Source organism: Mercurialis annua, linkage group LG6 (genome assembly GCF_937616625.2).
Source record: "Mercurialis annua linkage group LG6, ddMerAnnu1.2, whole genome shotgun sequence".
In the NCBI taxonomy this organism is placed as follows: domain Eukaryota; kingdom Viridiplantae; phylum Streptophyta; class Magnoliopsida; order Malpighiales; family Euphorbiaceae; genus Mercurialis; species Mercurialis annua.
Genome location: NC_065575.1, coordinates 43,194,528 through 43,266,616, shown reverse-complemented (window position 1 = coordinate 43,266,616; position 72,089 = coordinate 43,194,528). Strand labels below are relative to the sequence as shown.

Sequence of the window (72,089 nt, the reverse complement as noted above, 5' to 3'; positions counted from 1 at the left end):
TTGATCTCACCGACGACACAGCCATCAAGACTCGAGCAGTTGAATAGCGGATCGGATGGTTTCAGATTTTCTTATCGATATCATATTATGGTGTTACTTGCCCGATACTCGACAATTGCTGCCCGCAGTTCCAGCTCCACATGTTCAACTCACTCTCTCCAGAATTAAAGCGTTTGGAGATGCACTAGACCATTGGAAAACTGAAACTTCCGGGTTTACTTATTCGGATGATGCAGCAATATCAAAACTGGATAGCATGGCAGATGCAGGAAAACGTATGATTGCGCGATCCAACACAGGACCAGTTCATGGATGGCTCAGAGAATTTGGCGATGGCTTGGTTATTCGTTTGGGCATCATAATAATGCGATTGGATTTGGTTCACAGGTCTCCCATAATGTTCGCTCACCACCTTCAGGACTGTGAGAAAGAATTGGCCTTCAGAGCGGGACTTGATTTAAGGATGGTGAAGTCTAGAATTATGTTTAGAAACAAAAAAAAAATGTCTCTGTGGTTGAATTGTATCGGATGGAATGTTAGGAGAAATTCTTAGGTGAACCGAGTACACCACGTAGGATTATGAACCATTCATTTATTATACCACATAATAAATGGATGGTTCATAATCCTACGTGGTGGACTCGGTTCACCTAAGAATTTCTCGAATGTTAGAGATGCATTCATCGTCTATCCATAATCTTCTTTTTTAAATGGCCTAATGCCTTAAAACCCCCCGACCTTTTAGCCCCTTTTCAATCCTACCCTGACGTTGAAAATTTGTCAATTTTACCCTATTTTGCATTTTTGTATTTCAATTGTACCCTGAAATAATAAATTAACGTCTTTTTCATTTGGAATTTTTTTAAAAACATTCTCTATGTCTAGCATATATTAATTGTATGTTTTTAAAATTTATTTAAATTTAGTTAAATTAATTAAAAATTTAAATAAGTGTTAATTTAATTATGGTTTTTAGTTAGTTTTTAAAAATAAAGGACTTATTTGTACTTTTTTGAATAAAAAAAAATTAATTTCATCTTTAAACTTAGTTAATTGAATGATTTCATCATTTAAGTAAAAAAATTAACAAAAATTAAAAAATTGGGGTACAATTGAAAACGGAAAATTCAAAAGTGGGTAAAATTGACAACTTTTCAACGTCGGGGTGGAATTGAAAAAAAGTCTGAAGATGAGGAGTTTTTGAGTGATTATGCCTTTTTAAATTATCCCCTTGTATTACTTTAGCAATATGAATATATAAGTATTTAATATTATTTAGTAAAGAGACAATAATATATATGAATGCTATATAATCATCTTTTTTAATCTACTTTTTTTGATCCATCTGGCGTGGCAACAAATTAATAGATGCATTACAAATTATTTTTTGAAATATATACTTTCGGAAGAAAATTGGACGAATTAGTATTTTCACATAAGAAGGGATAATAAAGGTGGTATAAAATAGTAAGTTAAATAGTATTCCATTTAAATTAGACTCCTTATAAATGCACTCGATCAGACCATATCAGCCAACCAAAAGTTGAGTTGAGAGTCTCTAGTCCGAAAAATTATTGCATAAACTATTGTGTCATGTCAACTTTATCTCTCTGTTTATTATCATTTTGAAAATTTTCTTGATATACGTCTGAAGTTCCCACATTCCTTAAGGTTCTAGTCAATGTTATATTATCTAAGAGATCAGGGATAGTGATTGCTGGGTAGTTAAAAATAGGCATAATATCTTAAAAAAAAATCCGACTTTATAACTCTTTTTCGATCCTACTTGGTATTAAAATTTTGTCAATTTTATCTTTTATCGTTTCAAATGTACCCCAATTTTTTCAATTTATATCAATTTTTTTACTTAAATGATGAAATCATTCAATTAACCATGTTTAAAGATAAAAATTAATTCAAAAAAGTACAAATAATTTCTTTATTTTTAAAAACTAGCTAAAAATCATAATTAAATTAAACTAATTTAAATTTTTAATTAATTTAACTAAATCTAAATAAATATGTAAATGTATAATTAATATATGCTATACATACATGGAGAACGTTTTTGATTTTTTTTTTCAAGTGAAAAAGACGTCAATTTAATATTTTAGGGTACAATAATGATAAAATGCGAAATAGGATAAAATTGACAACTTTTCTACATTAGGTAGAATCGAAAATGGATTATAAGGTTGCAATTTTTGAGGTATTAAGCTTTTTACAAATGCCTATTCTGAAATATTGTTAATTTGTTCATTAAAAATATAAATAATTTTTTATTTCCTATTACGAAAAAAATATGAATGCCCATTTGCTCATGCCTTTGCTGTAATTGTTGCATCGAATCACAAACTTGATATGTATTACTAGCAAATTGTGGGCAGGAGTGGCTAACTGGTTACGGCTAATTGGCTAGCTATGATTCAATGTAGAGTTATTTTATATATTGAGAAAATTAAATATTTATAAAAATATAAAATGTTTCACTTTTTATTTAATATATTAAATTTTTCTAAAAATATTAACAAGAATGCACTATATTTATAAAAATTGGCTATTTTCATCTGTCGTTTCTAATTTTTGGGCTTTTTATCACTCACGTTCCTAAATTTTATTTCCGACCTGTAAACTCCTCGATTTTTGATTTAACGATCACAAAACTCCATTTATCCCAAGAATGCAATCTTTTAAACTATTTTTATGGGTGAATCAATTTAAATATTTAAAATTATAATTTATAACTATCATATACACATGAACTGGTATAATCTTATATATTCCCATTATTATTAAGTTAATATTTTATTAAAAAGGAATTATTTTAGAATATTTTTAGTATTTTTTAAAAGTATTAATATTTTCCTAAATAAAATATCTTTTTGCATATAATTTTATGTTAGCCAACTCATGAAAAGATAATAAACCTTTGTGATTTTTGACCCTTTTTGCATTAAATTAACTTTTTATATTAAATTGACCATTTTTAAAAAAAATTATTGAACTTTAATCAAATAAATAAAGGTCAATTTTATGCTTTAGGGTACAATTGAAATGAAAAAATGCAAACTGGGGTAAAATTGACAATTTTTCAACGTCAGGGTAGGATTGAAAAGGGGATGAAATGTCGGGTTTTTTTAGTCATTAAGCCTTTATAATTAGCAAATATAACGTTTAGGATTTCTATGTGTATAGATTAAAAAATATATTTTATTTTAATCATTAATTTTTTATAGGATATATAAATATATACTTATAATTATAATTTATAAAAATATATATTATTTATACACCGGTTAACCACGGTTTTAGAACTTCAAATCATGAATCTAAACCATTAAGTATTCAAATTTAAAATTTAAACATGAACTTAAACTCATGAACCGATTAATCATATTTTTCAGTTTGGTTTAATACTAGAGGTGGCCACGGTTTATAATCTGTTGGTTCCGGTTCGGAACTGCCGGATCATGGTTCAAGAAAAAATAGAACGGCCCGTAACCGGCCCGGAACCGTCTAAGTGACGGTTTCATGCCGGTTCGAAACCAAATGGTACTAGCTCCGGATTCTAGGCGGTTTAAAAAAATTGAAATTAAAATTTATTTTTTAAAAAGTATAATTTAAAAAATATTAACACTTGAAGATAATATTGCAAGAAAATAATAAAATAAAATAAATTATAAATATTATGTTAACCAAAAAATTAACTAAAACAAATATAAAATATAGCTTAATATATATATATATATATATATATATATATATATATATATATATATATATATATATATATCTACACTATCTATCTATACTATATATAAAAGCATGGATGGGAGATAAATTTACTGAATAATCTTTTTCAGTTTACTACTAAATAAAAGTTTTATAGTCATTACCTAATTAGTTATTTAATTAATCACTATTGTAATTAAAGTCCTAATTAGAATAGATAGCTAAGTTATCTCCAATTTAGTTTTTATTTTGGTATGTAAAAAATAACTAAATTGTCTCCAAATTAGTAGGAATACCTATCTTTTAGTTTGATTGGACGACAAAATTAAAATAATGTATTTATTCAATATAATATTATTGAATTTCTATTTTATTATTTTAAAGATATTATTAATAAAATTAAGTTAATTATTTAATTATGGTTATTATAAAATCAAAAGAAGAATAAATTCAGTATGAAAAGAAAAAATTAATAACCGAATATATTATTTACTTTTACAATTTTTTTAACTAATTTAATAGTTATTATAAATAAAAAATTGATATAATTATAATAAATTAACTAATATGTTCATTGACGAGTTACGTTATGAGCCACGTGCATAGCACGTAATGCGAAACTAGTATATATATATATATATATATATATATATATATATAGTAAAATTAACTAATTTTTTATCGACGGGTCGACCTTTAAATCGCTGCTTCCAATCCAGAACCGTCGGTTCACAATTCAAAAAATATGGAACCGGTCTTTTCACGGTTCCGTGCTGGTTTTGATCCGGTTTCAAATTTGACTGGTTTCGGGTCGGTTTTGACCGTGCCGGTTTTACAGACTGACCCGGCCCATGGCCACCTCTAGGTTTTACGGCTTTGGTTTGGTTAATCGGTTGCACCGGTTTTATTCTAAATCCATGGAAATCTTTTGATGATAATTTACTTAGTTCAAATTATTTATTTTTATTTTTTAATGGAGGTAGAATATGAGAAAAAACTAAATAAATTCGTCGGTGATGCATATGTATTAGATCTGTTCATGGACCGGGTTTGGGCGGGCTTGGATTGGTTTTGACTTTTTTAAAAGCAAGTCCAAGCCCGGTTTGGGTTTTAAATATACTACCCAAACCCGGTGCTAATATACTATTTTTACGGGATCGTGCGGACTTGGGCGGGCATACATTGATTTTTTTTTTGATATTGAAAGCCCGAGCCCTCCATAAAAAAACAGGCTTTTTGGCGGGCTCGGGCCGGGCTTGGGATCAAATATTAATGTCCAACTCCGGCCTAAGATGACTGGCAGGGTACCGAAGCGTATATATCAAACACCGCCGATAATTTTAATCACAATTTATTTGAAAATTGACATGTATGTATGTACCACGCTCTCCGAGTTATGTTGAAAAAAGAACCCACGCATATATAGAAAAGGAAAACAGGTTTGTTCTGTCTCCAAAATAAAATATATTTAGTAAGATCAAATAAAGGCTTAATGTTATAAAAAATTATGACATTTTAACCTTCTTTTCAATCTTATCTTAATATTTAAAAGCGGCCAATTTTACTCTATTTTGTATTTTTTTTTCATTTCAATTGTACTCTATTTTTTCAATTTTTAACAAATTTTTAACTTCAATTATGAAATCATTTAATTAATTGATTTTAAGGACAAAATCATACTCTTTTTCCTTCAAAAAAGTACAAATAAATCCTTCAACTTTAAAAACTAACAAAAAAATTAAAATCTGGTTAAAATTAATTTATATTTTATTTAATTAAATCTAAATAATTTTAATATATATATATATATATATAATTAAAAAATATTAAACACATTTTGGCTGCCGGCCGAAAACCACCTCTATCGGCCGGCGGGAAACAGACCCAGATGGGTCTGTTTCATGTTCATCGTTGAGAAAGATAATGAACAGACCACCTGGTCTGTTCATCTTCCTCGTTGAGTAAGATGAAACAAATCCAGGTGGATCTGTTCATGGTTTTTATTTTATTTTAGATAATTTTTTTTAAAAATTAAAATAATCAAAACCCGTTCAAGAGAAGAAATGCTAAATTATGGTTGAAGTTGGTATAGTGTCAAAAATATTTATAAAAAAGATATTACATTATATTAAAAATTTATTCTTATTATTATTTGAATTTCTGGAAAAGAATAGTTTTTTTATATAATTTATTTTAATGTTTTAAGATATTTTTTCCTAGAATGTTTTAAGATATAATTAAAATGAAAAAAATACGAAAATAAGATAAAATTAATTATTTTTCAGTGTTAGGATGGAATTAAAAAGGGATAATAGTTGGAGGATTTTTGAATGACTTTAGCCATTATTTTAGACTTTTTACTCAGTAGGATGTAATTTATCACCCATGGCAGTAACTTTGTTTTGTTTTACTCCAAGATAAGAGTAATAGTAATGAGAAGAGAGAGAGCATCTGAGGATGGTGACGTGCGCCGGCTACGTTCCTTTGAAATTAATCTTATTCTCTAATTTCTTTCACTAAAACATCCAATTTGACAGCTTTGTTCTGTTCTCAGATGTCAATTCTTTTTACCCTTTATATCTTTTCTTCGTTTCAATTGACCAAATGAACAGTTATAAATTATAAGACCAACTAAAAGAGTCATGAATGATAGCTTAAGTGAGGTCGCGGGTTCGAACCGTACTCATGTATGCAGCCGTTTAAAATTTGGGGCCAAAGCTTTGCCTCCCGTAAGGGACCTACCCGGCTCGAGTGGGGATTAGTCTGAATGTGGAAGGCTTAAAGGTGCCGTTTCATAGTTGGAACCCGTTCAGGACACCTCATGATCAGATCAAAAAAAAGAGTCATGAATGGATTTTACTTCTGCTTAATAACAATAATAATAAATTTACAAAGCTCAAATGTCTTAAAAAGGCCAAATCTTTTATAAAAGTTTCACAAAAGTCCTGACCTTTAAATTTTATCGATTTTAGTCAAAAACTGATTATTTGATTTCATAAAAGTCTGACCTTTCAATTTTACCGATTTTGGCCAAAAATTGATTATTTGGTTTCACAAAAGTTATGACCTTTTAATATATGTGCATGCCACGTAGGCGCCACATAGGCAAATTGAAATCAAATTGAGAGTTGGCCACAATTGAAACCAAACAATCTGTTTGTGGCCAAAATCGAAAAAATTGAAAGCTCAGGACTTTTGTGAAACTTTTATAAAAGGTTTGACCTTTTTACGACATTTGGCCATTTACAAAATAGTCATAAATGGATTTACTTACGCTTCACAATAATAATAAAGCTTAATTATTTAAAAAAATCTCATCTTATAATATTTTTTCGTTTATACCATGACTTTGGAAAAAGTTCATTTATACCCTATTTTTGATTTTTCGTTTTCAAATATATCCCGAAGTATTAAATTGATATCTTTTTATATACAAAAAAGGCTAAAATAATCCTTTAAATTTAACTATTATTCTAATAAGACCTTAATCATATTAATTGTACAAAAATATCTTCTTTTTTAAAAAATTAAATTGATAATAAATATTTAATTTGTATAATATACAATTATTTTAACCGTAAAAAAAATTAAAATTTACTTAAAAAAAATTAATTTTTTTCAAAATAAAAAATTCGGGCTCCTTCTCGAAGGAGGAGCACGAGCTGCTCCTTCCTCCATGGAAGGAGGAGCAGCGTGCTCCTTCCTCCCATGGGGGAAGGAGCTGCTCCTCCTTTCTTCCATGGAGGAAGGAGAGCTCCTCTGGAAGGAGGAGCATCAAACGATAAAAAAAAATAAAAAAAATTAGCGGGTTCGATAAATCGGAGGAGTACGATGGTACACCGAAAATATTTTTTTAAATAATTTAATTTGTTATTAAAATATTTAAAAATAATAAATTAGAAGATTTATTTGAACATTTTTAAAGTTGGAGAACTTATTTGTATTTTTTAAAATAAGAAAAAAATGGTGGAACCCTTCTAATTAGTTGTTATTAACATTTTTATCCTTAAAAAATTTATATAGTCAATTGTACCCTTTTTAGGGTAGAGATGAAAATGAAAAATCAAAAAAATGGTACAAATGAATTTTTTCCTAGGTTATGGTATAAACGAAAATATTATAAGGTGGGTTTTTTTAAAATAATTAGGCCTAATAATAATAATATTTTGAGACGGAAGTCATGGCGGGGGCATACCCCACCCGGACTCTCTCGATGATTGTAAACTAAGTAAATTATCTTTATAAATTTAAAAAAATAGTTTGTATTAGTTTAATTTTATGATTCTATAATTTTTTTGAATTAGTTTACGAATGTAGAATTTAAAATATGAAAACCGGGAATCACTTCTTTCTTCATAAATAAAATAATTACTGTAATCTATTTACATTGATAGATCGAATTATTTATTGATATTTCTCTCAAAAGTTATATTCCTTAAATTATAAATTTACTTATTTGAAAGTACATAATCTACACAACAATTTTAAAATAATATTTGACTTTTATATGTTCAAGATACATTCTGAATGTATAAGTTATAAATTAATGAATTTATTATGCGCTTATAATTGATGAAAGCATCACATATACAGTTAATTAAAAATAAAAATTATTAGAAATTGTTTCTTCTATAAATTGACCAAAAACCCATTAAAGTTGAAATACTTTCAATACTTATTGCATTTACTTCAAAAATTATGATAATATGTTTTTTCTTAAAGGATAAATGTATATTTGGATATCTACATTATTATATTCTTTAAATTGAGTTTCTCTATTTTTATTTGTCAAGATTAAGTCTCTATTTTCAATTTTATAAATTTAAGTCTCTCCATTATGTAAATGAAGTGTGACTGAACAAAAACTTTTTTATTCATTTTTTATATTAACCTAATATGATCAATTGGGTTCATTTTCTTTTAAATATTGTTGAAAATAAGTTTTTTAATCGGCTTTTTATTTGACTTGACGCATTTAACATCTTTTGTGATAGAAGCATCAAATTATTACAGGATTAAATTAAAAGTATAAAAACTCAATGTATATAAATTATAATAAAGAGATCCAATTGAAGAAAGTGTATGGTAGTATATAGATTCAAATATGTGTTTTTTCTAAAACTATGACTATCAATTGTGTTTCTGTGAAAAAACAACATGACTGAAATTATAGAATCGAGTCAAAACTAATTAACAATGAGACCCTTGCATTTATACATTTTTACAGTTAAGTCATGAAGCTTTTAAAAATGAAGATATGTTTAGGTATAAAGAGAGGAAAACAAAGGGTTTGTAGCTAAGGAAAGGGTAATGATGTTACTGACAAGAGACAATGTGGGGAACATGCAAAAGGTCAGAAATGTTGGGAAACCAAATATCCCAAAACACACACCAAAACACAATTCTTCAATCTCTGCCCACATCACATTGCTTAGTACAATTTTTAGTACATCAAAATTTAATGTTCTTCCTCATTCCCTTTTATGGAAATTTTATTTTCTGCTATTTATCAATCAAATGATTCACTTCTCTTCTATCATGTCTTACACTATAAGATCAGTATCCAATCCATATTCAAAACTTAATTGTGATTTTTAGTGTGTTAATTTAATATATTGTGAAATCGAACCAAATCAAACCACTAATTGAATTTGTAGTTGCCAAACTATATTGTTGTACGATTACCGACTTTTAAGTTTTTAAATTTTAGTTAGTAAACAACTTAAGGTCACTAAATAAATTTAGGCAAAATATAAATCGGAGGTGAGGGATGCAAAAAATTAATTAGATATTTTCCTAATTGTTGCGATATAATTATTTTTAATCTATTTTTTAAAATAAAAATATAAATTATGGGGTTATTTGACCAAAAAATAAAGAGTTTTGGGATTAGTTGCTCAAAAAAATATAAATTGGGTTAAATGATCCAGTGTCACAAATTCAGGGGCGCGTTGACTCTTTGTTCAATGAACTATACATCATATGGTATAAGTATTGGACAATAAACTATTAGATTGTACGTTCAAATTCTCTCACAAACGCCTTTCCCTTCCAATTATAAAAAAATAATCTATTTTCGTCATCCAAATTATTTAGTGGTCAGCTGTTGTCGGAAAATTAAAATTATCCAAGCATGAAAATTTAGAAGTCTTTGATCATTATATAAAAGTATTATAATTTGATAACCACAAAAAAAAAAATCTGATTGGAGTGTTTCATTATCATTTTTATGAACTTTGGAAAAGAAAATCAGAAGCACAAAAAGGAAAAAAATACCAAATAAATAATTTGTAAAGTAATGAATTCCTAGATAGCATTTCAAACAAATTAACACCTCATCTTCCTTGTACTAGATTTGGAGATGAATAATAATGATATCCCAACAACAGCTTGCATCTTCAACTAATAATATGCTTACAGTTAACCTAATTAATAAGGACCATGTGCCACCCAAAAACTAATCATAGCAATTAATTAAAACTAAAAAAATGGACAATTAAAGACTAAACTCATAATTAAAACCATCCCTAATCAGGATTAAATTTTATTTAATTATAGTAGTAGAAACAAAAGACAATTAAATTACAAAAGTGCACTATAATTAAGAAACAATTTTCATTTTTCTCAATGCAAATCTTAAATTAGCAGCTCCATAACTGAAACTTAATTGTACACCAAATTAAGCCAAAGATTTGAGAGTTAAAAACAACCAAGTCTAAGCTCCAAGTCCACAACTTCTTTAGGATCTTTAAACCCTATTTCCAACTCCAAGCTTATAACTTCATTACTCTGCAAAACCTCAAGATCATGGTATTTCTTGATCATAGGGTTATTGTTATGATTATAAGATGGCGGTGAAGAGAGAGAAGTAATGTGAGGTGGAGGAGAGAGAAGTGAATGGTGAGAGTAATGGAATGAAGAAGAGGAAGATGATGATATTGCTGAAGATGAAAAACTAGGGTTAGGGTTAGGGTTTGGATGAGATTTTGCAATAATATTATTAGGGTTTGGATTTGGATAATCAAAAACCCAAGAAGGTAACTGTATTAACATGGCTCTATCTCTTCTATGGACATTCATGTGACCTCCAAGAGCTTGAGCTGAGTTAAACTGTCTCTTGCAGAAGCTGCAAATGTAGTTTCTTTGTGGCCATAAAAACCCACTTGAATTCTTGTCTCCTTCACTTCCTAAACATGTTCTCTCCATTTTTTTCTTTTATGGGTTAGATTAAAAAACAGGAATAATATCTATATATATGTGGGTAATGAGAGAAATCTAGAGAGAGAGAGAGAGTTCAGTGTTAGGGTTTGCTTCATAATGAATTTGAAGATCATGGTGTAAAGTTTTATACAGTTTGTGAACTATAAGCATTTTATATAACCGTTATTATCGTTTCATTTGTTATATTTTGGTAATTTAATTTTTTTTTTTCATCGCGAGATTACTATAGCAATTTGAGCTAAAAATTGCTTATATGGCAATAAACACGTTACATAACTCCATAAATTTTCGTTGCCGTATAAATAATTATTGACGTGAATTGCTATTGTAATCTCTTGTTGCGTAAAATGAAAGTTTAGTTACTAAAATATGACAAATGTATAACCGTTACGTAAAAGACCTATAGTTTAATATATCGTAAAAAATTATTAACCCGGAATTGAAATCTGAAATCTGAAAGATGAAAATCCAAGAAAGTGTACTATAGTGATGAGCTGCAAATATCTGATACCAAATATGGATATTGCTTAGCCAATGAATGTAATATATAGAGAGTTAGAGTGATGAGTGTTGTTCCCATTTTAGGTAAATGTAGGGAAGATGTTGTAAGTTATAGCTTCCATCATTTTTTAACGTTTACATGTCAATTAACTTTTCAAGACAAAGTGAACTATAACATACAAGTATATTTATCATCATTGTCGCTGTGTAATGACTTGTTGTTGATTGGATCAAATCCCATGATAGAGAACAATTATCTTTGATACCAAAAAAGAAAATTGTTAGCTTACCAATAAAGAGGGTACAATAAATTTCATTTATTGAAGCATATTAATTAGCTCATTTTTTGTTAAAAAAAAAATGAGGTTTAATTGATGAGATGTTATGGTTTTAATATGGAGAAAATTATAAGAAACTCGCAAATTGACTTATTTGGAGTGAAAAGCTTTGATTTGAAATTTGGAAGCACCAATTGAGGGACATCAAATTTTCGTGTTATTTTATTTAGGTTAGAAAACTTTAATCTGTTTCAATTTAGATATTGAACTTCAAACATATATAAACAAGGCAAAAATACTGAAAACTCCCCCACTTTTAAACTTATTTTCAATTCCACCATCACCTAGAAGAATTCTCAATTGCACCCTATTTAGGGTTTTCAGTTTTCATCTATACCTCAAAATAAAAAAAATTGATAATTTAATTAATTTAATAATAAAATTATTAAAACCAACTAAATAAAGAGATTGTATCATTATTTTTTCCATTTGAAAAAAACAAATAAATTAGTATATGAAGGATTAATTTTAACTTTTTTCTAAATAAAAAAGGTCATTTTAGTCAATTGGGGAACAGATGAAAACTGAAAACCCTAAATAGGGTGTAATTGAAAATTCTCCTACGTGGTGGTGCAATTGAAAACAAAGTCAAAGGTGGGTTTTTTTTAAGTATTTTTGCCTATAAACAATTATTGTTTTAGTGATTTTATGTCAAATTAATCTATGTTGCAAATGGATCATATCACGTCACGGAAGCAAATTTGTTTCTCGCACTAAATTGAAATAACATAAAGTTTAAAGATAGTGAAAATTCAATATTCCTATAAAAATAAACATGACGTGGTAAAATGCGATCACCATGTAGACTCAATTTGACATGAAATCTCTAAATAACTTCTCATTGCTTGTAATGTATAGATTTGGTGTCTAAATTGAAACAAATAAAAATTCTTTAGCGAAAATAAAATTACGCAAAAATTTAGTGACTCCGCAATTTAATACTATTTAATGAATTGAGCATAAAAAAATCACATAATATCAATAGAATAGAAGAGGACTCCAGTATATGTTTTCAATCGGAAATAACTAAAGAGAAACCGTAAAATTGAAAGGTGAAGTTGAGTAGAAAATGAGGGATTGTTATACTAAACCTAATATAGTTGCATGAGATTATGTATTGTTCACCTTATAATTAGTCAATTTTAATTTCTTTAAGTGACTGCTTAATTAGTCAAAAGTGTTATGGTACACTAAGCAAAATTGAGATGCAATTTACATCAAATGTTGTTTTCTATTACGTAAGTGAATCTGATGGGATTGGTGTGCATCTATTAAGGTCATCGATTTTCATTTGGAAGGGAGAAAAGCAATATAAGCTTAAAATAATCAAGAAATAATATTAAAATAGATTCATCTTTAAAATAATATTAAACATATAAATAGTTTTTTATATACATAATAACTAACTTCATATAAATAGTTCTTAAAATAGATTCATCTTTTTTTTATTATTGTTTTAATTTTAATAAAATTAAATAGATAGCCAACTCTTTTTTTATCCTGATGGATTTATCGACGAAGCGGTGAACAATCGGAGATAGATTGAATATCTTTTAACAATAAAGATGGAATCATTTATGGGTTACATTAGTTTGTTTATTGTTATTTTTTATTGTTTTTTGTTTTTTCTATGTGAAAGGTTTGTTGTCCTTTCTTATAAAATATTTGTTGTCCCATATTTTTAAATGGTTTGTTGGGTGGTGGTTACACCGAATGTTATGGCTGTAGTTTTTTATTTCAGAAATCAAATTTTGGATATTGAAGAAGTTTGATCGAGGGTTGCACTTAATTGGCGGAACAATTTATAATTTAGTTTTTATTTTCGTGAGTAGATCTGCGAATGAAAAGCGTATTAGTCTCTTCCATATGTCAGGTTATTGGGTTTAATATTGAATTTTTCGGATTTGATTTAATATTATTTGATGAATTCAAAAAAAAAATCTTTTTATATATACATAAATATTTAGTTAAATTGAAAAGGAAAATAATTATATCAGTGATGTTTGAATTTTTTTCGAATATGCATGTTATTTTGGCGCCTATACATTTTTTTATATTAGTGTTTATACTTTTTGAACATGTATCAAATAAGTATTGTTAGCCGTTTCCAGATATGCTACGAGACAAAGATAAGTCTCGTTTTCACTTAAATTCCACATCAGATTAATAAAATAAATGACGATTGTATATGTAATGACACATTTGTATATGTGGATTAAAATAACAAATCATATCAACAAATTTAAAATTATTTTTTAGCTTTCTTAATAATCCAGTGATTAATTGGCTAAAAATACTGTATACCCATAAAAAGTTGAAAGATTAATTTTTTAAAAATTGTTGAGACTAAAATAACATATGTGAAGAGTTCGGTCACCGCTGGTGTAATTTATCCAAAAGATGAGTAAACATTCAAGATTTGAGCACAATTCAATAATTTAGAGCAGCCAAAACTTTTCAGAAAATAAATTAAATTCAATAATGTGAGTCACACGACATTAATCCTGACCACAATTTGGATTATAGGAACCGTTGGTTCGATTCGGTTTCAAAACCGATACCGGCAAGAACTAGAATACATACGCTTGTAACTTATTAATCATCTTCAGCTTTATATAGGTAGAAAGATATGGATTATCTGAAAAATAAGTTTTAGACAATTCTTTTCAAATATGAGACGTTTCACCACATTTGCTATCACAGCAACAGCTAAATTATCTAATTTCTGTCGAGTACATTTTCTTGTCTTGCAAGAGATATCAGACATGAGAACTGCGATCTGTGAACTCCAGGCTTTTGCTCGAGCATACAGTTTGTTCTGTCACTTTGGTGGTCGGTGTTTAAAAATCGAACCAAACTGAACTGTTTATATTCACAATCATGGCCATTTTATCAAATATTTCATGAAAAATAATTTGTACATTATCGCCCATTTATTATGCGGTTTGGAAAATATGTATTCATTCATCAATTTAAATCTATTTTCAGACACATAATCCTCATTTTAAACGCACATAATACTTATCAAACTGAATTGCAAGATTGCTCAAATTTGTGAATTGCAAAAATCATTTTGCATAATTTAAATCCTGATACATTCAATTCGATTAGGTGTTTTTAAAAAAAAAAATCAAACCGGATGTACACTCATAGTTACCAGGAGCCCTCTTTCTTGAGCTGATTTCCATTTGACAAAATTCAGATCTTGATGTATAAAAGTTGAAGATAAAACATAACAATAATAATAGTACATTAAAAAGTGAAAAACATAGTAAACTCGATCTTAAAAACCAGTTTGAAGCTATAGTTTTTGCAGTTTCAGTAGACAAGTAAATTACATCGGATGTTAGTGAATTAGCAGCGGATTTACAGTAGCTACAACTAATTTTCTTCTTTCCTTTGGGGCACGAGTACCTGACTGACTAGTCGATCAAATCAATAGAATCCTTCGCAAAAATTGCTATGCATGATGTAACGGTTCAGGTGTAGTTGAGTTCATTGCTAAGCTAACAAGAAATTACATCAGAAGAAATCATCGAACGCGCCCTCGCCCTTATCCTTTTCAATATTTCTCTTATCAGAATCTGTACAGCGCATAAAAAAGAAGAAGAAGCAAGAACTGTGAGAACAAGTGAACAATCTTATAATTATGATTCAAATAAGGGTTCTACAAATAGATGCCTAACATAATACTTCTGAAACGACACCGTTTTACAACAGAATTTCACTGCCGGTTGGTTTTATGCATGGAATTGCAAAAACTATAAACGCTAGCAATTTATTTGCCAAAATTTAGAAGTCGCGATTAAAACGCTTAATACGCTAAACAACGCTAAATATTTAGTTACAATAAACCCTTCAAATAAAATATGGAGAACGGAACTTTAGGATTTCGAAAAGACTGACCTGAGACTTCTGTTGTGGAGATTTCCTGAACTGTCAATGGGCAAGTAGCATCATCTGGAGAAGATAAGTTATCCGAGACTGGAAATAAAGATGGAGCTGGGAACGAGAAATCAGTGTCGCTCGACGAAAGATCGTCAGAAATATCAGAAGCAACATCAACAAGCACATTTGTTGTAATGGACCCAGATGTCGAATTCGAGTTTGGTGAGGTATGCAAGATCATTTTCAGATCAGCAAATTGGTCTGCCATGGAATACAACATCCTGAGCCACACTAGATCAAGTCTAGAATTAGTTAAACATGAGATTGCTCTATAAACTCCATGTATAAATATACTTTTGCAGATAAGAAATTGTGGATGCACAAAAGATAGCATGTTAAATTACATGACAAAGATTTGGAATCAAACTCAGAAATCTGGAAACTTAAATTTGTAATACTCCTCAAATTTTCCACACTGTTACTACCTGTTCAACGAGTCTTGAAGCCGACAGACTCTCTTTTCAGTTTCTCTTAATTTCTTGTGTCTTTTCTCATTTGATTCCCGGGATTCACAATATTTCCTTTCATAACTATCAGCTCTTTGTGTTTCTTCCCACAGTGATGCCTGCATGACACAAAAATAATAAATGATAAATGTGGTCCGATATACTAACTCGAAAATAAAAGAACAAATAAATCTTGAGTAATTTATCTGCATTATAGTTTTTATACAGATGTATATGAACTAAGCCTGGGTCACATCAGGGCTTTAAAATCATTTCCTTAATAGCTCTAAGGCGGTGTCTAGAAAGACGGTTCCCACAATCTTTTGAATCGATTTCCTATTTTCCACTCAAAACCAAATTTCTCGATCCACACTCTTCCAGCTTGATTGTTAACTAAATTTAATCTTATAACTTTGCACTTCTTTATTGATTATCAAGCGCTGATCAGCCTGGAACTTGATTGTGAAACAATCATTGAACTACAAGTTCGTAGTTTTGTACCTCACTATTTTTTCAGTCCATCTATGAATATGGTAATTGAAGGAAGATGATAAGAAAAAGCTATATCACCTTCAAGTTCTCAATCTCCTCAGCATCATCATCGAGAATCAATGTTTCTTTGGTATGACGTTCTTCAATTTCTTTCTGTGCAGACTCACGTTCCTTGAAAAGCACTGCATTTGTTTCATCAATTTGGTTTTGCATCATTTTCAGGGAATGAAGCAGTGCTGCTATCTCTCGCCCCTTTGCTTCTTCCAATTCAATCTGAATGCATGACTTCAAAGATTAGTTTAAGTACAAGAGCAGACCCTGAAATAAATGTGTTTTATCCTGCCGTAGCATTATCCAGGCAGTCCGGGCCATCAAACAATATACAAAAAAAAGGTCAATTTGTCCTGACACTGCATTCTCAAAGAGTCTGAATCTAGACATTAAGAAATATTTTTATAATATGAAGTTATAAACAGTGATGATTCGTGAACCACAACATCTCACCCTCAGTTGTCTTTCTGACTCCAAATGGCATGTAAGTTCCTCCACTTGTCTCTCAAGTCTATCATTCTTTTCCAGGAGTGAGCTCTTTTCTTCTGATGCCTGGTGAGAATGGAAAGAACATCTTAGTATGTAGAAACTAAGGGGAAAAAACATGGATAATAATGTATTACAGACAAGTCGAGCTTTGACACTCCTAGTCATCATCTTAAAATAAAAGAAAAATGTACGTCTTTTTCGTTATTCTAGTAAATGGTAGCATATCCTGCTTATGCTTACTTCAAAATAATTCCAGAGATTACAAAAATTAGGAGTTTGACAACAATGACAACGGACTTGTAAGTGAAAGTTGTAAAAAAAAAAAAAAAGTGGGCTGAACAATGGTAAATGGAAATATTTAACTAATAAGCAACTTTATAAGAGAAAAAAAATCAGTAATGAGATAAAAGCTTCAATAAATAGAAAAAAAACTAACAATATTTTTTAGTAGAGGAAAAAAATACATAAGCACTTCAGATCAACATCAATAGAATAAGACCTACCATTGTTGAGTTCATAAGATCTTCTTCCCCAGCAGTTCTTTCCTTCAAACTGCATTGGGAAACAACTAATTCTTCCTTACTCTTCTTATAGCGTAAAACAGCTTTACGGGTGCGCCAATTGGCCTGCAAGTATATTTAGGTAAATATCATTTTGGTGGAAGATAAAAAAAAGCAGTAAATATTATACGGTAATAGGCAACAAATCAGATGTGTTAACCTGGAATAAAGTTACTGCCTTAGTTTGCTCTTTATGTCTCAATTCATTACGTGCAGCCATTACACGCATACCCGTTTGCAAGACAACTGAAGAGGACTTAATCCCCTTGTATGACCTTGAGGCTATTTGTCTCCGCAAATTCTTCTGAATTTTGACAGCAGCTGCCTCTTGTTTCATCTCTTTATATAAATCCCGAGTGAGTTTCCCTGGAATAAGCATTCTACTAATATGATAAAGTGAAAATATATCAAAGCAAAAGGATGAGCAATTGGTCAAAGCCTTAAACTAAAGAGCATGGAAGAAGTAAAGGTAATTTGTTTCAGATGAAAAAACAAATTCTGTTAACATGTTTCAGATGAAAAATGCTGATTCACCTTATCAGATGGGCTATAATTGTCTTCTCAAAAAAAAAAATGTTCCACTGATGCAAACAGACTCACCTCTCCATTGAGATTGTATACGAATGGAAGCCTGCCTCTTAAGAATGAAGTCTTTACGAGAAACACAAGTTTTAGCCTGCCTTTGGATAACTATTGCTGAGCTACGAAGTGCTCTGGCTCTTTTTGCATCTAACTCAACCATCTGACCAGCTCTTAGAAAAACCTTGGTTAACCCCAACTGCCGAGAAAAAAAAAGGATACGAAATCAATTGTATGCAGGCAGGTTGTAGAAATGGTCAAAATATAAACAAATTTCATAAAATATGCATCTTTTAACAACTGAAGCAATTATTTTACACGGAAGACCAGAGGGGTCCTAGGGCCATAGTAATAGATAAAGAGGTGTATTGAGTGTAGAGTCTGTAGACATATGGGTTCTGGTACTACCTGATACCCCGTGAGCTCCATCTTTTCCAAAACCAATTTGCATGCTTCCTTCTCTTCATAGCTGGTCACAGAAAGAGTAATTATTTCAGTAGTGCAAACAAGAAAATCTCAACAGAGCCTTAAGGTTTCTTTTTCTTTTTAATTTCGGATACCTTAGAATAGTCTTAAAGTTTCCAAGGAAATACGTGTAACTACCTACACTGGGTGTAAATAAAAAAACTTACTTGCCCCTCCGAATCTGAGGTGCAAGCATTCCAAATCGTTGCAGGAACTCAGAAAAGGTCATGTGAGCAGGGAATCCGGCACATTTAATTCTGATCGCCTCTAGAACTCCCTACAAAGAACAATGTGTTAAAATGCAAAAGAAGTTTTTTAACAAGGGTTCAATAAACATCACTACTGTTACTTACTCCAGAACGTAGTTGTTGCATGACACTGACATTATCAAATACATAAGGTTCCGAAGAATTATTTGGCTTTACACATCTAATGTAATGGGGCTCTGTAGAATTCAGTATATCCCTCAATTGCTGCAACTGTATCTGCAAAATTAGTACTTCAAATCAGTAATCAGGATACATCCAACTGTTAATGGCCTACAGAGAAATTACCTTCAAATGATAATTTTTTATTTTTTTTTGGTCAATCACCAAAGGAGAAATTTTATTAATTGCAAAAGGGGAAAATGCCAAACAGGCTACAAAACTCCCAAAAACAGAACAGAACACCCCAAGCCTAAGGACCTAACACAGGCAACTACAGTACAGGTGTAAAAGAATGGAGGTAATATGGATACCTTGAACTGGGAACCAATAGATGAGAACTTTGTTGATTTGGTGGTCTCCTCATAAATCGAAGGAAAGAGGCTTTCTACAAAAGAACACTGAGAAGCACTCAACAAATCCTGATGTTCGGGAACAACATAGTCTTTGTTTTTGTCTAAAAATTGGTCAGACTGATATTGAACCTGAAATGCATACAAACATAGCATCTTAAATGTCAAGTTAAACCAAGTTATGAACAATAAAGAGTAATACCAAAAAAGGGTAAATACTAAATAGCTCACTTCTCCTGCATAATGAACTATGGTAAAATCCGTGCGAGTCAGTTTTGGCTTGATAAACCGCTTATGATCTTTAAAGGTCTTATAAAGCTTCTCTGAAAATGTCTCATGTGTTGATTTTGGAAACATACTGCAAAGGAGAAATGTACACCAAGTGAGCAGATAAAAAATATATTTCAAAATGTCATATTGGAAAAAAAGAAAGATAAAATGAGATTCCTTTCATATCAGAACCTCCTGAAAAAGTATATCATACCATGCCTCGTCAAGCAGGGCAATTATCCCAGCAGATTTCTGCATAAGCACTTTTAGTTAGAGGTATGTGAATGAAAACCATATTTAACGGATTATCCACTTAAAGTTCAATACAGCCGTAAAAATACAAGAGAATGCTTCATCACAAAACCGAATATATATACTCCCTCCGTCCCGTTTAAGAAGGGACAAATGACTTTTTCACATATATTAAGAAACCATTAACTACTATAGTATTTTCTTATTTTACCCCTATTTATGATAGTGTTGTATTTTGTGTATAGACTAATAATCATTAATTATGGAAAGAGAAAAAGGGTTAAAAAAGGAAAATTCATATAAATTGGCACAAAAACACGATATGGCCTTCTTAAGTGGGACAAATAAAAATGGGATATGTCCCTTCTTAAATGGGACGGAGGGAGTATTAGATTTGTACATTAAATCAACTAAGAAATTAACAAGAAATAGATAATGAACCAGAAACAAGAAATGTACAGAACATTAACTAGGAAAACCATGCACAATTTGACTACATGATAGAAATTATGGTCTCATCATAATTCAGGTCCTAGGGAAAAGTTGGGAAAAAGTCCCTTTACATAAGAAAGCTTGATGTTTGAAAGAGTATGTAAACAGATTCTGTTTCAAGAGGTAGATTTGAAAGAAAAATAATACAGTTTTGAAAAAATTTAAAATTAAAGTAAAATAAAATGCTTTTATTGACCCCCAAACAACATTTCCAAACAGGGTTTAAAGACTTTTCAGAAATTGAGGTTCCTAATATCAGTGTCCATAATATATACTATAATAACAATATATAAAAGTGTGAAGAGGGATACGGACAAAATAACAATAATAACCTCTTTTCAAATTTAGTAATAAGAATGAGTAAATTACAAATAATTAAATATTAGTAATTTAATATGTTTATTGATTATTAAAATGCGACTTCAGCCTACCAACACTAAATTGTGACCAAGTGCCAATATACCTAAAAGGTAGAAAGCAATACAAAATAAATATGCACATATGCATACGTACAGATGGTTATTATATTCATCCTCAAGCCCATATTCGCTATTTGCAACATTTCTAATAATTTAATAATTTAAAGTTCTTTCATGTGAGTAAACGAGCCCAATCAATTAAAAAAATCATGTGCGAATCACATGGACAAAATACTAGTTATAGAGTAAATGCAAAATAATTTCAAATTTTCCAACGAAAAAAGAGTTAGTATGCCCCAAATCATCAAATAGTTAAATATATTTCAATTCTAATCAGAATAGTCAAAAGGTTAACCACATATGTAGCATGTGTATGTATAAATTAAGAAATTATAGCTAAAACACAACAAATAGGTAACTTCACAAGCAGTAATAAGGACTATTAAATGGAGAAGACAAAATAATGCAATGTGGAAACCTTTTCAATAAGGTCTAGAACATCTTGATTATCGACAAAATCTATGTAGCTCCAATCGATTTTCTCTTTTATGTATTCATGTTGATCCATCTTGAACACATGCTGAAAGGTAAGATAGAGCACTATCAGATTATACAACACCAACATGAGTGCTTCCGAAATAGTAAAATATGACTAACCTCGTACCTGGTTGAAATGCTGTTGCAGCTTCTCATTTGTAAAATTAATGCAGAACTGTTCAAAACTGTCCATGGTAATGAATGTATTATTATTAGATCAAAATATATAGCCATGCAAAGGTATAGTATATCAAACCAATAACCGGTCATAATCATATCTTGAGGTTCCGTATTTCATTAATGTAGGAAGGCTAGATTTCAAGGCACTTATCGTTAGTTTAGTAGGAAAATTAATTTCACGAACCATGAGTTTCTGGCAAATGAAATTCATTACTTACTATGATTCAAGACAATAATTCTAAATAGCATTTAGAAAGTTTATGCTTTCTTCTCATGTATTATAAAAATTGTATTTTTTTAGAAACAGAGATACTAAGTTTTCGAGAGAGAGAGAGAAAAGGACCTAAAACATAAAGATCGTAGCAGGAGCCTAGCTCTATGGGGTTCAAATTTTTAGTGAAGCAACAAATATAAATGTTACCCACAAGCCACCTTGCTGGGCTACAAGTTGTCGTCTACACCACACGTCAGGGTAATGATTTTCCACTCTCTAATCATGGAAAACCACATCTATATTGGTGAAGCAGCCTAATACTTCATGTCTATCATATCATGCATATGATTACAGATAAAAAAAAATAAGAATTTACTTTTGCACTGGAATGTTTGTTGAAACTAGCATTACCTGTTATTTTTAAAGCTTTCAAAGCCATAAATGTCAAGGACTCCAATCAGACATTTTGAGTTAGGATCTTGCCCAATGGAGACATTTATTTTATCCACCAACCTGAACACAAAAAAAATAGATGAAACCTTAAAAAGAATAATATCTTAACAAAGCACCTTTACATGGCATTACATTACAAAATTTGATGCACAAGCCAAAGAGTATCCTCTTACCAATCAAATAACCTAGAATATATCGTCTTGGCTAAACCATCTCTGCTAACTGCTGCACCAAGAGGATCGAGACTTTTTTTAATGACTTCTTCTGGAGTTATCATTACACGCTTACATAGGGCATCTTCCAATGACTGAGGATCACACCTGAAATAAGTATAAGATTTATTACTATCACTGCTGTTGTGCTAACATTATTATGAATGAAATCATCAAGGTTCCAGTCACACATGAGAAGCGCTGCTGTCATTTGGAGATGAAATTTGGACTCATCTTTTACAACTGATGAATCAATGTCTTCCTCCTTTGTAAAATCAATATTTCCTAGGTGGAGAATTGCAGCGATTACCCTGAAAATCGCATCCTGCAAAAGAGACAGTTTTAATCTTCCGTTACTGCATTAATATTTCATACATTTTCAAAAAAAACATACAAATGTGGTCACATTTTACTCATGAAAAACCTTTAAATTGTAATACATATCAAAGGCCAAACCTGTTCTTTCTCACTTATTCCAACAACTCCCATAGCTCTTCTAGTGGCTAAATAATCATGAGCGTCATCAACATCAACCAATTTATAGCAACTGGATTGATTAAGATAATGAAATGACTTGGGATTTCCCAGCTTATACTTCTCAATCTCCTGATAACATTCAAAACCTATTAGCTGCAGGAAACTGGCAAGGTTTCTAATCAAATGAACCTACAGACATAAAGAAAGAATAGGCATATGTATGTAGGTTAATACACCTCTGGTGGCGCAGCACATAAAAGATAAAAGCAGTGATAGTTGCGTTCGGGATCTGAAATTTGACAAACTCGAGATCTCTCAAGAAGATATGTTCTGATGGCTGCCCCTGATATTCTTCCACGCTCATCAAATTGAATTTCAACAAATTTCCCAAAACGGCTGTAACAGTATAGTCAAGACATCATAAGTGCTGAAGACTGTCAACTATTTAATGAGGAACGGAAGGTGAGAGAGAAATACAAAGACAGATTTTCATCACTATCTTGCAACCATTCTAACAGACAGAAATAGAGAAGCTCTTTAATGAGTTCACTTTTTAAACACCAATTTCTTCAGACCAAAAAAAGTATGATATTCCAAAATAATACTACTATTACAAATTACAGCTGTTGCCAAATGGAAAAAAAAATATGTTTTGGTTCATTGGGTTGCAAAAAGAAAAATTAAAGAGGACAAAAAATCAAAATCAAAACATGAAGGAAGATAGTTTTTACCTGGAATTCTTATTCCTAACAGTCTTTGCATTGCCAAAAGCTTCAAGAACTGGATTCGACTGCACACCTTTAGTTAGTATAAAAGCTTCACATTTACAAATAGAAAATCCAAAAATTTAACTTATACAAATCCCAAAAGAGCAAGCAATAGAGTACTTCACCCAAGTCTCATAATTCACAAGGAATACAGGAATCCAAGATACGCACTAATAATCCTATTTTTTTACTTTAAAATCCTAAACTGGGAACTTGGTAAAATCAAGTTTAGCTGTTATTTTGAGAAAAAACAAAATAATCTATCTGTACTGATTAGCTACTCATAAGCAGCTATGCAGTTCTGAACTTCTAAATCACATCATGTATGCCAGGTCAAATTACCAAGCTTTACTTCACAACATAAGAGTACACTGGCAAAATCATAGTCTCTTTTGCTTATTTAGATTCTAATACCTATATGTTCTCTTTATCGTCATAGCTAATAAAATTCAAAGGTTACTACTACTTAAGAACCTTCTAAAATGCATTCCATACACTTACTCATGAAGTCTCTTAACAGTACACAGTCCATGAATCGAATGTTAAAAACACAGTGCATGAATTACGATACTTGTCAAATTGACCTATATGCAGCATAGAACTTTGCAACCAGAGTGCTATCATCCAACTTACCTCTAGAACTTGTTGTTCAACTGTCCTTCCTTCAACATCCTTGTTGCCACCCAGATATGCAAGGTATCGCATAAGCATTTTCGTGGTTTCTGTTTTACCAGCCCCACTTTCACCACTAACAAGAATCGAGTTGCTTTTACGCTCATTCATCATTTCCCTGTTTCACATGAAACATAAGCAAGTTAGCTACTGTCCTTCAAATCTGTGAAGAAACCGACAAAAAAATCCCACAAATCCTTGATCACCTGTATGCAACATCAGCAATGGCAAAAACATGCGGGCTCAATTCTCCTAGCTGGGCTCCCTTGTACCTTTCCATCATATAAGCATCATATAAAATCGGGAGCCGTTGAAACGGGTTGACGGCAATGAGAATGTTTCCAGTATAAGTCTGCCCAGATGTCAAAATATTATAACAGAGCCGCCCTTAGCTGCAGTAGTTAACTGTTTTTATCTCATTATGGGAGCACAAATAAATTAAAACCGAAGGCGAGGTTAACCTTACATAGATTTCATTAATCTCAAATCGGGTTGCCAAATTGTGCAGAACTGCAGGGTCATGCAAATAATGCAGCTTAGTCATGTCATCCACCCCATCAACCGGAGCCTCCACATCTCTCGCATACACTCTAGACAAACTAGCAACGATCTGCTCGACAAAATAACACATGAAATGTTGAGCTCGGAGATTAATTTATCTAGAAACTTCAAGATTATAGAAACAAATAACATTAAATTTGACATAAATGCGCTCACAGTTTTTCCATCGCCTGTTTGAATCTCAGCCTCATTTCCTCTAATATTAAACACAATTCCACCTAACCAAACCGATTCAGGATTTCCGACCCAAATATGAGAACCGACATCAATGTTCGCTGATAATACCTAAATCAATTCAGATTTTATAATCATCATTAGCGTTCAAGATCATAAACTCGAAATTTTAAACACATTCAAAAATTCACAATCACTCACCATTGTAATTCATTCAAATTGATTCTACATAAAAAAAACACATAAGACTATCAAAATTGAAACTTAGAAACCAATTAAATTCGAATTTTAAGAAAGAAAAAAAGTAAAAACTTACTTGTTTTCTTTGTTTTTTCGTTTTTTCTTTGTGAAATTGAGCTCATGGTCAGCTTGATTTGTGGAGATGGACATAGCTTGAACTGAACCAGCTTTCTTTTCGCTATGCTGTGGTCTCTGTTGTTTGGCGGTTACATTTTCATGTTTGATTTTTTTTATATATTTTAATTTGTTTAAAATGGAAAAATTAATACTGCAATTAAACAATAATTTACTATAATTAATTGCCTAATAATATTCATTATGTAATTAAGATTTGTAAGGGCTAATAAAATTGAAGGAAAAGGTACAGATATACCCCTAGTGTTTGGTGTAAATCTATGTTTAAAATTTTAAATGTTATGTTTTGATCTCATTCTCATAAAACGTAAGTGGCAAATTGCTCTTTTAATTTGTAAATAATGGTCAATTAGCATAAATTTTAATTTTATGGTCAATTTAATCCAAAATATGCCTTTTTTTACCAATTTACCTTATTTTTTACGTGTGATTTGGCTTGTATTTCTCAACTCTGATAATAATTAATATGTTATAATGGAGAAAATTAATAAAAAAATCAAATGTAAGACAATTGATTCCATAAAGATAACATATGTTGTAATTGGCAATCGCTTGTAAGTTGAAGGGGTAAATTATCACTTAAGTCGATCTCATATATATATATTAATTTTTAAAATGAAAAAACAATATAATAAAACCATAATTTACTACTGATTAACTACTTAATAATAATCATTATGTAATTAGGATCGGAAGGGGCCTAATAAATTAAAGAAAAAAGTAAAAATACACCCCTAATGTTTGGTGTAAATCTAACTTGGTGAATACTCAACATCGGCTAATCAAAAGGGGTTTATGTGAATTTACATTAAACATTAAGGGTGTTATTGGTATCTTAAACATTAAATCAAAAACCTTCTATTATAAGAATTCCTGATACGAACAGGACACAATAATCTCCTATAAAAGCAAAGCCAGTGGCTCAGAACTAGAGAAAGAAAAAAGCTATCAGCGAGACAGCAACATGGGTTGTACCAATGTTTGGAGTAGTAATTTGGTTGAAGAATTTCGAAAGCTTAACAATTGTCTTAATGATTATCGAGTTGTATCATTTGATACTGAGTTTCCGGGGTTTCTTGTGAGTTCGCCCCGAGATTGTGGAGATGTTCGAAGATACGCTGACTTAAAGTGTAATGTCGACGCTATGAATATGCTTCAATTAGGATTAACTCCATCGAACATGGAAGGCGAGATTGGCGGAACCTGGCAGTTTAATTTCTTTTTCAGCAGGGACCTTCATGTTTATTCTCAAGATTCCATCGTGTTCTTGGAGAAGTCTGGTATCGATTTTGTAAGACTCGAGACGGACGGCATTGATTTACAAGAGTTTTCGACATTGTTTACCGCTCTTTTAAGCCGTCATCGTGATTTACTTTGGGTGAATTTTCACGGCTTATACGATTTAGGTTATCTAGTCAAGCTTTTGAGCAACGACTTATTACCCGAATCCATTACGGACTTCACTCGACTTATCGGAGAATGCTTTGGCAGCATGGTCGATGTAAAGTATATGGCTAGGTTATGTAACGGTTTGCTCGAAGGCGAGTTAAGTCTTGAAAAGCTGGCTAACATACTTGGAGTCGAACGGGTCGGAGGAGCGCATCAAGCGGGTTCTGATAGTTCATTAACTTGTTTAGTTTTCAACAATATTCTGATGACTTACAATGAAATTCAGCCAGCTGAGTACCTTGGACATCTCTACAGTATTCAGTCAAGAATTTGCAGGTCGCAGCAGCAGCAGCAGCCTCTAGTCCATTTTCAGCCTCCACCAAACACTCTAGCCCGAGTTCAGCTTCCAAGAAATATCGTATGTTTCCGTGCTGTGCCGCGTCCCACTGTTCCCATTTTTTGTAGTCCTTATGGGATGCGCAGAGTTCAAATGAAGCCGGTGCACACGGTTCATAGGCTACTATTTTAGATTTTTGTCTATTATTGTAATCTGCATTTATTATTAGAAAGTTTATTAATCTGTCTGTTATATAAAAAGTTAATATTGCTCATCAAATGCTGCACAATCTATGGCTTTACTGCATATACTAATATAGTCACAAATGTATTTAGGTGACAAGGTACAACCTATTGCAATTGCATGATATTTAAAACAAACCGATGTGTACATCAATTGATAGCACTATACACTTACTAATCTGTACACTGACCTACACTATGAGTATCTGCTATTAAAGCAAAGAATATGATAAAATACATAATACAGAACACGAATTTAAATGACTACTAAGCTAATGGTGCCTTTTTTATATAGAGATGCCTATAGTCGAATGGTACACATGACTGCCGTACTGAAATCCAAAGAACAGAGGAAGGGCGCCTTTGTAATGAGTGATCTCCACGTTTTCTTCCTAGTATGGTAGATTTGAATAAAAAGTGTTCTTGCCCTCTTTTGTTGTCTTGACCTTCGAGTATCAGTCGATTCACATCCTCTCAGAAGAGTCATTACATGAAGCTCTCTGTCCAACGCGATAAAACCACATGAGGAATTGCAAGAAGCTTTTCTCGGCACACTTGACTCTTTTTTCCAAGAGTTAAAAGCCATGTCATATCTGCAATGCAAAAGAGTCATAAATCTTATCAGTTTCTGAATTACTGGTGTCTACTTTCTTACTAACGCTCAATAATCCAGAATCACAAAAAGCTGTTAAACAGAAAGATGCCTAAAAATAAAGGTAAACATATATCATATGAATAATTGTACGAACCATAATAAAAGAGAGCCTAAAGTAACATGCAGTTCGTAATCTCAAAATTTCTGAACATCTAATGTTTCCTTCATCAGGAGCAAAACCCTTGAGAAGAAGCAGTGCTGTACGAAAATTTCTAGTCCGCAAAGAATCTTATATCTCTCGATTCAAATAAACTAGTTACTGGTCTTGTATTTTGTGATTTAGCGGAAGCAGGATTACTAAAATAATTTCTGTACTGTTGGAATATGGCAGTGGCTTTTCATGTCATTTCCTGGTTGTGATCTAATATATGTATTCGACCTACAATCTCCCTCTATTACGAGTTAATAAATGATATAAGAAAATTTTCCGAGCATAGAGCTTCTTTCATATTATGCTTACCATAAAACCCTAGTTCTGATACTTCATAGCACCTAGGAGGGAGGCCTTAAATATTTTCAAAGTGATGCTAAAAACTTGTCTCTTCTGCGATTATCAAAAAATAAAACTCATAACTTACATCTGAAATTATTTATCATCAAAATAATCAAATGGTAACCAGTTGACCTACAGAGACTTCCAAACTGTCCTATATCAACATCATAAATTTAACTTTGCAATTAAACACAATACAAATAAGTGCATATATTATCGCCACTAACTAAAGGATACGAAGTAGGAAGTTGAATTGCAGCATGTAGCTATTATAAACAGAGTGATAACCATTAGATCATATATATAGAAAACCAATCAGTTCATAAAGCTAACGGTTCCCACTGTATACGCTGCAAATGAAAAGAAAAGAGAAGGAGAGAAACAAAACAATACAAAGTTCCATAAAGCAATGATAAATTGAGCCATATTATTCTCACTTAAGGAAATCAAAAGTATAGTAAAAACCACCATTGAGTTGATGATACTTTTTATTTTCACTCAGTTTGGCAAAGGGGAAAACAAAAGACATTCATTAAGGAGAAGATACATGTTTGGTATTCCAAAGATGTAGAACCAGAACAAATTTAAAAGGGGATGGCAGAGAATTGTAGTAAAATAGACTACAAGAAGGACAACAAGCCATGGCCTGAAACCAATTTTAGTAACTTCTTATAAACAAAATGTAGTGAGATGAAAGATTGAATGTTGTCTACTTGAAGGCTAGAATCAGTGTTTTTGCAGTTTACTTTAAGCAAAAGTTGAATAAAGGAAATCACAATGCTGCATGGAAATCCTAATACCAATAATTCTAACTTGTGGCATTAAATGAATTCTAATTTTATATATCAAGAGATAGACAAGGAACCGGACAATTGTCATTAGTGGCTTCACAAATTACTAGCTAAGTAACCCACAGTGAACAGCATTTCAGATTAAACCCCTGCCCTGCCTATCTATAAATACTAATCAATGAACTCCGGAACAGCCATATATAACGAAAAGGAAAATGGCCACTTCTTCATGTATAATTTGAATGGCTATTATATTATATTATGAGGTCATCGGCTTAGTTGCATCTTATGTAAGATTCACTATTTAAATACTTAAACAGACTATCCAAAGGTTACACCGGATTTGCACAGCATTGAACAAAATCTATTATTTAAATACTTCCTGATGAAAGATTGTAAATATTCAATACACTGATAGCTTAAAAATGACATTAACTATGAAAAACAAAAGAAGCATATTATTCTTAGCTAAATCTAGTCTACATAAAGGCTAAAAAGACTAATCCCCGAGCAAATTTTACACAAAGATGCAAATAATAAATTTCTCATCTTCATCAAATTAGCACATAATTTAAACATATTTTACTGGAAAACAGAGATACTAGCATTTACTCACCTGAATATCTCATTATGATCAAGCATAAAAACACCAGGCCTTCGCCTACGGAAATCAAAATCCTGAACTACAACAATCTTACCAAGCCTATGTCTCTCCCCATCTCTCCACATATCCCCAACTTCCCTCCACTTACTCCCAATTCCCCCATTCTTCTTAACATTCATAACAACAGCATCTTTATAATACTCATCAACAGGACACACCCCAGCAATGGTCCTCGACTCGCCGTACCCGCCCATCACCCAAAACTCCTCCTCCTCACCCTCCCCACCCTCCCCATTCCCCACCAGAAACCCGACACAACCCGCCCTGTACCGCGGCAACCGAGTCATCGCAACCCATTCATCTCTCGCCACATCATACTTCTCCACAGAGCTCATCCTACTCCCGGCTGCACCATACATAGTATGCCTGGACCCACCTCCCGCAACAATTATCTCCCGAGTATTAGCGTTTGCAGCACACGCAAACGAACCCCGCGGCGACAGCATTGGGGATAGCTGGTCCCACTTAGAACTCACGAAATCGTACCGGAACACAGCCGACGACGGCGTGGGGCGGTCCATAGGGTAGGATCGCGTGTCAAAGAGGGACCCACCGAGCACGTAGAGTGTGGGACCAAGAGAAATGGATGTGAAATTACAGAGACCGTACACGTGGGGGTTACAGGGCATCGGAGGTAGTGGCTTCCAGGCGAGATTATCGGGGTCGAATAGGTAAGGTGACGAAATTGAAGGGTCTTCTGGGAATATAACCAGGAGGTGATTGAGATTCGTTGAAATTAGGGTTTTGGATGAGAGAAATGCGTACCATGATTTTGAAATTTGTTTGATTCTTGATTGGTGTGAGTATGGTACCATTGATAGTATCTTTGCTGCGACGTCGTTCGGTAAGCCTTGTATTAGAGTTGACGACTCGTCGATCGCCGTCAACGGTGACGACGACGATGATGACGACGATGACGGAAACCTAACCATTTTTTCTTCTTCTTCTTCAACCTTCTGCTGCTGCTGTAGTAGCGTTCATTTTGTTTTGTTCTGTTTATTTCTTGTTAAAATTACTTGCTTAATGGGTAAGCTTTTTTTCGAGGAAAAAGTACAAATATGACACTAATGCTTCATACAAAGAACACTTATGGTCCTTATTCTTTCTATTGTCGATTGCTATAACATCAAATTCATCAATATGATAAAGAAAAAACATTGGGACTCAATTAGATGACAAATAACGGTGAATCATAGGGGTGAGCACGGATCCTGGATATCTCCAAAACCGAACCGAAAACTGGACCGAAAATATCCAGGACCGAAAAATATCCGTTGACCATTGACTTTCTCCGAACCGAACCGTACCGAAAATTTTATTGGTACGGTTCTGGATCTTTTATAAATAACCGTACCGAGAACCGAACCGTACCGAACCGAAGTACCGAACTTATACCCGAAGAACCGAAATTATATATATATATATTATTCTAATTTTCATTTGATTATTATATTTGTATTAACTTTGAATTAATAAAAATTAAAATTGTTTTATAAAATTAAATAATATATATTAAAAATATTAGTCTATATATATATAATTTTTTTTATTAATTTACATAAAAACAAAATAGCTATATATTTCAATGAAATTTATATGAATTTATCAAATATTTAATAATTATTAAAAGTATTTTTTATAAGTTAATATGAACAACACATATTCATTATTTTCTATCATCTATCAAATTACATAGTTTTAACAAAAATTATATAATTTTAGACTTGAAAATATTTAAAAGTATCCTTATCAAATAATCAAAAAATTAATATTAAATCGAACGATAATATACATGTTGTGCCTTTTTATTTTATTGATGATTATTTACTTGTGATAGTTGAAAATATAAAAAAATGAATGAATGAGTAGCTAATTAATTTTAAAAGTCAAAATAATATATTATAATATAGTAGAGATCGCATTTTAAATAAAAAAATATCCGTGGTTTTAGTGATATCCGTACCGAACCGTACCGAACCATTAGGACCGAATCCCCGTACCGAACCGTACCGAAAAATAAAATCTCCGAACCGAACCGAACCGATTATTGGTACGGATCCGGATATCCAATTTTTGATATCCCCGACTTTTGGTTTGGTTCCGGAGATTTGTCAATCCCCGGACTCCCCCGAACCGTGCTCACCCCTAGTGAATCATAGCTCAAATGGCATGTTTGCTTGGCAGATTTTTATTAAAATTTTGAAGTTATTTTTTTCCATAAGCGTGAACTTTTTTTTTTCAATGGTAAAAAAAAAAGGGAAAACAAATTCAGTATGGGATAATGTTATCGTTTTCTCAGTTCAGTTAAAGCATTTTAACTAAAAATGTGTGGAAGTAAATACAACCTTTTAGAATTCAAATATTAATGTCGAAAAAATATTGGATTAGCAAAAAAAAATAATTGTCCAACACTATATGTTGAATGTAATACTCTTTTCTTCTCAAATTGAATTATTTATTTTTTTAATTTAAATTAGATAATTATTTATTATTAAAATAATTAATTATAATATATGTGCTTATTAATTATAATGTACTATATTAAAAAGACCAAAATTAAAAAAAAATATTTCTACATAAAAAAAAAATGTGATATTTTTTTATAAATAAACTCATTTTATATTGATATCCAAAATTTTATTAATGTTTGTGTGTATCGTAAATTATATATCATATAAAGCAGGATGAATATAAGCTAAGTATTTCGTAAGAAGGAACAAAAGTTTTTTTTTGTGAATTGTTTATAAGGCTATAGTCATAAATTTAAAAAGAGGATAAAAAATCAAATTGTATAAATTGCACTCAAAATATCATAGACTGTTTAAATTGGATATAAAAAAACAAGATGGAATGAGTATTAGATATTATTAATGGGGGTGTTTTAGATTTATCATTTTGAAGAGTTTATTGACACTTTTTAAATGAAACGATATATACAGTTCATACTTGCACTTTAGATAAAACTCTAGGGATCTAATTGCATCTTTTCCCTCTCCTTTTCAGTGCACTTTAGTAGGGGACAATTTCATGTATGGGCGACACGTGGACAAAGTACTGCTAAATGCTAATGTGGTTGGGCGGTGTACAGATGAATCTGATGAGTGTGCACAATCTAAGTTCAGTCCACGTCAGTGGTTTAAAAGATGTATGTGTGGTTGAGGACATCTGATCACTACTCAAAACAAAAATAGTCTTCCGACAAACAAACCACTAAACCAGCAAACTTTCCGGCAATTACTATTTTTGTTTAATTTTGCTTAAGTATATGCGACATAAATTAAATAAATTTTTAATCCAAAATTATATGTAATGATACAAAATTATTTATTTGAGATTTTAAAGTTAAAGGATTTATTTGTATTTGTACAAATCGAAAAAAGTATAATATAACCCTTCTATTTTATTGCTTTTAATATTTGCATCCTTTAATTATTTAAACTGTCTAAAAATTAAATTTCGGGGTACAGTTGAAAATGAAAAATCAAAAAAAAGGTACAAATGAATTTTTTTCTAAGTCGGGGTATAAACAAAAAAATATTATAAAATAAGGGTTTTTTAAGTTATTAAACCTATTTAAATACACATTAATTTGAATAGGTTTCTTATATGATTTTTTTTGAGAGACTAAGCCACAAGACATCAAAAAACCGACTCAATGACGACATGCAAATAAAGATAATTTTGTATAATATTTGAAGCCATTCCACTCTCTCATTTCCACGCACCATGCCTATCACACTGCCACAACGCTAATTTTCTGCTCCTCAAACCCTTTATTACCAACAATTAGAATTTTTACTTTTTAAAAACTGGAATTTTTTGCGAGTTAGACCATCTCCAAGGGGAGTCATTAAAATGGGAATTGATGACTCCCCATTTTCAAGGGACTCACCAAATCACACTCTCTTTCATCAAAAATGGTGAAGGAATTTTTTCTTCACCATTTCATTTTTTGAATATAATAATGTGGTTAATTTATATTTTGGTACATATAATTTGTTTGTAGTTGTATTTAATTAATTACTTACTTTTTAAATAATTTAACGAGACAATGATATAAAAATATTACATGACTAATTTTATAAAACAATAACATAAAAATCTTACATGGATAATTTTACGAGACAATTAAAAAAATATTACATAATTAATTTTACGAGACAATAATATAAAAACATTACATAGATAATTTTACGAAATAATAACCTAAAAACGTAACATACTACGACATTACATAATAAATAAATAGAACACATATTCTATTAATAATCTGGTAAACGAAACATACTACGACATTCATAATTAAAAATTAATAGCAATTTATTTTTTTAAATATAAATAATGTTATAATTCGGATGAATATGAGCATAAATAAGTTTATGGGTGTAATTGATAAAAAATATATAAAATATTAAGAATTAAAAATGATTATTATATTAAAAAGTAAAAAAGAATATTTTTTGGTGAAGAATTTGGTGATGACCATTGGAGTAAATTTGGTGAAAATTCACCAAATTGAAAAATGGTGAGGGAAAAATGGTGACTCCCCTTGGAGATGCCCTAATGAGATTTTGAAATGAAGATGATAAGTTGTAGCATCTTCTTGGTACTTTCAGGGTCCATGGAGAATGACAAACTGACAATTATTCGAAAATTGATTTTGAAGAAATTTACATTTGGAACACTGTAAAGACTCATATACTGCTGGAGCGCCGCTGATGTCAAACTCAGTCATGCACCACACTGATACAACATGGTCGGCTGTTTTAGATCCAAAAAGAACAGCAATAGTAGCCCTTCGCCGGAGCTGCTGCTTCCTGATTTTCCATTACGACAGAGTAGCGAGTTACTCCGATTGCCGATTGACGGCTAGTCGCAAAAATCAATTTCTCCTATATATATTTTTAAGTCCGTTTGATTGATTCCTTCTCCATTTGTTTCAGTGGGTTAATAGGAAATTTAAATTCAGATACATGTACAAAATAAAGAATGGAGTTTTGAGGAAGAGAATACTACGTGTTTTACAAAAAGTTTTTGTAATTCACGTGTAAAACTAATTTTTTCAAATCACGCATAAAGTCGGCAGCGGTGATATAATTCCAATGACTCAAACTCGGTATTCAACTTTTCCTTCGCATTTGTTGTACGAGATGATGTTCTTCTGTTCGGTAAGGCTACTTTAAAAAACATTAAGGCTTTTAATGATGTTTTTAAACTGTATGGCTCTCTTTCTGGGCAAAGAGTTAATTGGTCGAAGTCTGAGATCTATTATGGGGCAACAGTTTCTCTTAGAAGAATTATTAAAATACAGCAAGTGATGCATATGAAAAAAGGTTCTTTACCTTTTAACTATTTGGGAGTACCTCTTTTTGTAGGTTCACCTAAGAAAAAATGGCTCAAACCAATTGCGGATAAAATTTGCAATAAGTTCTCTAAGTGGAAAGGTTCTTCATTGTCCTTTGCAGGTCGATTAATTCTCATAAACTCAGTCATCACTGGATCGTTGAACCACTCTTTTGCTATTTACAAATGGCCATCTTCTCTTTTATCGATCATTGAAAGATGTATGCGTAATTTTCTTTGGTCCGGTTCAACACAAGACCGAAAGCTTATAACTGTTCCTTGGGAAAGTTGTTGTCGGCCGCTAAAAAATGGGGGAATTGGAATTAAGAAGCTTCATATTCTTAACACTAGCATGCTCGGTACTATGGCCTGGAAGCTTATCAGTGCTTCCCACGAATTTCCTTTTTCAGTTCTTAAAAACCGGTTTCTTCATATTTCTGGCACTCCTCGGCAATCTTATATTCAATCTTCAATTTGGGGATCAATTAAGTCTATTTATTATCTTCTTCGGTCTGAATCGTTGTGGTTAATTGGGCAACAAAGTCATTTAAATTTCTGGACAGATCAATGGATTACTCCTACTGTTGCTAATCAGCTGTGTATTTCAGAAAAAGAGCAGCGGGTACTCTCTGAACCTGTTTCAACTTACATAGCTGAAAATGATTGGGTTTCGTTGCCTATTGAGAATAATGAGGTTATTGAAAATATTCATGCTATATCTGTGGTTCAAAATGAAACGGATATTTGTATTTGGAGATCGGTTAAAGATGGCAGGCATTCAGTTAAAAGTATGTATTCATACTTACGCCCTTCCCAGATTTCCTTCCCTTGGGCAAAATTCATTTGGAAAGAATATTTACCTCCATCAAGATCATTCATGTGTTGGAGAGCGATTCTCGGATGTTTACCTACGGAGGACAAGCTACGTCTCAGAGGTTTCAATTTGGCTTCGAGATGTTCTATGTGTTTAGTTCACAATGAGAACCATGATCAACTCTTTCTCAATTGTAAATTTGCAAAATCAATTTGGCAAAGTGTTTTTAATTTTGGAAGAAGGATGATTGAGGCAGGATCACTGAAAAGCTTTATTGAGCAGGTTTTACTTTTCACTTTCAGCTCGCAGGTGGCTGTGCTGTGGTGTTCGGCAGTGGTGCAAACAATTTGGGTCATTTGGAAGCTAAGAAACGCAGCAATTTTTTAGGATTCAATCCCAAATATTCATCTCGCTCTTAGAAAGATATGGTCATCTATCAAAGAATCTGACTTCTTTAGAATAGGTTGTATGAGCAATTCAATGGTAGACTTGAATATATTAAGACTTCTGCAGATCACAAGTAAACCTACAACTGCTCCTAAAATTATTCCGGTTACTTGGCATACCCCTCTGAGTAATTGGACCAAAGTCAATATGGATGGATCTGCCTTGGGAGCGCCGGGAGCAGCAGGTGGAGGGGGAATTTTTAGAAATTCGGCTGGTTTTACAAAAGGCTCATTTGCTTTTCCGTTGGGAAATGAATTTGCTTTCGCAGCTGAAATAGCGGCTGCCATTATGGCAGTAGATATAGCTTGGAAGAGAGGATGGCATTCTTTATGGTTGGAGTGTGACTCTACTTTTGTGGTTCAACTTTTTACTTCAAAATCGAAGAACGTTCCTTGGGAGTATTTACATGATTGGTTATCGTGTCTTCATCAGATTTCCAAGATGAATTTTCAGGTCTCTCATATTTATAGAGAAGGAAACCGAGTTGCCGACTTACTTGCAAAACACGGAGCTACAGCGGCATCTTATATTTGGTGGTCTTCTGTGCCAAATTTTTGTAATTCTGTAATTTATCAGGATTTTAGTAGGCAGACATCTTATAGATTCTGCTAGTTGTTTTGGTTTGTTTTGTAAAACTTTTTACTTTATCTTTAATATATTTTCTGGTTTTTAGAAGCGTGATGCAAACGCTAAGAGGGTGTCAACCTAATTGAGATGCTCGGGTGCGTTTCCTGATTTCTGAAATTCAAGCTTTTACTCAAAAGAGAAAAGTTGAAAATCATCGTTACAGATTCGACGAAGAACACGAATAATAAAGATATTTTTTTATTTTTTTGGTGACGAGGAACCCCCGGCGGATCCCGACCACTCATTAGAGCGGAGTCCAAAATAAAAGTTTAGTGTGTTTTGTTCGAAAAATTTGGTATTAAAATAAATTAATTGCTTAATGTCTTAAAAAACTCTGACCTTTCATCTCCTTTTCAATCCTACCCTGACGTTGCAAATATGTCAATTTTATTCTATTTTGTATTTTTTTTATTTCAATTGTACCCTAAAGCATAAAATTGATCTTTTTTTATTTGGTAAAAATTCTCTAAATTGACCCTTTTTACATTAGATTAACTTTTTATATTAAATTAACCATTTCTAAAACAAATTATTTAAATTTTTATCAAATAAATAAAGCGGCGCTGTTCTTTGATGGCGTCTTCTCGTCGCAACTTTGAAATAGATTTTTGAAAGTTATTCATTAATTTTGAGGTTATATTGATGTGATGAAATTAGAAAATTTCTTGAACCTTTTACTTATACAGAGTAGAATTATTTCTCCTGCTGAGGTAATTTTTCTTTCCGCAAAAATATCAAATTTCTCACTGATTTAGCTGTTGTTGCTACATTTGAGGTTTTATTAATTGTTTTTCTAAGAATTGAAATGGTTAAATATATCAATCTCAAATTGTTGGAATGTTGAGTAGGTTAATTCACATCAGTAGTCTTATAAAAAGGTCAATGTTCCATCTGTACTCATATTTTTCTAGATAGCTAAAGCAATGATCTTAATAGCATAGAGAGGTTAATTATGATATTGCTATAAGTTGATATGAACATCTAAATGGCAATCTTATTACATCTTTTCCTGAATTGTATGGGATAAAATTAGGACGAGAATGAGATTAGGTGAAGTGGTGTAAGTGTATATACTATTTAGCATCATTATACTTTCTGTAAATGTAGCTAGATCGAGAAATTGATAATGATCTTAGATTAGTTATCTAGACTTTCTAATTGCATTTTACTCAAACCTATTTCTTTTACTCTGGTTTCAAAATGTCGTCTGCTTCTTCAAGACATATTGGTAGTTGGTCACGACTCACAATGGCTTTGATACCTAGGATTTGGTTGCTGGTTAGATAAATCTTAGTGTTTCAGTTTATCAGTTTCTTTTTTTGGGTTGGAACATCAAGTGGTGGAGCTTGTTTTGATTCATTTGGCTTTTGTACGTGGAAAAAAAGGCATGTGGTTTAGTTCATTTGTTTAATTTTGGTAATTTTGGTAGCTTTCCTGGGTTTATTATAATTTTTGTAATTTAGATTATGTATTTTTTTATAATTATGCATTTAAAGTCCATGCAGAATGCGATCAAATTTTGATCCATCAACTGCATGTTAAGTCGTTTACAATAATTGTTATAAATAGTCGTAAACCCGCACATTTGCGCGAAAAAATTTGCATATTTAATACAAAAAATACTTTTATTAATATATATATATATATATATATATATATATATATATATATATATTAGTTTTGCATTACGTGATACGCACGTGGCTCGTAACGTAACACGTCAATTTGCTTGCTTTTTGAAAAGAGTTCGTTTAAATGTTAAATGTTAAAAGCATGAATGGAAGTTGATCTCTCTTTTTCATTATTGATTAATTATCTAAACAGAGGTTATTATAGTAATTTATTGTGTATGTTATTTAAAAAATAATCAAATAATATTTACCAAAATTAAGATACAAAAACATACGTACCATATAATTTGTCCCTTTTTTGTTAAAAGGTGATTATGTTATATTAAAATTAATATCTTAAACATCTTAGGCATATTGACATAACATTGCAGTTAAATATAATTTTGTCCTTTAATTAAATAAGTATTTATTTATTCTAATTTATTTATTTATCGTCATGGACGGGATATAGATATATATTATTGTGTTTTATACTTTTATTTTTTATTGGAATTGAGTTTCTTGCACTTGTGATTATTTCTAAAATGAAGTTATTATTATTTAAAATTATATAAATAAAAAAATTAAAATGAATTTTAAAATCATTTAATCGGACATGATACCAATCCTAGACTTTTGATACTTTCATCTTCAAAATCAAAAACGCCATAGCCATGAACTTCCCATATATAATCCCTTTATAGTCGATATAGTTCCTAAAAATTAGTTTAGGGATTTTATAATTATGTTATTTGAAAATAATTAAAAATTCAATTTGCCAACTGTGCCCATTCACCTAAAATAGAAATCCTTTAATATCAATTATGAATATGATCATCTATTATTTTTTTATATAATGTAAAGTAAATACAATTTTAAAAAAAAAATTAGATAGACTCAGTTACTTCTACCAAGCATTTTTTTAAATCCTGCTTGCTTAAAAGGTTCATTAAAACCCCTTATATTCCAGGTAACTTCATCTACCTCTATCCAAGGACTTGATAAGCATTTTGGCACGGATTTTATCAGTTTGTAAAGGGTGAGATTTAATACCTCCACTCTTAGACTCAATTCTGACTTATATCTCTTCGTTCTTCTCTAAAACTTTGTTCTTCTGTTTCTTGTTAGTTAGCAATTGAAATCCATCCTCCTGTAAGTTTGGATTAGTAACACCCTGCTGAGTAGGGGTAGTATTGCACTGATTAACAACCTCTGAAGATTTCTCTATTATAGCAGTTTCTTCTATTACCATTTCACTATTCTTCTCAGTAACAACATTGCCTAATTGAACTGCCTCTTTATCAGAAGCTTTGGCCATCCAGATTTGTCTTTGCTCACAATTTTTGTGCCCTAATTTATGACAGACTTCACAGAGAATAGGCTTTCACTTATAACCAACCATTTGAATGTGTTAGTTGCCACTGTTGTCTTCAATAATCACCACATCAGGAAAAGATCCCTTCAATCTCATATCTATTAGCACTCTAGCATAAGATAACTTAGATCTATCTCTAGTGCACTTATCTGCAAACAGGGGTTTGCCTAGTGTACTGGCTCTGGAGCTTAAGGAATTGGGACTCCAAAACTCCCATGGAAGCATAGGAAACTTCACCCGGACTGGCACATAAGCAATCTCTGTTAAAATCGAAGGTCATATTTCTTCTCCACTCTTGCAGAACCAGAGGGTGTTTGTCAAAGGTAATGGGACCATCGACCATGGCTTTGCGTTTCCCTTCCTCTGAATAAAAAATGAACGCATACAAATTAGGCTTAATTTGATGAAAATCAATTAAACCTATTTTTTCCCATATATTTCTGATAAAGCTAAAACTTGGGGGAAAGACCATAGACACATCCAAGAATGGCAGATTTCCATCTATCCTCTTCCACCAGCATGTCTTCCTCCTCAACCTTGGCAATACGGACCCATTACTAACAACTGGAGGAATGTAAGTAAGAGCATTATCTGGGTCTTTAGCTCTATTGTTCTTCACCAAATATACCAATTTCTTAGCAGCATTCTTAGCTCCCATTTCCTCAATAACCCTCATAAGTATTTGCAGTCGTGATACCTTCAACTGCTATTTCATCCTCTTTGGTATTTTCCTCATTGACAGCTGAATCTTTTGGAATTTCTTCCACTAACAAAGTAACTTGTTCCTCATTACTGCTTTGCTTGACCTTCTCAATCCATTTGTTCAAATTAGGGTTTATCTTCTTCCCCGTCTTTACGGTGTTGAATAACTATTGCTATTGTGCGCCGAGAGAATCTAGGAGAGAGAAAACCAATAGTTACATTTGTATGAATTTCGTACATGTAATATTGCTAATAGTAAAATAAGAAAATAGTTTACTATATTTTTATAATTCCGAAATTAAACTAATAGTAAGTTATTTTTTAGTAAACTTAAAATAAACCCAAGGGAAAACATGATAAAGTAGTGGTAAACTAAATTTGGAAGATTAAAATTGGATAAATCGGTGGTAAACTGATACTTTATTAAATTGAATTTTATCGAGCCGCCAAATCTCATAAAGTATAGTTTTTTTTTAGAAATTTGCATTAAAAACTTAATCTAATTGATTTACACTAAAAGTAAATAGAAAAATAAAAAATATAATATCGTTTAATTTTTAAATTGTAAAAGAAGGTGAGAACCGTGACATACATGGGGTGGGGGTATAATAGTAGTTTGCTGTGAAATTTTAGGTTTTCTTTGTTTTCTTATTATATTCAACGAGTTACCATCTCTTCGGAAAAAAAAGGGTCCTCTGGATTAAGAAGTTTAGAGCGTTGTGCAGGTTTGTTTTTTCTTCGAAACTCGCCTCTAATGTTGTTCGGCTGTTTGGATTAGGGTTTGATTTTGATTTGCTGAGCTGTTGAAACTCTAATTTATTTTGTAAATTTACGACAAATTGTATTTTAAATGTGAAGATTGCTGGTTGATTTACTTTTCCTATTTCTATTTCTATTTCTATTCATATTTGCATTTGCATTAGTTTTTCTTTCTCTTGATTAATGTGTTTCGATTAGGTTAACTTTTGAGCAGCTTTATTTGATTGTTTGTTTGAGTAGTTTTTAATTCGTTACAAAGTATAATTTTTCTTTTAACTTAACTTTCCGATTTCACCTCCATAGATGTAATTGATAAGTATTCTGTCCTATTATTTTGTTGGAATTTTAAATTATTTTTTGAATCAGGGATTCATCAACTGAATTCAATGGATGAAGAAGAATTGTCATCTGCTAAGCCTAATCAGTCCTTGTCAAGTGACACATTGCAGAATCGTCATCTAGAATTGTTAACTGCTAATTTTATTTCAGAAATAATGAGCACTCGTTATCTGATGTCTAAGTTACAAGCTTTTGAGAAGGAACTTACACAGTATAAGCAGCGAGTAGAGTTTAATGGTGATATCAATCCTAATCTAGAAGTTTGTGAGAAGGCGATGCAAGATCTTAAACTGCAGCTTCTCATGCCACCGAAGGACTTTATCGCGAATGAGCAGGCCGTGCAAGATCGTAAGTCTCAGATTCTAAGTGAACCAGCTCCACTTACGGACTTTGATTCAGAACCAGATTCGGACCTTGATTCAGAACCAGATTCGGACTTTGTTTCCGGAGTTGCTAGTCAAGAAATACAAGAGGAACAAGTGGGTCTTAATAGTTTGAAAGCCGTATTTAGATCATTTATCTCTGAGGAATTGAAGGTCAATCAACTCATTGATAAGCTCACCCGATTCAAGGGTAAGGTTAAGAGTATTGAGGGACTTGAACCCAAGATTCATGTTCTGTTGCAAACAGGTGATCGAGATAATTTTTTCCATAAAGAAGATTACCAAGAGGAAGGGAAGAATATGAGCTTTTTGGATTACTTGAGTTTGTTCCATGAGTCTGATCTCAATGATGGTTATGAGACTTTGGTATCTCTAAGGACTCGAGCCGTAGATCAGGGGAAAAATCTTTCTCGTAAGCTTATTCATGTGATATTTATGATGTCAAAGGCTCAGGAAACTGTGTTCAAACTTCAGGCTCTTCGCGATTCTCTCAGTTGGATAGGTGAAGGTGAAAGTACCATGGTAGTCAATAAGTTTATTGATTTACTTCACACTGCAGATATCGAAATGTTTAAGAAGAGAGGATCCTTGAAACGAAAAGCAGCAGTGTTGTGTGATGAAACGGAAGCAGCAGTGGGGTGCGATGAAACCGAAGCAGCAGAATATGACCACTCTGATTATCTTATTTTTTTTTTACTCAAAGAAATCTGTCGCTTGGAGCTGTTTTGGATGCATAGAGGATTGCCAGATCCGAAGATGTCAATGATGACGGATACATTTCGGTCGTTGGAGGATGGTATGAGAGATTGCGAGCGACAATTGAAAATGTTTAAATCACAATATCTTAATATGGTGGATGGTTCTGCATTCGGTTTTCAGGAAGAAGATTTTCTCAGTATGAGGCAAAAGGATGAATATAAAGCAATGGAATTAAAGATGGGTGAACTTTGGAATGGAATTGAAGAATCAGGGCTAGAGGTATTATTAGCTTAAGAGTGAAGTCCCTTTTGATTTTGCATATAGAAGTCGAGTTACGCCCGTCTCTTAGATATGTCGATAGCATCTGATGATTGTTTTCCTTCAAAATTTGCAGTGTTGCACATGCTTGTGCTTGAGGATTATATTTTCTCTGTTTCTAACTGTTTGTTTTAGTTTACTTAGTTCTATATTAATTAATCATCTAAAGTTATCTCCTTTCTATTTTTACATCCAAAAAATTTAGAATTATTACTTTTACTTGATTGTTTATTTCATCTGTATCCATCTTTATAGCTTGGAGTTTTTCACTTTAAAAAAAGGTTTAAATGTCCTTTATATTTATGATGCGTAATCTTGATTTTTATTATATTTTAAAATATTAGGGATTTATTTAGATTTGCGTGTCACGTTTGAATATTTTTCAAAATGAGAAAAATAAATATTAATTTGAATAAATCGATATAATTAAAGTTGAATATTCATTGATGATTTTGAAAGTTTGAAATAGGGACGAAATTGTCGGGAAAATGAGATTTTTTTTGCAAAACCACATGATAGAATAGTGAAGCCCTTAACGCTGGACTATAGGGCCAAGTAGCCGCCTCAACATTCTCCTTTACCACAAATATCAAAGACATGTCCCAGCAGACCACAAAAATATCAAAAGTTCGGTAATCATAATGTTGACAATGAAAATATACCCCATATTTTAGTGGAGTAATATCCACTAAAACTCTAACCCTAGTATGTTTACCCCACACCATACTATCAGCTTTCTCACGAATCTTTGTACCAATTTTCTTGTCTCTATAATTTAACGGAACTGATAAGGTATTGTATATTCATATATCTTAGTTATGTATGTACAAGTTAGAGAAAAGTATTTATATACAATTATAAGAGAATTAGCTAACTAAGGAAGAAAATAAAGGGTATAAAATAAAATCGAAGGTAACAACTATAAAATCTGATATGTTGTAATGAAGAGTGCAATAATTAAGGGTCAACAAAATCAACAAAGATATTATTCTAACATCTTCCCTCAAATTCAAATTGGCAAAATATTAGCCAACTAGAACTTGTACCATAAGTCTTGAAAACGTAAGGGAGGATGAGGGGAGTCTAAACCCATTCAAAGTCTTGAGAGAGAAAGTTATAGAGAGAGAAAAGTTTTTCCCCAATTTGTTTCGATTGATTTTCAATCTAGGGTTTTGATCTTCAAAATCCAACAATTAATGGCCTACTGCAAAGCTTAATTATTACTCCTATCTGTAAGATTATTTAGATAACAACAATAATTAGATCTACAACCCACAATTACGGCTAATCTCATCCACAGTTTCCTCTTCCCCAATTAGTAGCCGCCTTCTCTGAATCACGTTACCTTGCATGGCAATGATGCCGATCTTTTCAAATTCCCCAGAAAATTGGAAGAGATTCCCCATACAACAGCACAGTTAATTAGCCCAAGCAGATAGCTCTTATCCCTTTGATCCAGATAAGACATCGAGTATTTTTCAGCTCCCCAATCCGTTGTAAGCAGTTATAATCATTCCTTTTGATCCTTCAGATCGCCATGATGCATAGGGAAGCAAACTGCAAGTATAAAAGGAGAAGGAATGTTATGAGACCTCACAAAGAAAAGATCCAAACTATATTCTACACACTCTACCAACAACAAAATAGCCTTGACACTCTAATCTTCATCCTCCTTTTTATGGCAGACCCAAAACAGACCATTCCCCCTGCCTTTAGGGGAAAGAAACCAGTTACCAAACGAAACCCAAGACTAGAAACAATCCATGAAGCTGAAAATCACAACCCCCAGAATGATAATCACGTCCTGCACAACAACCTCTTTAGAGCTTTAACTATCCGAGAACCAAAGCCTCAAACCCAAAGAATCAGGGCTCCCCCATCAACTGACAAAGGAAAGAAAAAGATGTTCCCAGAGGAAGAGGTAAACAGGGAGAGTGAGACTACTAGCAGCAACTTTAATGGTGATAATGGAGGAAATGAACTTTATCAAAGATATCATAACCAGGAAGCTTCTTCTTCAACGGGCATACGTCCGAGAGGGAGCACTAATCCCACTGCTTCTCTAACAGAAATCATATCCCAAACAGAGCAGATGGAGATCTCAGAGCCCTCCTTAACTCTCCAAGTGAAAAAGGAAAAGGAAGGAGTGGCTAGTGGGTGGATGATGGCGGCAAAAGTGATGTCAAAAAATTCTAGGATTGCATAAGATACAAGAAAACATCATTAAGGACTGGAAATTGAAAGGGGCATTTACACTAGCCAGATTCACTGAGAAATGCTTCTTTATTAGCCTTCTTCTAAAGGAAGACTATGATAGAATCCTGGAGGAACGCCTTTGGAATATCGCTAATCAGCACATCAACATCAAAGAATGGCAGGGGGACATCCCAATGGATAACATAGACTTCACATCATCGCTATTCTGGGTGCAAGTCAAAGGCCTCCCACCAAACCAGGTGAATGAGGAGAATGCAAGGAGGATAGCAACTCTTTTCAACAGCTTTGTCGAGCTTAACATGGACCACAGGGCCCCTCTTTGGAGATAATACTTCCTCAGAATCCACATTGAACTTGACAACACCAGTCCTCTTCTTGCAGGATTTCACAACACGACTGATGCCACAAAAGAGAATGGATCAGGTTTAGGTATGAAAAATTACCAGACATTTGTATTTTCTGTGGTAGAATGGGTCACACAAGAAGCTTTAGCGAGACAAGGATCACAGAGGAGGAAGCTGAGATCTTCTATGGTGGGAAATACCGATATGGGCTATTCATGAGAGAAAACCCTCTAGGGAGAGCAAGGGAGATGGTAGCAACTATGGATAGCTTAACTAGTATCCAATCTACTGTTCAGACAAATGCAAGTGCAAATGCAGCAAATGTTGAGGAACACAATGGAGGACTGGGAAGCATCAACAGCCAGGAGATAAGGGAACAACTCAGTTTCCAAAACACATATGAGTATAATATTGAGGAACAATTGGCATGAACAGAAAATCTAAATGCTACTCCAAACCTCAATCCTTCCAAGAGGTAGTTGATAGGTGTAGAATTACACCTATTATGTGGGTCTATTTTGATGTAATTATGCCATGATTAGTGTCCATTTAAGTGGTTTTATTGCTCATTTTCATGTCGAAGTGTTTCAGGTACATATTGGCGAGAATCGGGCAATTTGGAGCGTAATTGGAGCAATCAAGATTAGAGGAAGCAGAAGTGATCAAGTCAGAGCTTGTTTCTATCGAAACTTCCTCAGAAACCTCCTCAGAAACGTCTGTCTCGATCGAGACAGATTGGTTTCTATCGAGATCTCCTCAGAAACCATGCCAGAAATGCATCCAGTGAGCTTTTCACTTAAGCTTGTTTCTATAGAAACCATTTCATTTCGATAGAAACAGCTCATTAATGAAGATACGTGATTTGGAGCTAAAAAGGCACATGTGGACAATTTTGTGATCTATTTTGATTGGCTACCTCATTTAGACTTGTCATATAGTGTATTTTTATTCCCTTTTTATCCTTAAACTATAAAAGGATCCCTTCTTTTCTATTTTTAGGGTTATGCACTCAATTTTAGATTTGTAGCCCCCATTTCACTTACTATTCTCAGCTTTTTGAATTACACTTGTTCTTAGTGATATTTTGAGTTTTTGTTATGAATTGAAGATTATTATTATTAATAGAAGATTATTGGTTCCTTATTATTGTCTTCATTATCTCTTTTATGCTTTGGGTCTTCAATTATTACAAGGTAATTAATCTCTACACTATGTTTATTCTTATTTCTTACTTATTAGTTATTGTTAATATGTTTGTGATTAGTAGCTAAACCCCTTGTTTAGGGGTTGTTAATGAAGGTTGATTGTGATTAGTTGATTAGGGTTTGTTTGGGTATAAGGGTTTGTAGTGATTTGTGTGCGTTATGCCTAGGATAGATTGATCTCCTAATCCTAGGTTAAAAGGGTAATTAATTAGGCGAGAGTCATTTAATAACCCGGAATTAGCAAATCATTTAATTAGGGCTTAATCACGCGAGAGCGGTTTAGGACTTAATTGGTTATAGGTTAGCTTCGCGATTGGATTCAATTGATATAATCGAAATCTAATTACGCGAGAGCGATTTAGATTTCGGTGTATTAATTAAATTACAATTAGCTCTAATTGCGGACTCGAGAGAGCGGATTAGGCATTTTAGAAAAACTTGACCCGAACCAAATACTAAATCAACCCCGGTTAGCTAGAACGTTTCAACTCTAATTAGCAACCTCTAAGCGTTTCTCTCTATTGATTAAATCTTGTGTTAATTAGCGATTGCCTAGTTAATTGTTTAATTTAAGTAACGATTTAATTGCTTGCTTAGTAGTTAATTGTTGATTTTATTGATTTTAAAAGTTCCGTAGTTATTACTTCAAATCAATTTACTTGTTGCTTTCCGAATTGAATTTTAAAATCCGTGTTCGTTCACTTTAAACCTCTTGTCTTCGTGGGATCGATTCCGTACTTCCGGATTATTACAAGTTAGTATTTTTGCTAACAAGTTTTTGGCGCCGTTGCCGGGGACAAGGTTGCGTTTAATTGATTGAAAGTATTTTGAAATTCGGTCGAGTTAGCGTTATTTTCTATTTTTGGTTTTATTGTTTATTAATTGTCTTTCGTGGTTTACACTCGGTTTTCTTGTTTTTGTTTGTGTAGGGATTTTGATTTTTGTGTATGCACAATACGCGACGAGCAAATCTACCACTAGAACCGTTCCAAGATAATCTCGGTAACTACGAAAGAGGTGTAAGAAGAAGAGCCCGTATACCCGAAGTTATGAATAACGAGGGAAACAATTATGATGAAGAGGGGAGGTTCAATCCTCTAATGGATGGAGGGGAACAACAATATCCACCCGCTCCTCCATTAGGGAATGTGAACCGACCAAGGCAACAAGACCACCCAAGGGATGATCGACCCCAAGTGCACGCACAAGTGCAAAACCAACAAAGACAAACTTTGGGCGAGTTTTTCTTGCCGGATGTGGATAATGCCACTTTTGGATGCTTTGCAATGCCGGTTCAAGCGGCAACTTTTGAGATCAAGCCGAGTACCATTCAACTTTTGGAAAATCGTTGTGCCTTCTTTGGGTTGAGTCACGAGGATCCTAATGAGCATATCGCCAAGTTTTTGGGTGTTCTAAACACATTCAAGCTTCATGGGATAACGGCGGACCAAATTAAGCTTCGGATGTTCCCCTTCTCTTTGAGGGACAAAGCTAGCATTTGGTTACATTCTCTACCAAATGAGTCTATTCACAATTGGAGAGAGTTGGCTCAAACTTTTCTCAACAAATATTTCCCTCATGGCAAGACTACAAAATTGACTAAAGATATACTTGAGTTTGTCCAATTTGAAGGAGAATCACTTCATGAGGCGTGGGAGCGGTTCAAGGATTTACAACGGAGCGTGCCTCATCATCGGCTCAATAGAGAGCATGTTATACAAATATTCTATGATGGGACAAATGTCACTACCCGAGCTACTATTGATGCGGCTTCGGGCGGTTCGCTTATGCAAAAGACTTATGAAGAAGCTCTTGAATTGGTGGAAAAATTAGCCGTGGTTAGTAGTACTTGGGGTCCTATGGATAGAAGAGCGCCACCCACTCAAAAGTCACTCATGACTCTTGATCAAGTGAGGGAGATGGAGGCCATAAAAGCCGCAAATGCTTCGCTCCAAGCTCAAGTGGATGCTCTCAAGAAACAAGTCGCTCCTATGCAAAGAAATGCTCCGGTGGCTTATGTTCAAGTCGGTTGTGAGTTTTGTGGTGATTTTGGTCATTCGGGAGGAGAGTGCCTAGTTACGGGTCAAGCCTTGAGTGAGCAAGTAAATTACATTGGGGGGCAAAGGCAAGCTAATGATCCTTACTCCAACACCTACAACCCCGGATGGAGGAATCATCCAAATTTCGGATGGCGGAATCAAGAGGGGCAAGGCAATGCTCAAGGGTCTAATCAAGCGGGTTCAAGCTTTCAAGGTCCAAATAGACCTCCACAACAACAAGGTCACTATCAAGGAAACCCCAACCATGGGAACAATTATGGTGGTAGACCGCAACACCCTCCCGGGTTCCAACAACCAAGGAATACGGATGAGGGAAATGTGATGGCAAGGATGATGGAGAAGTTAGAAAAGATGGAGCTTGATGCTAGACAAAGAGAGAGGAACCAAGCCGCCACTAATCAAATGCTTGAGACTCAAATCTCACAAGTTGCCCTTGCGCTTCAAGGGAGACCTCAAGGGGGATTGCCCTCCACTACGGAAACTAATCCTAGAGAGCATGTGAAAGCCATCAAAGTTGTGGAGCTTCGAAGCGGGAGAAACCTTGAGAAAGCCAATGGGAAGAAGCATGTGGTTGAAGAGAAAGAGCCACAAATTGTAATTAATGTTGCAAGCTCTAGTCAAGAACTACCTAAGGATTGTGGGGAGGTGGCTATTGATGTCAAAGAACCATATGTTAGACCACCACCACCTCCACCTTTTGTGCCTAAAGTTCCATTCCCAAGCCGGTTAAGAAAAGCTCCGGACAATGAAAAGTTCAAAAAGTTCCTTGAAATATTTAAGAAAATTCAAATCCACTTGAGCTTAGCGGATGCTTTGAGAGAGATGCCCCAATACGCGAAGTTCTTGAAAGACATAATTACGAACAAGCGAAGTTGGGAACAAGGCGGAACAATTCCTCTACCGGAAAGTTGTAGTTCTATTATCCAAAGCAATCTACCGACCAAGCTACAAGATACAGGGAGTTTCACGATTCCTTGTTTAATTGGCACTTCTACTTCTCTTAATTGTCTTTGCGATTTAGGTGCAAGTATAAATCTAATGCCGTTGTGTCTTTTCAGGAAAATATGTGGAAACCAACCGATAAAACAAACTTCCATGATGCTCCAATTGGCCGACCATTCGCTCAAGAGACCGCACGGGGTCGCGGAAGACGTGCTAGTAAAAGTGGGCAAATTCATCTTTCCGGTGGACTTTGTTGTGCTTGATTATGCGGTCGACAAAGATTGCCCCATGATTCTTGGGCGCCCTTTTCTCAATACGGGGCGAGCATTGGTTGATGTTAATGCGGGAAAGATAACATTGAGAATGAATGATGAGAGCATAGAATTTGACATGAGGCATGGAAAAAGCAAGTGTGAGGAGGAGAAATGTATGAAGATTGATGTTATTGAACCCACATTGCATGTGCCTATGAAGGAGGTTCATAAGAAAGAACCCAAAATTGTGTGTGCAAAAATCAAGATGACACCTCATGTCAAGCCACGTAAGGGAAAACCAAGACATTGGGCATCATGGAAGTTGAAGCTCAACGGCATAGCAACCGCAAGCAAGAGACAAATGTGCACGGAAGTTGCTACTCTTGGTGAGTGCGTCCAAGTTCGAACCTCCCAAGAGCATTCACATGTGGGGAAGTTGATTTCTCAGTGGAGTGGACCGTTTAAAACACGGCGCAAATCGGAGGATGATTTGATTGAGTTGGAGGCGGCCAATGGAGATGTTTTTAAGGTGCTTGAACAATGGTGCAAACCATATCCAAGAGTGTTGAGGAATGAGAGCCGTGAGCAATTCGCTCTTTTTGATCCTCCATGATTTTGAGGATCGACGGTCGAGCTTTCGACTTTAAACAAGCGCACTCGGGAGGCAATCCCGAGAGGTTCGATATTTTTACTTTGTTTGTTATGTTTTGCATTTGTGTTATTTTGTGTCATTTCGTTGTTTGTGTGATCTTTGTGTTATTTTGCTTTATTTCTTATTTTGTTGAGTTTAAACTTTATTATTTTTTATTCCGTGTGATGTCGGGGTGTTATTTTTGGTGGTGTGTAGAAAAAATTGGAGTTTGGTACAGCAGAAATTCTCAGAAGCCTGTTTCTTTCGAAATGGTTTTGGTCCCTTAGAAACAGTGAACCAGAAAACAAACAGTGCAGAAATGAAAAATGCCTGTTTCTATCGAAACAGACCTGTCTCGATCGAGACAGACGTTTCTGAGGAGGTTTCTGAGGAGATCTCGATAGAAACAGGCAAACTGAAATCCAACACTGTTTTTTTCTCAACTTTCAAAGGTTACTTTCTATTCCGATGAGCTCAATGATGAGTATTCTGATGAAGATGAGCCGGAACAAGAGAATTTAACTAAGAATGAGGGAATCACTCCTCCCTCCTCCGTTGTGCCACCAATTGTGGAAATGAAGCCATTGCCACCACACCTCCGGTACGCCTTCGTTGGAGAAAACAAGCCTCTTCCGATCATCATTTCCGACAATCTATCGGAAGCTCAGGAGACAAGCGGTACCCGTCACTCGAGCCATCACCGGAACCCCCAGTTTTCGACTAGCGAGATTTGTTTTCTAATCCCTAACTTATGCAATTTTCCTTTTATTTATTTCATTGCAATGTGGACATAGCATGAAATAGTGTGAGGAGGGGGTCAGTAAAATTGTTTCGTTAGTGATTAGCTTTTATTAGGATGTGTGTCTAGGATGTTTGTTATCTTTTATGTTTTTGGTGTGTTTGATTTGTTAGGCTTTATGTTTTTGTTTTTAGTGCTATTTTGGTGTGGGGATGCCTTGTCTTACTTAGCCTTGAGATTGATATTGTTAAAAATTTGCTAGTGATCTTTTGTTGTTTGAAACACTTTTCATGTTTGATATTCCGACTCATAAATGGATTGAAATGCAACTTCTTTGAAATAGCAATAGTTGATAATGCTCACATAGTGAAATGCTAATTGCATGATTATAATTCAATTGAGTTTGAGATTGTGGTTGCATAGTAGTTACTTTGATGCGGATTCATGAGATGTTGTTTTAATTTTTTTAAAGGTTGAGTTGATTTTAGGCATGGTTGGTTTGCTTGTGCGGAAATTAAACTTTTGGCATTACACAACTTTTTGATGAAAATTTGAGCCTAATGTTTTTGTTGTGAGAATCCTGTGTGCATTTAATTCCTAGAACTTGACTTGTATCCGTTCAAAATCACATTGTTGAGTTTTTGGCACAAAAATGAGAATGGCATTAGGACTACACATTTTTTCTTAAAACCACTTAAAAGACTACCCCATTTTCCATTAGTTGCACAAATTTGAGCCTACAACCTTTCCTTGATTTTAACCCCAAAATTTACACATTTAAACCTTTCAACATTTACCTCTTTAAAACACCTCATTTAACTTGATTGGCTTAATTTTTAGAAACAATTGATCACAACTTGATGAAAAAGAAAAAAGAATAGCGAACAAATGCCTTATAGAAAAAGAAAGAAAATCAAACAAAGAAAGAATAAAATTGGTTGAGAAAAAGAAAAGAAAATGCATAGAAAAAAAAGAGAAAAAGAAGAAAAATGAATACAAAAGAATAAAAAGAGGCAAAAAATGAAGAAATTGTTCGTTTTGTGTTTGTAATTTCCAAGTTGGATCTTTGAGTTGTGTTTTGTTTTTAGCCATCAAGTTATTTGTTTAGCCAAATTTTACCCTTTTAAACCTACCCTACACCTTAGCCCCATTACAACCCATTTTGAGTCCATTTGATTTGTGTTGATTACCGAACTAAGTGGTGGAGTCCCGAATTATAGTCAAGCCTATGGTGAATTTATGTGTGCTTTGTGAGCTTTAAATTTGTTTTGCACTACCCTAAACACATTGAGCGTCGGAGTGTAAACTTGTGAGGATTCATGCCTTTTGGTTAATTTTCGCACAAATTTACTTTGAATTGCCTTTGTGAAAACTCATACTTATTTGACATGTCCCGCAAGTGATAATGTGACTCTATGTGATTGAGTTATTGAGTGCTCTAAATTATGATGGTGCGAATGAGTTTTCACTAGTGTGCATCTTTAGCGGTTGCTATACTTGGAAGGAGACATTCATCCTTTTATGACTTGTGAATTTAAATGTGATTTGTGTTTCAGCGATTCAAGTTGCTAGCATGTTTGCCTAAGCGAGATTCAATTCTTGCTCGGGACGAGCAAAGGGTAAGTGTGAGGAGGTTTGATAGGTGTAGAATTACACCTATTATGTGGGTCTATTTTGATGTAATTATGCCATGATTAGTGTCCATTTAAGTGGTTTTATTGCTCATTTTCATGTCGAAGTGTTTCAGGTACATATTGGCGAGAATCGGGCAATTTGGAGCGTAATTGGAGCAATCAAGATTAGAGGAAGCAGAAGTGATCAAGTCAGAGCTTGTTTCTATCGAAACTTCCTCAGAAACCTCCTCAGAAACGTCTGTCTCGATCGAGACAGATTGGTTTCTATCGAGATCTCCTCAGAAACCATGCCAGAAATGCATCCAGTGAGCTTTTCACTTAAGCTTGTTTCTATAGAAACCATTTCATTTCGATAGAAACAGCTCATTAATGAAGATACGTGATTTGGAGCTAAAAAGGCACATGTGGACAATTTTGTGATCTATTTTGATTGGCTACCTCATTTAGACTTGTCATATAGTGTATTTTTATTCCCTTTTTATCCTTAAACTATAAAAGGATCCCTTCTTTTCTATTTTTAGGGTTATGCACTCAATTTTAGATTTGTAGCCCCCATTTCACTTACTATTCTCAGCTTTTTGAATTACACTTGTTCTTAGTGATATTTTGAGTTTTTGTTATGAATTGAAGATTATTATTATTAATAGAAGATTATTGGTTCCTTATTATTGTCTTCATTATCTCTTTTATGCTTTGGGTCTTCAATTATTACAAGGTAATTAATCTCTACACTATGTTTATTCTTATTTCTTACTTATTAGTTATTGTTAATATGTTTGTGATTAGTAGCTAAACCCCTTGTTTAGGGGTTGTTAATGAAGGTTGATTGTGATTAGTTGATTAGGGTTTGTTTGGGTATAAGGGTTTGTAGTGATTTGTGTGCGTTATGCCTAGGATAGATTGATCTCCTAATCCTAGGTTAAAAGGGTAATTAATTAGGCGAGAGTCATTTAATAACCCGGAATTAGCAAATCATTTAATTAGGGCTTAATCACGCGAGAGCGGTTTAGGACTTAATTGGTTATAGGTTAGCTTCGCGATTGGATTCAATTGATATAATCGAAATCTAATTACGCGAGAGCGATTTAGATTTCGGTGTATTAATTAAATTACAATTAGCTCTAATTGCGGACTCGAGAGAGCGGATTAGGCATTTTAGAAAAACTTGACCCGAACCAAATACTAAATCAACCCCGGTTAGCTAGAACGTTTCAACTCTAATTAGCAACCTCTAAGCGTTTCTCTCTATTGATTAAATCTTGTGTTAATTAGCGATTGCCTAGTTAATTGTTTAATTTAAGTAACGATTTAATTGCTTGCTTAGTAGTTAATTGTTGATTTTATTGATTTTAAAAGTTCCGTAGTTATTACTTCAAATCAATTTACTTGTTGCTTTCCGAATTGAATTTTAAAATCCGTGTTCGTTCACTTTAAACCTCTTGTCTTCGTGGGATCGATTCCGTACTTCCGGATTATTACAAGTTAGTATTTTTGCTAACAGTAGTCAACTCTGAGTTCATCAATACTGGATTAATGGATTTAAACCATTTCTCTATGCCTGCTTTTTCAACACCAATGACAGCCAACAGAGTGCTCAATGAGTACATCTATGACATGAATACCCCAGTTGGCTACATCCCTCAGTGTGAAAGCAACACTGCTCAGAGAGTCCCAAGAGCTATTCTTCAAAATATGTCACAAGAAACAAAGGAGAAATATGCAAAAATGGAACAACAAAACCAGCATGCTATGGAACAGCAAGTGGCAATAATAGTGGAATTTTTTTATGGCAAACACAACAAAGACAAGCATAGCCAGATAGTCTCAGACAAAGACATGGAGGAGATTAGGGCTCTCTTGGCTAACATCAACCCTTCGTATGGACTTCCAACCTCCATAGCAGATTTCTAATCAGCAAAGGAGTAGACTTGTGTAAACCAAATAGAAAAAGCAGTGAAAGCTCGCACCTGGAAGAAACAACCAAGGAAAAATACAAAGACCACAAAAGCAGGACCAGACTTAAACAAGGTGCCAGCTACTAGAGGAAGAGGAATAGGCAAAAGAAAGCTTAACAATACTGAATTTAAGAAGGAAAGTGACAATCTAGTTGCTTAGATGGCCAGAACCCAGGGGCTACAGACAATCTTCAACATGAATGAAATCCTGAATACCAACCTGATAATTCAAGGAACTGACAATGCTGACAATGAAAATATACCCCATGTTTTAGTGGAGTAATATCCACTAAAACTCTAACCCTAATATATTTACCCACACCATACTATCAGCTTTCACACCATACTATCAGCTTTCTCACGAATCTTTGCACCAATCGTCTTGTCTCTACAATTCAACGGAACTGATAAGGTATTGTATATTCATATATCTTAGTTATGTATGTACAAGTTAGAGAAAAGTATTTATATACAATTATAAGAGAATTAGCTAACTAAGGAAGAAAATAAAGGGTATAAAATAAAATCGAAGGTAACAACTATAAAATCTGATATGTTGTAATGAAGAGTGCAATAATTAAGGGTCAACAAAATCAACAAAGATATTATTCTAACATCTTCCCTCAAATTCAAATTGGCAAAATATTAGCCAACTAGAACTTGTACCATAAGTCTTGAAAACGTAAGGGAGGATGAGGGGAGTCTAAACCCATTCAAAGTCTTGAGAGAGAAAGTTATAGAGAGAGAAAAGTTTTTCCCCAATTTGTTTCGATTGATTTTCAATCTAGGGTTTTGATCTTCAAAATCCAACAATTAATGGCCTACTGCAAAGCTTAATTATTACTCCTATCTGTAAGATTATTTAGATAACAACACTGTGTCGGTTGTTTGATGAGCTTTGGTGAATATGTCGGTTGTTTGATCAATGGAGGAGACATGAACAAGTTGTAGAGTCTCACTAAGAAGATGATGACGAATAAAATGAACTCAATAATTTTGGTTTGTTCATGAGAAACGTCATTATGAACTATTTGAATAGCACTGTGTCGATTGAGAAACACCCAAAAATGCAATAACCATCGCAACCAAATTTGTTCTGAAGTCATGTCAACAAGTGCTCTATAGTCAGCTTCTGTACTAGAACGAGTAACTACTGTCTGTTTCTTTCTGCACCAAGAAATAGAGAGTCACCTAAGAACAAATAATATTTGGTGGTAGAACGTCTATCGGTAGGACTCATGTCTGAATAAGGAATAATACTCCTAATCAGGGTCAAGTCCTACTAAATAGGATTCATATTCCTATTCCAACTCTACAAGGTATATGATCATGTACTATATAAGGACTTTGAGATATGTCTAAACACACAACTACATTCATACATTAAAAACGCTGCTCAAAGTCTAAACTGACTTTAGCATCGGAGAGTTAATCGGACAACCACCGTCCAGTTAGCTTCTATTCATATGTCCAGATTTACCGCAATTATGGGTCTCTTAAGCGTCTCGGACGTAATCTTGTGTCGCGTATTCCCGACCACCCTCACATGAACTGCTCAGAGATGGTACAACAAACTCAAGCCAGGGTCGATCAAGAGCTTTGCCTCTCTTTCAACTCCTCAATAGGTACCTCACTAATATACCAGTTAAAACGACCACCATCATTCTGAGGTCATGCATTCAAGAAGAAGGAGAAACGCTAAAGAGTTATATCGAACGATTCAACAAACAGGCTATGGAGATAGACAATTTGAATGTCGATATGGCAACCGAAGCGCTACGAGAAGGAACGCGATTCGTGAAGTTGGTGGATAAATTGCTGGTCAACAAGCCAACCACTTTCTCGAACCTAATATGCATAACCTAAAAATACTTCGGACTGGATGAAGGTCGCAGAGGTATTCGAGGAAAAGAGGCAAAAGGGAAGGAATCGAAAGAGAAGTCAAAGTTAAGATCAGAAGATAGACGGTCAAGGCCTGGAGAAAGCAGGCGCTTTTAATTTTGCATATAGAAGTCGAATTACGCTCGTCTCTTAGATATGTCGATAGTATCTAATGATTGTTTTTCCTTCAAAATTTGCAGTGTTGCACATGCTTGTGCTTGAGGATTCTCAAAATTTATTTTCTCTGTTGCTAACTGTTTGTTTTAGTTTACTTAGTTCTGTATTAATCATCTAAAAATATCTCATATTTTGAACTTTCTATTTTTTACGTTTCTAACTGTTTGTTTTAGTTTACTTAGTTATGTAGTAATCATCTAAAAATATCTCATATTTTGAACTTTCTATTTTTATATCCAACAAATTTAAAATTATTAATTTTACTCAATTTTTATTTTCATTTGTATCCATCTTTTTAGATTGGAGTTTCTATTTTTTGTTTCACAATCAAAACGGCTTATATTAAAAATCCAAAACAATTACATTTGTGAGCAATTCAGGAAAGTGGCAGAACCACTCCTAATGATCTGAAATGGAATGGGCATTTTGCGTCATAATATGCGCTGCCTGATTCGCAGATTGTCTCACGAAAGTAAAAATAATGTTACTAAACTGATGTGCCATAATTGCACAATAACCAAATAGGATATCCTCAGACAACTCGGGATTCCTAATTTCTAAAATAACTTCCATTGCATCCAACTCGATAATCAAATTCGAGTACCCCTTCAGCCAACTCAACGCTTCCAGAATACTCATTTCTTCCGCCATTCTTGGAGATACATTTCCATGAACTCTAACAAGTCTAGCTTGAACAGTATTGCCCATATAATCTCTAACCATCATTCCCAAACATGTTCCATGATTATTGGAGAAGCATGCAGCATCATAATTAGCATTCAACCATCCTTCATATGGAGGAAGCCATGTTACACGTCCATGCCAAGAGCTGATTTACAGCTGCTGCGATGATTGAATCCACCGAACTCGCTGCTTTTTTCCAAACAATATTATTCCTGTTCAACTATAGATTCCAACAGACCATAGCTATCAACGTTTTCTCCTCCATTTCCATCTCTGATAACCAGCTGAACATACAATCTACCACAATCATCTCGTCGTGCAAGACCGGCGTGTTTACAGTTTTCCAGCAAGCCTCCGCCATCCGATAAAGGACCAGTAAATGGAGTGCATTATCAACATCTGCTGAACAAACTGAGCAATGGCTATACACATACACTTTTCTCTGCGCTAATGTTTCCGCCGTTGGAAGAAAATTCTTACAAACACGCCGTAGGAAATTTCTTACATGGAGAGGGATCCGAAGCTGCCAAATCTTGCTCCAAATATCATTCTGATGACCCATAAATTCCCCACAAATAGCCCTATAACAGCCTTTTACCGTGAAATTGCCCTTTGGATCGAACCGCCAACGCCACCCATCATCTACGTCACTGTTACTGATAGGAATATTCAGTATCTTTTCCACATCAACAGTGTCAAAAATGTCCCTCACTCTCCGTGTTTCATAGGCCAAAATGGTGATGTAAAATCACGCCAATATAACAATTTACACGAAAAAATATTTTTTATGAAAATTTCAATTTTTCACAAAATAGTGATAATAACAAACAAAAATTCGAAATCCCAAATAAATTTATAACCAATTTTTATATCAATTCAATTATTTGAAAAAAAGTTTAAGTAAAAAAAGAACTTTTAACATATTTTAGTTTTGAAACAACAATGGTACTTAAGTAATTTAGAAATCGAAAGAAAAGGAAAAGAGTTTGAAATATAATTCCTAACAAATCAAAGAGTATAATTAGAAAAATACATAAGAAATATGTATAAAATCGGAAATTATTAATAGATTTTCACAAAATCGGAAATTATTTGTGGGTACATAAGATTTTAAGTGACCGGTAACCGCTTCTTCAGATTTCCAAATGGCTTCAACCATGGAAAAGTTCAAAGGCGGTTAACATTGGGTCTAATTACTTAAAAAACCCACCTTATAACATTATTTCGTTTATACCCTGACCTAGGAAAAAGTTTATTTGTACCTTTTTTTTATTTTTTATTTTCAACTCTATCCTAAAATATTAAATTGAACTTTTTTTATTTAGAACAAAGTTTAAAATAGTCCTTCATTTTTTTAACATATATTCTAATTAGACTTTAATGTTATTAATAGTACAAAAATACATTCTTCTTCATAAAATCAAACTTTTAATTATTATTTAATTTATATTAATTATCAATAATTTATTAAATACAAAACCGTAAAAATAAATAATTTTAAATAAAAAAATTCCGACTCTCCGTCCGAAGGAGGAGCCCGCTGCTCCTCCTCCATGGGGGAGGAGCAGCCGACCTGCTCCTCCTCCATGGGGGAGGAGCAGATTGCTGCTCCTCCTCCATGAAGGAGGAGAAGCGACCTGCTCCTCCTTCACGATGTATCAGGAATGACACAGTTGAACAATTGTTTTTTTTTAGTAATTCATAATTAAGAAAGGGAAACAAAATAGTTTTTAGTAATTCATAATCAAGATGTTTTATGAGGAATTTGCACAAAATACTCTTTTTTTAAACTTATTTATTTTTAATATCTCAATTTTAAAAATTTATTTTTTTACACTATTTTTCTATTATTTTTAGTTGTAATCTCAATTAGCAAAATAACTTATTTGTATTTTTACTTTCCTTCTTTTAATACATACACATCTTTTTTTTCCTCTCTTTTTTCCTCTCTTCTTTCTCTATACTTTTTCTCTTTCCTCATCCTTCTTTTTCTTTTTCTTTTTTTTTCTCTACAATTATTTTTCTCTCTCCTCTTATTCTCTCTCTTCTTTTTCTTTTTCTTCCTCCTTTTCCTTCTTCTTTTTTTTTCTTTTAATTTTTCTGCAATTATTTTTTCTTTTTCTTCTTCCTTTTCTCTTTTTCACATTATATAATTGAATTCTAAGACAAAAAAATTTGAATAAAAAATCAATAAAATAGTTTCACTTAGATGAGAAAGTTTATAATTGTGAAAGAGTTTAAAAAATAATATGATTACTACTAGATGAGAAACTTCTTCTTTTTTTCTCTTTTTATTTTTTTCTTTCTATGTTGTTTTAAATTATTGTAGTATCATTTTCTGGAATTTTTTTCAACTTTTTTTGGAAAAATTGTCACTTTCTTCATTAATGATGGTTTGATCTGTTTTTCAAACGTTTTTAATTAATTTTAGAAATCGTTTGAAACTTTTTTTTGAAACTGTTTTATACTGTTCGAAACTGTTTGAAACTGTTATTTTTTAGACTGTTTAAAAATGTTTTTTAGAAAGTGTTTTAGACTGTTCGAGACCTTTGTAAACGGTTTAAACTGATTTATACTGTTCGAAACCTTTGTAAATGGTTTGAAACTGTTCTTTTGAAACTGTTATTTTTTAAACTGTTTGAAAGTGTTTTTTAGAAACTGTTTTAGACTGTTTGAGACCTTTATAAATGGTTTGAAATTGTTTTGTAGACTGTTTGAAACTGTTGTTTAGAAATTGTATTATATTGTTTGAGATATTTGTAAACGGTTTGAAACTGTTTTTTTTAACTGTTTGGAACTGTTATTTTTTAGACTGGTTGAAAGTCTTTTTTAGAAACTGTTTTAGTATGTTTGAGCCCTTTGTAAACGGTTTGAAACTGTACTTGAAATCATTTTTAATAGATTTTTAATGAGAACAAATAAATTAATTATTTACAGTTTTTTTTATTTTTGGAGAAAGTTATAATCGATGGATTTGAATTCGAATTGAAATTTGAAGCGATTTGATTACGAATTAAAAATCGAGCGGATCGAAATTAAATTTGAAACTCACAATAAATTTTTAGAAAGTAATGATAGAATTAGAAAAATCAATTTGTTGAATTGTTATGAGCTGAAGATTTTGAATTTAATTGTTGAATTGTTGTTATTTTTTTCTCTTTAAATGAGTTGAAAAAAAAGAAGAAGAAAAAGAAGAAGAAAAAAAAACTCTGAATAAAATATGTTTGGTATAAATGGAGTATAAAAAATAAATGGCTGACGCTGGTGTATGTAAATCAAGTTAGAATTTTAGGGTTAACAAATGCTAATATTTTCTTAATTTAGGTACTAATTAGCTTATATTTTATAGAAAATAATGAATTAAAAAAAAACAATATACAAATAAATGCCAAAAAAAATTGTTTGTATCCATGAAACTGCAAATACAGTAGATAAATACTTTTAGAAAGGCAAAAGGCTGCAATTGTTACTTATATTTTAAAGGGACCATTAGTGAAGAATGGTATTTGATTAATTTGGGTCATCAATTAAAATTTTAGAGAAAAAAGTACATTCTCAATTATTCTTCTTTCAAATATTTTATAACTTATTACCTACACAAAGCGTGCAAACACATAAACAATAAAGAATAGGAAAAAAATACCTTACTGCCTGAATAATGTTGGAGAAGTAAACTGATAGGAGTAGAATTACTCCTATTTTCGAGGGCTATTTGTATTGATTTTCAAGTGCTTATTGTTATATTTCACCTCGTTTTGGTCTTTATTTGAATTGTCCAAGTGGTACAGGTATTCATGTGGAAATGGGTGTATTCCGGGCTGATTTGAGCTAAATGGGACAGGTGAAAAGTCGACAAGCTTAAGAGCTGTTTCGAGGCAAAATGGGGAAAATTGACGAGTCTCACGACGTGAGACAATTGCTGAAATTAAGCTGCCAAAGTCGAAGGTCCTCACGACCTCCTCACGTCCAGGCTCGCGACGTGAGGCATGAAATTATGATCCTTGTGACGCGAAACCCCTAAGCCAGAAGGGGCCGAACTTTCTCACGACAGCTTCACGCCGCGACATAGCCAAACTATTCCTCACGACGTGAGGAAGGGGTCTGCGACGCGAGAACCCCAAAACCTGCATATGCAAATTTATAAGATTGCCCTTACAAGTTGAGATCGAAAGATTGAAGTCCCAGGGGTATTAGACTTATTATGGAGCTGGAAATCAAAATTAGGCCCTAAATGTACTTGGGTATAAATAGTTTATGATTATGTCATGTATAGGGTTCGATTACTTATTATTTTTTAGACAAAAACCCTAATTTTGGCATTAGTTATTGTCTTTCGATTTGACTACTCCTCGTTTTGGATTTTTATCTTCGATTTTGTACTAGAATTTTTATGCAATTAACGTACGATAATCTAGAGAGATCTTTATCACTGTTTATCTTTTTAATTATGAATTCCATTTATTATATCATTGATTTATCTTTGATCATGAGTAGCTAAACCTTTCATTGGAGATTGTTAATTGAATTTATATATGTTTAAATGAATTGGGATTATGGATTTTTTTTTTGGTACGTCTTAATTGTTTTTCTTTATGCTTAGCCTAAATTGATCACTTAACCTAAGTCATGTGTTTTAATTTTTGGTCGAGAGAGTAAAATTGGAATAGACCAACATAATTAAGAACGTAGATATTAATCGAGCGAGAGTAAATTAATGAGTGCGTGTTTATAGAATTTACTTCATAAACACTTAATTAATTAGTGATTAGTAAACAATGAAGCCCTTTAATACAGATGAATTAAACTCTATAATTTGTTAATCAGATGACACGTCACCCGTTGGTTAATGCTGTAAGGGTAAGTTATTTGGTTCAGACTGTTTCTTCAAAAACCGCATTGATGATTTCTTCATCGATAAACCGTTATTCGGGATGTAAACCGGAGACAGGAACGTTGGCAACATAGATCATGTTGACGGTAGCGGTGACGATGGCGTTCCCATTTTTCCGTTTGTCTCTTTACTTGCTAACACAAGAATAGCTTTGGCATGCATCTCCGTAACATTACAAACGGAAACATTTCCGTTATAGAAAATAGTAATCTGCTGTAGTTTGATATTGTTGTTCTTGTTCTTCTTCGAAATCGGAAAGATCAAAACTGTAAACTGAATTTGGTAAAAAGTGATAACCACCCCCGAAGACAAGGCCTACCACCGTCCACCATGGTAGTGTTCGCGGAAACTTAAACTTTCCACAATTGAAAAATGCTTTTTACATTTTTAATTGATTCTCCAATTTTTTTCTTTGTGCTGCCAAAGTTGGATAAAATATTACGAAAGAATAACTCGCAGGTGGACCCCATTGATAATAAAAAAAAATTATTAAAGAAATAGCTAAAAAATTGTCAATTATATTTTTAAAAGCCGTTTGAAACTTTTTTAGAAAATATTTCTTAAAAGCTTCTAAAAGCAATTCCATTGTTATTTTAAAAACCGTTTGAAACTGTTTTACACACTGGAATAAAAAAAATAAAGATTGAGTCGCTGAAATTTAACAATTTGCGGTTCCGGAATTAAGCAAAAAAATTTTAAAAGAATTAAAAAAATCCCTATATATAATATGTTATATAACTAAGTTGGCTCTTTAAAATCTATAAACAGATTACAATTGCAGCGCTGGTTACACGGCAACAAGCAGCCAACAGAGGGGCTGTCATGGAAACGAAAGAGGGGGGGGGGCGCAAGGGCAGACATTTAAACCCAGTCCTTTCAGTATCGGTGGGTGAGCCCTGTTGGCCGTCCGGCTACGACCCCTGTTTCCATTCCTATAACTAACTAAGTAAAGTAAAGCACACAATTGAAAACGGAAAGAAAAAAAATGCTTTGACAATATTCAACCATAAGCATGTGCAACACTGCAAAGTAATTGTCCGAATTTTGAAGGAAAAGAAAAATGTCACCTGCTATCAACATATAAGAGACAAAATGCACTGAGAAGAGCAATTCAAAAGCGAAAGAGAAGATAAATTTTGAAAATCTTCAACCGTAAGCACATACTATTAGCCCTTCTTTTCTGATTCCTCAATTCGATTCCAAAGTTTATTCATCTCTAATTCCATTGCCTTGTACTCATCCTTTTGCTTCATAGTAAGAAAATCTTCTTCCTCAAAACCGAATGCACCCTCCTGCACCAATTCAATAAAATGTGTTTTAAACATTTCCAGTCCCTCCTCGCAATCTCTCATATCAGACGCCATCGACAGAAACGCATCCTCCATTGTCGACATCTCGGGATCTGGCAATGCTCTACGCGTCCAAAACAGCTCCAACCGGCAGATTTCTTTGAGTAATAAAAAGATAAGATCATCGGAGTGGTCATGTTCTGCTGCTTTTGTTTCATCAAGCATCACCACTGCTTCTCCTTTCAAGGATTCTTTGATCTTCTTAACCATTACGTCATCTGCAGCGTGGAGTAAATCAATAAACCTCTTAACTACCACAGTATTTTCACCTTCACCTATCCAACTGAGTGAATCTCCAAGAGCTTCAAGTTTGAACATAATTTCGCCACACATTGACATCATAAATATCACATGAATAAGCTTACGAGAAAGATTTTTCCCCTGAATTACAGCTCGAGTCTTTAGAGATGTCAAAGTCTCATAATCATGATTGACATTAGACTCCTGGAATAAATTCAAGTAATCCAAAAAGCTAATATTCTTCCCTTCTTTTTGGTAATCTTCTTTGTTAAAATAATTATCTTGATCACCAGTTTGCAACACAGCATGAATCTTGAGTTCAAGTCCCTCAATTCTCTTACCCTTACCCTTGAATCGGGTAAGCTTATCACCGAGTTCTGTGACTTTCAATTTCTTGGGTAAGACAGATGAACTAAGCAAGGCTTTCAAACTTTCAAAACCCACTGTTTGATCGAGCAATACGTTATGTTTAAAATCTTGTACGGCCTTCTCACAAACTTTTAAATAAGGCTCGAGATCACTATTAAAGTCTGGTTCCTGCTTATAACGTGTAATTTCCCTCTCAAAATCTTCTAACTTATACATCAACTGACATTGTTGCTCATCCATTAAATTGATTAATCCCTTCAAAGTAAAAGAAACTTCTAATCAAATAATAGTTATCAAAGAATTAAATCATACCCACACCCACAGATTTGCAGTTTTATAGAGTTTGAAAAGTCACAATGAACAGCCAAAATTAATGAAAAACGAATAGAAAACAGCCAACGTTCTTTAGAAAGAGATTAAAGTTAATCAAAATATGAGCTTCAACGATTAAACAAATCAAAGTAAAACTGCTGAAAAATGACGAACACGGCAAATACAATAACCTAATCCAAACAATCTTACAACACAATTTTCAAGGGGAAAAAACAAACCTGCATAACGCTCTGAACTTCAATCTATTGAACCCCTTGTTTTGAACAGATTGTAAACCAGATTGAATATAAGCAAATACAAGAATATTGAAAAGGAAACCCTAATTCTCTATTAGATAAGTTATATGTGTGTATTCAATAAAAAAAGTTAAAATGGGACTTGGGCCGTATATTTATGTTTGTTTATCGGGCCTTTTATAGACAAAACCCTCAAATACGCAAAATAATGAGAAATTTATATAATTACCTAAAATAAAAAAATATTCATAAATTTTAACTCAATAAAGAAAACTTAAAAATATATATCACGGTTTTATCAACTTGATGTTTTTACTCTCCGCATAAAAAAATTGCAATTTTACTCCAAACACATAACATCTAAAAAGCATGGAAACTTCGACGAACTTGCGTGTCCTGTTTCGGAAACGTTTCGAAAATCAAAAATTCTTGAAAACTCATAAGAAAACGATTCGGGCCGTTTCCATAAATAAAAAAAAGTTATATAACTATAAAAAAATCTAAAAAAGTTCTCTAACTAATAATTTTTTTAAACCAATTACCCGCAATTTTAATTATTTACTTTATCTAAAATAAAAATATATCTTTTTATTTTTTTTATTAATTGGCATAAATGTATAAATAAGATTTAATATATATAATATTTTATAAGTTCTAATATTATAAATATATTTCTATATTTTTTATTATTTACACGTTTACTCCACATTTCGTGTCTTTTATTTTAAAAATTTGTCATTTTTTCGTGTATGTTTCTCGGCGTTTCCGTTTCCGTGTTATCTTGCATAACATGCATTGTCTCTTTCTCTCTCCCTACGTGGCACCATGTATCGAAGTAGTATTTCCTTAAATGATACACACCTCTCTCCCTCTCCACGTGTGTGTCAGATCTTACAATAATACATAACACAAATTACTAATTTATCTTTTTTTATTTGTTCAAATATTCAATTTCTTTTGTTCTTTTCTTCTACATTCTTTAAATTCACTACATGTTCTTTTTAAAAAAAAATCATTGTAAATAAGACATATTATTTATTTGTTTAATATTTAGTTTTTTTTTCATTCTTTTTAATATATCAATTATTTTACAAATTTTAAAATATATACTACTATTTACTTAACCTTATTAAAAATGTTATTATAGTATTAATATAATAATATTAATAATATTAAAATATAATATTATTAAAATCTTATTAAAAATATTATCACATAAACACATGCATCTGACACTTTTTTACCTCTTTCTTTCTCCTTAACTCTTCAAAAATAATGTTTTGTCTTTATTATAATATTTTTCATACAATTTAAAATAATTTTTTAATTGTTTGAATTACTTAAAAACATTAATAATAAAAATTGAGTTTTATAAAATATTTGAATATTTTTAGTATAAAAATATTTAATTTTTATATTTAATAATCATATCTTAACTTGTTTATTATTTTAACATACTCTTATTATAACCTTTTTTAAAAAACGGTCATAATATTATAATGGCAGTATCATAACCTTATCATGATATTATCATTATCATAATTCTATCATAATCTTACCATTAGCATATAATATTATCATAATTTTATCATATTATTATCATAATGTTATTATACAAAGTTATTTTACATACTTTATCATAAGTTATAATAACTTTATAATAATATTCTCATAATAGTATCATTATATTATCATAATATTGTCAACTCTATTATAACATTATCATAATATTATAGCCTTATCATACTTTCTTGTTATTTTTGTATAAATTAATTTACGTAATTTATGAAGAATGAGATAACCTTAACATAATATAATCATAATTATATCATTAATATTATCATATTCTTGTCATAATATTATCATAATTTTATCATGCAAATTTATTTTACGTACTTTTTCATAACCTTATCATAATTTTATCATAATATTATCATAATTTTTGCATAACTTGTTTTATGTAATTTATGCAAAATTACATAACAATATCATAATATTATTATGCCCTTATCATAACCTTAATGAATTATTATGCAAATTTATTTTATGTATATCATAATCTTATCACGACTTTATCATAACTTTATCATAATATTATCATAACCTTATCATAATTTTTGCATATCTTATTTTACATAATTTATGCAATTCATTTTTTGTAAAAATACCATAAGTTTATCGTAACTTTATCATAACATTATCATAAATATTATCATTAACTTTATCATAATATTATCATAATTTTATTATACAAATATATGTTATATACTTTATCATAATCTTATCATGACTTTATCATAACATTATTATAGGATTATCATAATAATGACAATTTATGCAGAATGAGATAATATTTTTATAATTTTATTAATTTATGTATTTTATCATAATATTATCTTGATTTTATCATAATATTATCATAATCTTATCATAATATTATCATAATTTTATTATTATATTATCATAATATTATTATTACATTATCATAATATTATTATTACATGGAGGAGGAGCTCCTCCCGTAAAAAAAATTAATTTTTTTAAATTATCGGATTTTGGTAGCGGATTTGTAAATCGAAGAATACAATGGTAGGTTGAAATTTTTTTAAATAAAATAATTTAAAACGATTAAATTTTTAGGATTTATTTGAATATTAAAAAATTAAAATATTTAACATGAGTAATAAAAATTACTCCCTTCGATCCATAATATTTCGCATTTGGCCTTTTCACATATATTAAGAAAATAATAAGTATGTCTTGATTTGTGTATAATTTTACTAAATTGTCCATATTAATTACTACTTGTTTTATGTTTGACTAGTTCTTTTAACCTTACAAAATATTTATTGCTAGGGATAATTTTGAAAAAATAGCAATTAATACTTTCTTGAAACTCTAATGTGACAAATATTATGTACCAAAGGAAATTCTCAAATGCGACAAATATTATAGACCGGAGAGAGTATAAAAGTTTAGGTTTGAAAAGTGATTGACCAAATTTCAATCATTAATCTTTATTAGTGATAAACATGTTCTGTAATTTAAATAAAAACTATAAAAAATGTATAAAATTATTTTACAATCAATGTCGAATTTTGATAAATTTACGGTTAAAACTAAAACTAATTTATTGTTTATGTACATTTTTAAAAGTATAAATGTGAATGGTCTCATTATAACTTGATATTTTTTTAACACATTAATGAATTCTCTTAAAATTTAAATACTAATTAATTTAAAATTTAAATATTGTGATCAAAATTTAATTTTACCATTGCTTATACAAACTATCTATTTTGCATAAATTTAACTATATTAAATTGAAAATAATAGACCATAATAAATAAAAGGTGTCGCTATTTTCAGAACAACATTTAGTAGGGTCAAATTTTAAAAAGGTTAATTTGAATTCATTTCTATATTATAAATAAAAGAGTGATTTTGTCAAAATAAAATATTTTACTATGTTGTCATTAAATATTTACTCTGATAATAGCGTCATCCAAGAATAAAATTGTCTATTCGCTTAAAAATATTCAATTTGTCTGACATTTTCATTTGTGTCTGACTTTCTAGAACTTTTAAAGTTTATCTATTTTTACTATATATATTTTAATTAAACAGTTACTCCTTCTGTTTTAAAATAGTAGTAGTCACTTTAATCATTTCCAAACAAACTAAGAAAGCAATAACATGGCTAAATCTATAACTATTTAACTAAATTAACCCTTTCTTGAAATTTGGTGACTTTTATTATTATGACTCTTTATTTTGTATTTTTGTATTTTTATATTTTTTTTAATATTTTATAATCCACCATTTTAACTCACCTTCTATAACTCTCCTTATGATAGTAATGAGGTGTATTTCTGTCTAGATGTTTTTGCTAGAGATTGATTTATTTCCGGTTTTTCGGAATTGTAGCTTCTTATTTTTTTCCGCCCTCCTTTTCTTGTGAAAGTGTTTATACATATATCATTTACCCCAAAAAAAAGGAGGGTTCAAAAAATTAATAAGGGGTATATAAAAAAAAATAGCAATAAATATTTTTTTGGTATTCTAAACTATCAAGTATTGTGAACTAATTTTTTTTCTAAAGCGACAATTATTCCAAAATAGAGGGAGTGTAGTCTTTTTAAAAAAGAATCATATTTTTTAATTTTTTTTATTGTAAATAAAGTAAGTTTTGTTAGTTGCGGCCAATCCTTTGATGGGTATTTTGACGGGAAAAGGTGCAAATATGACCCTCATGTGTATCCCGTGTCTCTTGTTGGCACCTCATGTATTTCGAATCTCAAATATGACCCTAACGTTGAGAAAAAGTATCAAAAAAACACAAAAAGTGGATGGCATTAAACAGAATTGAGTACGGTGTTGAACAGAAATATTAACGGAAGGGTCATATTTGATACTTTTTCAAGACGTTAGGGTCATTTTAGTGATCCGAAATACATGAGGTGCCAACATGAGACGTGGGCTATACATTAGGGTCATTTTTGCACCTTTTCCCTATTTTGACAGAAAATATACTAGTTTGTAAAAAGAAGTTTGACTTTTTTTAATAAATATATTTAATTTGATATTATTAACATAAATTTATCGTAATTAGATCAAAGTTAATATTTTCAAAATGTTACATCATAAATGAAAAAAAATATAACAAAAGTTTATAAATGTTTTTGAGTAATTAAATCTAAATAAATTGAACTAATCAATGAATTTTTGAGTTTACAAAGTCCATTAATTCAAATTGTGTGTATGAAGATGTCATTGAACCCCTCCCTCGTTCAACAAAAGAAGATGTTAGTGATAATGTGGTATGACTTTTTTATCGCATTTTATGGCCGTAAAAATCTCAACGCTCTGCTTGCTGCGTGGAAATTGTTGTGGTACGAGGAAACATTACATGAAAATTCGAATGGCAGCCCATCAAAGGTGACATCGAAAAATGCTATTTAACCTACCATTTTGTACCATTTTTTTTTACCCACCTTACATGGCAGTATTTAATTTGTCCAATTATCCTCCAAAAATGTATATCTCAAAAATCAACTTTAATTGCACCCACTAGTTGATTGCCACATCAGGTGAGTTAAATAAGGTGGATTAAAAAGGAGGGTTGTATAGCATTATTCAAAAAACAATTACTTCGTACATCCATAGTACGTGATTTTAGTCTTTAGAAAAATAAATTAAGGAAAAAATGTTATTATATTTAAATTTATAAATATTTTTATTAATTAATTATATTCTTGAAATCTGCTGATATTTATGATTGATTCTGCTTTCTATAATACCTTTAGTAAATTAAGAAGTGTTACATTTTGAAAAAATGATAAATTTCAGTTTGATACTATAAAATGATAAATATTATGGACTAACATAAATTTTTCAAACGGACAAATATTACGGACCGAAAAAAGTAACATGATACTTTTTTCCTTTTTATTATATTAAACAGTTAAAAGAATTATTAGAAATATTAATTGAGACTAACTAAAAGAAAATATGGAGTAACTAATTAAAGTATCAATTAGATTAAAGAAAAACTAATAACAAGATATATAATATTTTATAGTTATTTTTAGAGTTAATTGTAAAAACAATTATGATTTTTATAGCGCTTTGCAATCAACACGAATTTTAAATTTATCAAATCAGCCACGTATAATTTGAATGCATTAAACTCTTGTTTTTACGATAAAATAGTATATATTTAGAAAAGAACTCTCATAATTATTTTTAGTAAAATAAATTAGATGTTTTTTTGTATGAAATTATTTGTAATAGAAAAAAAGTAATAAAAGGATTAAATTTTTTAATAATTAAACTTTTCATATTTTTAACTTGAGACATAATTAAAATAAAATATAAGATTATTTTATCGATAAGTTTTATTCATTCATGATATATTTATTACTTTTATCATATATCTATATGTTATCTATCTATACTATACTGGGGAGGATACAAAATTATCAATTTTTCAAGTCTTTCCATTTAATTACACAAAATACAAGCTAGAACCCAGCATGATTCATGCATGTCTCAAGACCTTAATTTAAGTTCATATATTTTTTTTTCTAATCTTTTTCCCTCATTAAAAGTCCATGGTCAAAAACACTGTAATCAAATAAAATGATTATAGAAAACATAAAATTCCAACTCCTGCATGTATAAATAACCTAAATGAATGTATAAACATATTCATCAACTAATTAATAAATCCACCCTCTTCATTCTAGTGCAAATAATATGAGGTATTTCAATTTCAGCACTGTTATTTTAGTGATAATTATATGT

The 72,089-nt window shown here is 32.2% G+C and overlaps 7 protein-coding genes across 13 annotated transcripts; 2 read left to right on the top strand and 5 right to left on the bottom strand.

Moving 5' to 3' along the window:
* Positions 1–10,298: 10,298 nt before the first annotated feature.
* On the bottom strand, positions 10,299–11,046 carry LOC126653543 (zinc finger protein 11). Its single transcript, XM_050347449.2, has one exon. The coding sequence runs from the start codon at positions 10,936–10,938 to the stop codon at positions 10,432–10,434; it is 507 nt and encodes a 168-aa protein (XP_050203406.1). The 5' UTR covers positions 10,939–11,046; the 3' UTR covers positions 10,299–10,431.
* A 3,979-nt stretch (positions 11,047–15,025) lies between these two features.
* On the bottom strand, positions 15,026–25,740 carry LOC126686524 (myosin-9). Of its 7 annotated transcripts, XM_050380613.2 has the most exons (28): positions 25,597–25,739; positions 25,482–25,505; positions 25,263–25,391; positions 25,012–25,155; positions 24,752–24,897; positions 24,507–24,663; positions 23,838–23,896; positions 23,343–23,502; positions 23,086–23,235; positions 22,821–22,954; positions 22,591–22,737; positions 22,376–22,477; positions 21,698–21,755; positions 21,512–21,613; positions 20,085–20,122; positions 19,832–19,958; positions 19,562–19,732; positions 19,176–19,307; positions 18,990–19,099; positions 18,766–18,826; positions 18,379–18,556; positions 17,939–18,144; positions 17,722–17,844; positions 17,183–17,281; positions 16,757–16,951; positions 16,166–16,305; positions 15,699–15,961; positions 15,026–15,376 (listed from the first exon to the last, which is right to left on the bottom strand). In XM_050380613.2, the coding sequence occupies exons 2-28, from the start codon at positions 25,482–25,484 to the stop codon at positions 15,315–15,317; spliced, it is 3,396 nt and encodes a 1,131-aa protein (XP_050236570.1). In that variant the 5' UTR covers positions 25,485–25,505; positions 25,597–25,739; the 3' UTR covers positions 15,026–15,314. The 7 variants fall into 7 exon arrangements, with proteins under 7 accessions (XP_050236570.1, XP_050236571.1, XP_050236576.1 ...); XM_050380614.2 differs by lacking the exon at positions 25,482–25,505; XM_050380615.2 differs by lacking the exon at positions 15,026–15,376 and having other exon boundaries at positions 15,797–15,971; positions 25,597–25,740.
* An 828-nt stretch (positions 25,741–26,568) lies between these two features.
* LOC126686526 (putative CCR4-associated factor 1 homolog 8) lies at positions 26,569–27,660 on the top strand. Its single transcript, XM_050380622.2, has one exon. The coding sequence runs from the start codon at positions 26,620–26,622 to the stop codon at positions 27,571–27,573; it is 954 nt and encodes a 317-aa protein (XP_050236579.1). The 5' UTR covers positions 26,569–26,619; the 3' UTR covers positions 27,574–27,660.
* On the bottom strand, positions 27,661–31,234 carry LOC126686525 (F-box/kelch-repeat protein OR23). The gene is made up of 2 exons (XM_050380621.1): positions 30,179–31,234; positions 27,661–28,216 (listed from the first exon to the last, which is right to left on the bottom strand). Exons 1-2 carry the CDS (start codon positions 31,156–31,158, stop codon positions 27,925–27,927), a joined length of 1,272 nt encoding a protein of 423 aa, XP_050236578.1. The 5' UTR covers positions 31,159–31,234; the 3' UTR covers positions 27,661–27,924.
* A 10,522-nt stretch (positions 31,235–41,756) lies between these two features.
* Positions 41,757–43,825, top strand: LOC126653670 (uncharacterized). The gene is made up of 2 exons (XM_050347608.2): positions 41,757–41,869; positions 42,270–43,825. Exon 2 carries the CDS (start codon positions 42,290–42,292, stop codon positions 43,616–43,618), a length of 1,329 nt encoding a protein of 442 aa, XP_050203565.1. The 5' UTR covers positions 41,757–41,869; positions 42,270–42,289; the 3' UTR covers positions 43,619–43,825.
* A 14,255-nt stretch (positions 43,826–58,080) lies between these two features.
* On the bottom strand, positions 58,081–60,346 carry LOC126687914 (uncharacterized). Its single transcript, XM_050382465.1, has 4 exons — positions 60,264–60,346; positions 59,939–60,011; positions 58,617–59,041; positions 58,081–58,510 (listed from the first exon to the last, which is right to left on the bottom strand). The coding sequence occupies exons 1-4, from the start codon at positions 60,344–60,346 to the stop codon at positions 58,081–58,083; spliced, it is 1,011 nt and encodes a 336-aa protein (XP_050238422.1).
* A 3,874-nt stretch (positions 60,347–64,220) lies between these two features.
* LOC126653901 (uncharacterized) lies at positions 64,221–65,900 on the bottom strand. Its single transcript, XM_050347899.2, has 2 exons — positions 65,766–65,900; positions 64,221–65,469 (listed from the first exon to the last, which is right to left on the bottom strand). Exons 1-2 carry the CDS (start codon positions 65,769–65,771, stop codon positions 64,423–64,425), a joined length of 1,053 nt encoding a protein of 350 aa, XP_050203856.1. The 5' UTR covers positions 65,772–65,900; the 3' UTR covers positions 64,221–64,422.
* Positions 65,901–72,089: the final 6,189 nt, after the last annotated feature.

Bases quoted from the DNA above. Each gene is read 5' to 3' on its own strand.
- LOC126653543 (XM_050347449.2), bottom strand. From the start codon at position 10,938: ATGGAGAGAACATGTTTAGGAAGTGAAGGAGACAAGAATTCAAGTGGG.
- LOC126686524 (XM_050380613.2), bottom strand. The intron at 22,955-23,085 runs GTTTGGCCTTTG...TCTCTTTTGCAG, and splicing joins GAATAAGTGAGAAAGAACAG to GATGCGATTTTCAGGGTAAT. The intron at 18,827-18,989 runs GTAAGTTTTTTT...TTCTGTGACCAG, and splicing joins CCTCAGATTCGGAGGGGCAA to CTATGAAGAGAAGGAAGCAT.
- LOC126686526 (XM_050380622.2), top strand. From the start codon at position 26,620: ATGGGTTGTACCAATGTTTGGAGTAGTAATTTGGTTGAAGAATTTCGA.
- LOC126686525 (XM_050380621.1), bottom strand. From the start codon at position 31,158: ATGGTTAGGTTTCCGTCATCGTCGTCATCATCGTCGTCGTCACCGTTG. The intron at 28,217-30,178 runs GTGAGTAAATGC...TTTGCATTGCAG, and splicing joins GATCATAATGAGATATTCAG to ATATGACATGGCTTTTAACT.
- LOC126653670 (XM_050347608.2), top strand. From the start codon at position 42,290: ATGGATGAAGAAGAATTGTCATCTGCTAAGCCTAATCAGTCCTTGTCA.
- LOC126687914 (XM_050382465.1), bottom strand. From the start codon at position 60,346: ATGAGGAAAGAGAAAAAGTATAGAGAAAGAAGAGAGGAAAAAAGAGAG. The intron at 60,012-60,263 runs GTAAAAATACAA...TACATCGTGAAG, and splicing joins TATGTATTAAAAGAAGGAAA to GAGGAGCAGGTCGCTTCTCC. The intron at 58,511-58,616 runs GTTGATAGCTAT...GCTGTAAATCAG, and splicing joins ATGGAAATGGAGGAGAAAAC to CTCTTGGCATGGACGTGTAA.